A 71529-nucleotide genomic window follows, 5' to 3' on the forward strand; every position below is an offset into this window, starting at 1 on the left:
AGCCTGGTGATCCTGAAAGGGGGATCCTTCCATCTGTGGTCCCTTCTCAAGGTTTCTCATTTTTCCCCTGGTAGGGTTTTTTTTTTAGTTTTTCCTTGCCCTTTTGGGAGCTCAAGATCAGGGGATGCTTTGAGAATAATTGTCCATTGTTTGTCTATGTGAAGCCCTTTGAGACTGCTTGTGATTTAGGGCTATACAAATAAACTTGACTTGACTTAACTTGACTGTAAGTGCAAAAATTAAACAAAGAAACACACCATTCACTGAATCCATTATTTAATTAATACATGAAACATTTAATTAATAATACATCTATTTAGTGGTGCATTTATTTTCGTAATGGTGCATTTATTTTGTTTGATTTATTTAATTTCATATTTATTAATAAATGACAATACATGACATTTAAAAAAAATATTTCTTGATGTATTTATTCATTTGCTTTGGGACTTTCAGTAGAACAATAGACGTCGACGGCTAGTCCATTGTATGCCAGGCTCATCAAAAGCCTGTCTTTTATGAGAACAACTAACCACTGAGTTACACTCTTGTGACATGTTGACAAAATATCATACAATAACATACATTATTAAAATTTCAATTGCTGTAAATATCGAGGATAGAAGTGAGTGCTAAACAACAGGTACCAACAATTATAGTATAATAATTGACTATATTTCAGTATCATAATGAAAAACCAAAAAAAAGACGACGTTGGACAGCATTCGAGTTTGGATTTTGGTTTGGGAGTGAGAAGAGGGATATCTGACTACGGCAAATTTCTGGAAGTAACCACTGTAATATGACGGTGCGTTCAAAGGTAACAGGTCGCCACCCAAAATATATATAAAAAAAAGGGGGTGGGGCGCTCACGACTCGACGACTGAATGGACTCGATACTTGCGTTCTGGTACTAATTGTCAACACAAGTCACCACAACATGCATGTAAGGCTCTCAAATTAGCTCGTGACAGAAAAAAAAATATGTCAAAACTATTGTATGCTTTAGTACATATACGTATACGTACGTTTACCTCAATGAGGGGAAAACATGAAGTTAAAAGAAAACAATGAACATCGCCCGTGGTTTGAACTCAGGAAGGCTTAAAGAAGAGACGACTTCTGCAGAAGAATTGTAATTGGACGAAGTAAACACTGAGGTACACCAGTGCAGATTCATAATGTGGCTTTTATTCATCAAATTCTTTGTTGTATGCCTTAGCTCCCCAAAACTATTTTATTAAAGCATGCATATACGTTTACCTCAATGAGGGGAAAACATGAAGTTAAAAAAAAAAAAAACTCAGGACATCGTCCAAGGTTTGAATCGGAGGAGGGTTTGAGAAGAGTCGAATTTTGCAGTAGAATTGTAATTTGACGAAGTAATCACTGAGCGACACCAGTGCAAATGCTTAATATGGAAAATTGGTTTTTATTCATCTGATTCTTTGTTGCATGCCATTTAACTCCCCAAAACTATTGTATTAATGCATACATATACGTTTACTTCAATGAGGGGAAAACATGAAGTTAAAAACACAAAAACACACAGGACATCGCCCAAAGTTTTAACCAGAGGAGGGTCTGAGAAGAGACGAATTTTGCAGTAGAATGTAACTTGACGAAGTAATCACTGAGCGACACCAGTGCAAATGCTTAATATGGAAAATTGTTTTTTATTCATCTGATTCTTTGTTGCATGCCATTTAACTCCCCAAAACTATTGTATTAATGCATACATATACGTTTACCTCAATGAGGGGACTCATGAAGGTAAAAAAAAAAAAAAAAAAAACACTGGACATCGCCCGTGGTTCAAACCGGCTGAGGATTTGAGAAGAAACAACTTCTGCAGAATAACAGTAGGTTGGCGAAATAACGGCTGAGCTACACCAGTGCAAATCCATAATGTGGAAGGAGGTTTTTTTTTAATTAAAGTCTAATTCTTTGTTGCTTGCCATTAAGCTCTCTAAATTAAATTAATTGCACCAGTGCAAATGCATCAAGAGGAAATTGGGTATTATTAAAGTTCTCAAAGTAGTTCTTTGTTGCATGCTGAAAATAAAGTTAAAAAAAACACTGGACATCACCCGTTGTTCGAGTCCGGATAGGGTTTGAGAAGAGACGGATTCTGCAGTAGAATTGTAACTTGATGAAGTAACCACTGAGCTCTCCAGTGCGAAGGAATCAAGTGGAAATGGGTTATTATTCAAGATTAGTTCTCTGTTGCTGAGAAAGTTATAAAATACACTCAACATCGCTCATAGTTCGATCCCAGATAGGGTTTGAGAAGAGACAAATCCTGTAGCAAAATTGTAATTTTATGAAGTAACCACTGATTTACACCAATGCAAATGCAGCAAATGAAAATGGGTTATTATTCAAGTTTACATTTTACAAAACAGTTAACACAGATGTCATTCAAGAAGTTCAAACTCTTATTGTTTTAGCTGTGCATACAGAACAGAAACCATATGCTCAGAACTCAGAGACACCCTGATCAGCATTCAATCACTAAAAGCACCTGTCTGACTCCTCTTCACAAAATATTCCAATTTGCAATCAGTCTTCAGACCTATGTTGTTCTTTACAAGCATGGATTGAGGAGGTCTAAGTCAGATGAGAGGTATAGTGAGAGTAAGAGGTAGAGGTGTCAGAAGAAGAGGAATCTGTGTGCGGGGTGGAGGTATAGCTGGAAGGGCTCAGAAGAAAAGACAGAAGAGTATCACTTGTGGCTAGCTCTTATACTCTTGGAGTATAGGCCAACTATAGATTTTTGTTCTTTACTGTATATGACAGTTTTTTTTTTTTTAATGTTCCTTATTTATCACACAGCAATGGATTTTATTTTTATTCCCATGTATTGTCTGTGGGAATATTTCATTTGTCAGCCACAGTCTGAAAAAAAGAATGTAATTAATAAAATTTGGATCAAACCATACATGCATTTTTTGCAAGTGGGCGAATTTGACAACAAACGGCACTGGCATTTAAACTACTACGTACAATCATAAGCTGCAATGACAAGCAATGGTGCACTGATTCACACGGGTGCTGTATTTTGTTGCCCAGTGTGTAATGATTGATTGGAAGTCCTCACACATGTCAAAGTTGAGCTGTTTGAAGGCAAATTTTGCTTTTGTTCCATGTTTTAAATGTTTTGGCACAGGTAGAGCCTTTTGCAAACAAAATGTGTCATTTTGACCACTGCGGCACTGTTTAGGCCTCTGTGTTAACTGTTTTGAAAATGTGAATTTTCACTTGACGGCTACGTCAAAACAATCAATAAAAACGGGAATCGTCTGAATGCTAAAAGACACTTTTTAGTTTGTGTACACCAGGGGTGCCTAATACGTTGATCGCGATCTACTGGTCGATTGCGATCTACTGGTCGATCTCGAAGGAAGTGTGGGTTGATTGCATGACCTAAAAAAATAGGGGATCCATCGTCACTATGGCGTTTGTCTCATAAAGGGTAGCGAATCTCACGTCTGAACTTTTGACACTTTATGCATGCGCGTTAAATCACGCTAACTAGTTTGTTTACCATGCTGCGTAGCTAGCCTCCAATTTTTTTTTTATTAAATACAACAAAGGGTATAAAAAGTTCAGGGCTTCATGGACAGTTTTGGAGCTTACTAACAGAGGGGAAATACCCAAATGTGCCACTGCCCTGATTGCATTATCCGGTTCCACCTATTTATGTGAATCAGCCTTTACCCACATGAAGATTATTAAGTCTAAATACCGTTCTACCATGAATGATTATCATCTGGAAGCATGCTTGAAGCTGGCTATCAGCTACTGTCCGGACTACGCTGCCTTGGCTGATCCCATTCAATGCAAGCCATCAATGTACGTTGTGAGTTGTATTGTACAATGTGGGTTCATGCAGGTATACAAGACACACAAATATGTACTGTAGATGAATTTCAAATTTAATTCAAAAATACTTTATTTATCCTAAAAGGGAAAAAAGGAAAAGGACAGAAAAAAAAACACAACATTAAATAGTGGTAGTAGTAATAATAATGATAATAACAATAATGACAATAATGACAATAATAATAATAATAATAATAATAATAATATAGAGGAAATAAATGTTGCTTTTTATTGTAGTTAGATCATTTAGACTTTAGTCTGTTTGCCACAGAAAAAGTGAAAATCTACATTGATACACTATTAGAACAACCAATAAGAGTCGCTGTTGAGTCCTTTAAGTGAATGGTCTTGGTCTTATTTTAGTCCCGTAAATTCGTCGTGTAGCTATCGTATAATGATTATTCATGTGTACTACATGCACTCTGACAAGTATCGACGGTACATTTTTAAATACTGAAGAGGGAGCAACAGCAATGTGTACATGTTCTATTAGGATGGACAATCTCTGTACAATACGATGCTCATATATGTACAATTCTTTTCTTATTTTATGTAAACATAACTGCTCAATCAGAACACATATACAACACACACAACTGGATGAACACACACAGGGGGGTGCCACCCCCCACATTCAGGTACGAAATGGTCATGTGACAAGTTCCCGCCTTTCCGGACAGTATAAAACAAGCTGACCTGGAGACAGAAGTTGTTGTTTCATCTGCTGCCGTGCCTTGTGTATTGACCGCAATTAAACAACCCAAGATCTTGCCAATAAAAGAACCAACTCTAAACTCCACACCTTTGCTTTCCTGGCTCAACAACGGACATCCCGCACAAGACGCAACAATACAACTGTAAGCAGAACATTCTATCTACAGTATAACTAGAGATAGTCCCAGCGGAAATTAATTTGCATGCCTCGCACTTCTTTCTGTCAGAAATGCATAGTATTATTAGCCAACATTTAAAGTCTAATCATTAATTGATAAGGTAATCATAATGGTATCGGTATCATAATGAAAAAAAAGACTGAAATATGATGGTGCGTTCAAAGGTTTGGCACTTATCCGCAACACAAGTACTCGCCACCCAAAATGGGGGTGGGGGGTGTGACTGCTCACTACTGGACGACCGAATGGACCCGATATATAAAGAACTTTTATAACTTTTAGCCGACAATAGTCACCATATCACCTAGGGGCAGAGCACGAACATGTCTCTCAAATCAACTCACTTATGATTGACAAAATAAAATCAAGAATATTGTTTTAAAGCATACATAAATGTTTGCCTTAAAGTAGGGGGGGAAAGCCTAAAAATGCACTGGACATCGCCCGTGGTCCGAACCCGTGTTGGGTTGGAGAAGAGGATTCCGATAGGAAATGAATTTTTGTCGAAGTAACCACTGAGCTATACCGGCGCAATAGATGGAGGCGGAAAGTCAGTTATTATTCAAGACTAGTTCTCCGTTACAGCTACCTTGCCCCCAAAAAGTTAAAATAATGAAATAAAAAATAAAGTTATAATTATATTGCACATCACCTGTGTGTGGTTTGAACACGAGCAGGGTCTGAGAAGAGACAAATTTTACAGTATTTATTTAAATTTATAGTCGAATTGTAACTTGTCGAAGTAACCACTGAGCTGCACCAGTGCAAAAGCATGAGGTGGATATTGAGATATTGTTTAGTTTTTTCGTTAAAAATAATGGGACTGCCGATAACCGTTGCCATCCATTTTTAATAATAATAGTAATAATAATAATAATAATAATAATTATTATTATTATTATTATTATTATACATTTTATTTGTAAGGCACTCAAGGACACCGTTCAAAGATAAAATAACATTCATTCATTCATTTTCTGAACCGCTTAGTCCCCACGGGGGTCGCGGGCGTGCTGGAGCCTATCCCAGCCGTCATCGAGCAGTAGGCGGGGGACACCCTGAACTGGTTGCCAACCAATCGCAGGGCACACAGAGACGAACAACCATTCGCACTCGCACTCACACCTGGGGACAATTTGGAGTGCTCAATCGGCCTATCAAGCATGTTTTTGGGATGTGGGAGGAAACCGGAGTGCCCGGAGAAAACCCACGCGGACACGGGGAGAACATGCAAACTCCACTCAGGGAGGGCCGGAGGTGGAATCGAACCCGCACCCTCCTAACTGTGAGGTGCACTAACATACACAATCAAATATACAAACAGTATAAAAGCGAGGAAGCATCTGCAGCAGAATGAGGGGTTCAAGTATATGCTTGCTTAAAGAGGTGGGTTTTTAGGTGCGATGCAAACTTTAAAATGGAGTCAATGTTTCGAATGTCAGGGGGGGAGAGAGTTCCAGAGACGGGGGGCAGAGCAGGTGAAGCCTCTAGCCCCCATAGTGGACAGACGGAATGGGGGGACGGTGAGGGTAATAGTAGATGCGGACCTAAGAGACCGGGTGGGAATGTTACTGTGGAGGAGGCCAGTCAGGTATGAAGGGGCGAGGTTATGGATGGCCTTAAATGTATAGAGGAGGATTTTATTGTTAATGCAGTGTTTTATAGGAAGCCAGTGAAGTTGGAGCATAACAGGAGTGATGTGATGATGGACAGGAGTTCTGGTGATGATACGGGCAGCAGCATTTTAAACCAATTACAGTTTATGGAGGAGTTTGTGAGGGAGGCAGACAAGGATGGAGTTGCAATAATCCAGACGGGAGGTAACGACGGAGTGGACCAGGATGGCAGTGTTGTTCGGAGTGAGTGATGGACGGAGGCGGTTGATGTTACGGATGTGGAAGTAGGACCAACGGATGACGTTATTGATGTGGGTGCGAAATGATAGGGTGCTGTCGAGGACGACACCCAGACTCTTAGCCTAAGGGGAGGGAGAAACCAATGAGTTGTCTATGGTGAGCATAAGACGGGGTCGTTTGTTGAGGGATGATTTTGAACCAATGAGGACTACCTCAGATTTATCACAGTTGAGTTTGAGGAAGTTTGAGGTGAACCAGGATTTAATTTCTTGAAGGCATGCACAGAGAGAGGAGGGTGGGAAAGTGTAGGGGGGTTTGGAGGAGACGTAGAGCATGAGATGGAAATTGAGATATTAGTTCAGTTTTTCGTTAAAAAAAAAAAATGGGACTACCGATGACGATTAGAAATTGCCATCCATATTTAAATGAAAAAAACTACTTAAAAAAAAAAAGCTACTACCCAAATGTATTTCATTCTCAAACATATTTCATGATCGTATATTTTTCTTGTTGCTAAAAAATTTGGAACACGTTCAAAATTTCTTCGTGATGAGAAAAACTGAGACCACTAAAATTGTTGTAAAAGAGTAAGTAAAAAAACAGCCTTTGCTCATCACTATGGAATCAAAAGCCAGATTTAAAGGCAGTCGTTCTAATGATGGCAATAGGTGAGATTTTTAATTGTTTTAGTTTGACGTAGGGCCAGTTGTGAAAGCGTTAGATGCTGCATGTCCGATGAGAAACAAACAAAACACATCTAACACCGCTATGTTGAAAAACATAAGGGAGACCAAAATCAGTTCACTAAAACCAATGTCTTCACTTAAGGAAGGACAAGGCAAGTTTATTCTTATAATACAATTCATGTACAAGACATATTCAAAGTGCTTTACATAAAACATTTGGCAGCATTACAGAAAGAGAAACAAAATATGAAGACAGAAAATTCATTTAAAATAACAGTGTGATTATAGAACCAAGCATCAAACTAGATAAAAGACATGGAAACGAGACATGAAGACTAAAGGAATTACTCACAAGAATGTTGCAAATAACAAAGGATGACAGACTGTTCAATGAACAGACGGTTTGAGCAATAACTAAATGTTGCTTCACTTTGTTTGCTTCTGATTCTGGGGACACATAATGGACCTGTCCTAGACAACCTGAGAGGTCTGGATGCTTCATAGGGTAGTAGTAAATTCTGCATTTATTTTGGTCCAGGACCGTTTAGAGCCGTGGTTCTATACCTTGTTGGAGGTACCGAACTCCACCAGTTTCATGCATTCACCGAACCCTTCGCTCGTGAAAAATACAATTTTTTTTTCAAATACAAGACATTGATGTTTTTTACTGGTGCACAAAATGAGCTGTGCATGAACATCACCTTGTTCAAAGAATATAACCAACACTATGCATGAACTCAACAAATGACATACCAGCAAATCAGTGACTTCTGCTGATGCCTTTGCGAGACCAGTTCAGATGTGTTATCACGGATTTACACGACTTTCAGGTGTGTTCGGCCCTCCGCAGTGGAGGCTCTGCCGAACCCCTGAGACTGACTCACCAAACCCCTAGGGTTTGATCGAATCCAGGTTAAGAACCACTGGTTTAGAGATTTACCGACCAGCAGCAAGATTTTTAAAATCTAATGTTTGACTTACTGGAAGCCAGTGTAATGATTTGAGGACACGTGTGATGCGGTCCAATTTCCTGCTGTTTGAAGTAGGGAATAAGTCAATGATTCCAAACCAGTCTCTGTTTTTGTTTAGGCTGAAGCTTCATTACCTACACACTTGTGGCTCTTGATGTGATGCTGAAATGTGAAGCTTTTACAGCAGACACTGCAACTGAATGGTTTCTCACCTGTGTGCGTTCTTGCGTGCCGTATTAAATTTTGCTTTAAATAGAATTTTGAGGCGGCTTGGTGGGGCAGTGGGTAGCACGTCCGCCTCACAGTTAGGAGGGTGCGGGTTTGATTCCACCTCCGGCCCTCCCTGTGTGGAGTTTGCATGTTCTCCCCGTGTCCGCGTGGGTTTTCTCCGGGCACTCCGGTTTCCTCCCACATCCCAAAAACATGCTTGGTAGGCCGATTGAGTACTCCAAATTGCCCCTAGGTGTGAGTGCGAGTGCGGATGGTTGTTCGTCTCTGTGTGCCCTGCGATTGGTTGGCAACCAGTTCAGGGTGTCCCCCGCCTACTGCCCGATGACGGCTGGGATAGGCTCCAGCACGCCCGCGACCCCCGTGGGGACTAAGCGGTTCAGAAAATGGATGGATGGATGGATAGAATTTTGCACCACAAACTGAGCATGCAAAATGTTTTTGAGCATGTTTTCTAATGTGTCTGGATAATTGCTTCTTTTCACCGAATCCCAGCCCACAAAGTGAGCATTCAAATGGTGTCTCTCCAGTGTGTGATATGTGTACTGTAAAATTGCCTTTTGCAGTGAATCTTCCACAAATTAGGCAGGCAAAAGGTGGCTCCCCAGTGTGGGTTTTTTGGTGTACTTTTAAATGGGACTTCATCAAAAATGTTTGACCACACTCTGAGCAAGCAAACAATCTCTCCAGTGTGAATTATTTTGTGTCTCGTCACACGCAACTTTCGAGAAAATCTTTTACCACAAACTGAGCAGGTATGAGGCTTTTCTCCAGTGTGTAATAATGTATGTCTTATTAAACATGCCTTTGAAGATATTTTTCCACCAACAAAATCAGACAAAATCTTTGTCCGTTGTGTGGTTTCTTTTGTGTGCTCTTAAATCGACCTTTTGAGAGAATATTTCACCGCAGATGGAGCAGGCATCAGGTTCTTCTTCAGTGTGCCTTTTCAAACATATTTTTTGAGAGACTCCTTGACCACAAACTGAGGAGGCGAACCGTTTTACACAAGTATGTGTTCTTTTGTGAACTTTTAAAATTCCTCTTTGAAGCAAACGTATTCCCACACGGAGAACATTTCCAGCATTTGTTGCCCGGCTGACCTCCCATATTATCTTTGGACGGTTCCTCCTCCTTCAACTCTTCACCCTCTTCTTCCAGCTTCTTCTTACTCTTCCTCTGAGAAATGTGACTAACTACTGTCACCATCAACTTGTGATTCTCCAGTCATCTCCATCATCTTCAAAACGTTTCACCCCAGTATGTGTAACTGAGCAAGCAAAACGTTTTTCTCCAGCGTGTTTTCTTCTGCTTTGTTAAACTTGACTTTTTAGAGAAACACTTACCACAAACCATACCGGTAAAAGATTTCTCTTCAGTATGTATTCTGAAGTGAACGTTCAAATTCCCCTTTGAACTAAATTTCTTACCGCAATCAGAAGAATCCTAGAATTTACTGTCATTGGGAAATGTCATAAGCCCATTGTCAAAGTGTGACGTGATGTCACAATCTGCTGGTGACCTTCCACAGTAGTCTTGATCCCATTCTGATGTCACGTGTGGACTTGAGCCGCTGTTTGGACGCACTGTCCCTCTGCTCTGCTCACTTTGAACATTGTCTTCACTCTTCAAGAACATTTCTTTCTCTTTGATGCGGAGCGGCTCTTCATTCTCCTTTTTAATGAGAGGGCACTTTGGCTCCCGTTGCTAAAGACTAAGATTTTTTTTACTGACATCTGCAGGACAGAAGAAGACTAAACAATTTGGTAGGGTTAACATTTTTCACACAGTGACTTTGATGTTCATCATTCGCATAGTGGTGCTCTGACTTTAATTTGTTGCATGACCAAGTTTGTCACTGAAATTCTAAATGCATTCATCCATCCATTATCTGATCAAATGCCCGTTTAATCAATGTCTTTCCACACAGAACATTGCCAGAATTTACTGTCATTGGGAAAAGTCATTTGATCATAGTCATCAGGAAAGAGTGACATCATCGTGTCACTATCTGCTGGTGATCTTCCACAGTGGACTCGACTCCATCACCTTCTGTTGTCATGTGTTGACTTGAGCCGCTGCTTGGAGGCTGCGCCTCTTGGCTCTCCTCAGTTTGAACTTTGTCTTCTTCACTCTTGAAAGACACAAAGGTTAAGGACAAATTGGCAATATCATCCTATTCTTCCTCTTTGATGCGGGGTGGCTCTTCATTCTCCTTTTTAATGCGAGGGTACTCTGGCTCCCGTTGTTCATGATGAAGATATTTTTCGCTGACGTCTGCAGGACATAAAAAAAGACAAACAATTTGGTTAGATTAAAGGGACACTAACACAGGCTGAATATTGATAGGTATGATAGTTCTATATGAAAAATGATGTTAGTACTAAAATTTATCACTGTGAAAGAATCTGTAGTGACTTAATGGCTTTATTGGGGATGAGATTTGTATCAAACTGGTCCACCTACTTACGAAGCTTGCGTCCTGTTTTGTTCTTTTCTTTTATCTCAGCTTATCTAGGCGCAGAACAATTTTAGCTTCTTATCCCAGCCGTCAATCGGCAGCTAAAGCCGGCCGCACAGCAAGGAGACTTGCGGTTGCTGGCCCGCGTACTTCAATTTTCGGATAAATAACTTCGACACAACTCCTGGTGGTCGTTTTGTTAGAAATATTGGGACCACCAGACTTCAAACGAGGAGGCCGACAATTCAATTGAGTGTGGCCGTTTGAAGCACCTTCTTTTCGGATAGGCGGTGGAAGTGGTACCCCATCAGTGGACTGCAGCGAAAATGTAAGTTAGACGAAAGTCAAATGAACCCTTACCAATTCCAATTAAAGATACACTGCTCCAAAAAATTAAAGGAACACTTTGAAAACACATCAGATTTCAATGGTGCAAAAAAAATATAAATAAAGTTGGATATCTATACTGATATGGACAGTTTAATGTCTCAGGAACAAAAGGATGCCACATCTTTTGATGGAAATAAAAGTTTTCAGCCTACAGAGGGCTCAGTATATAGACACCCCAAAAATCAAAGTGAAAAAATGATGTGGGAGGCTCGTCCATTTTGCCTAAATTCTGCAATTCAAAACTCTTTTCAATATCTTATGTTGACAACGTGCATGCTCCTAATGAGATGACGTCTTGCGGCATGTCCTCCCACATCTGTCTAAGCTCTGTGAGCTCCTGCAAAATCTAACGAGCAACCTGGCGGCGTCTGATGGACCGAAACATTATGTCCCAAAGATGTTCTATCGGGTTTAGATCAGGTGATCGTGAGGGCCATTCAATTGTGCCAATTCCTTCATCCTCCAGATACTGTCTGCATACTCTTGCCACATGAGGCCGGGAATGTCGTGGATCAGGAGGAACCCAGGACCTATTGCACCAGCGTAGTGTCTGACCATGGGTGCAAGGATTTCATCCTGATACCTAATGGCAGTCAGACTGCCGTTCTCTATCCTGTAGAGGTCTGTTCGTCCCTGAATGGAAATTCCTTCCCAGACCATCACTGACCCACCACCGAACCGGTCATGCTGAATGATGTTGCAGGCAGCATTGCGCTCTCCTTGGCTTCTCCAGACCCTTTCACGTCTATCACAGGTGCTCAGGGCAAACCTGCTCTCATCTGTGAAAAGCACAGGGCGCCAGTGGCGGACTTGTCAATTCTGGTGTTCTATGGCAAATGCCAATCGAGCTCCACGGTGCTGAGTAGTGAGCATAGCGCACACTACAGGACGTCGTGCCCTGAGCCCACCCTCGTGAAGTCTGTTTCTGACTGTTTGGGCAAAAACATTCACACCAGTAACCTGCTGAAGGTCATTCTGTAGGGCTCGGGCAGTGCTCAACCTGTTCCTCCTTGCACAAAGCAGCGGATATCGGTCCTGCTGTTGGGATGAGGACCGTCTTCGGCCCTGTGCAGCTCTCCTAGAGTAACTGCCTGTCTCCTGGAATCTCCTCCATCCTCTGGAGATTGTACTGGGAGACACATCAAATCTTTGTCACGGTTGGAATGGAGCAGGGCGACCAAGTGCAGCTTGGACCAGGGTTTATTGGAGGAACCAAAGACAGACTCTGCAAACTGACATGACTTAACAAAACGATAACATGACTGACTAACCGAAAACAGACTTGAAAACGACAGGGACCAAAAAGACATGAAGACGACACGACAACAAAACAACAGCAACCGCAACAAAAAGACAATGATCCGACCGGGCATGAGGGGCAGACAGGACTTATATACATGACAGGTAACAAGAGGCAGGTGAGAATAATCAAACTAATCAGGGGCACACAGGAAGGGAGGGGCGAGCACACAGACAGAAACCATGACAACAGACACATGGTGGAACGGCTGGGTACGAGACGTGACAGTACCCCCCGTTCCATGGGAGCCACCTGGCGACTTCCCAGGTTTGTCGGGATGGGACCGCACGTCGCACGCCGCCAAAGGCCGACTGGGTGACGGCCGCTGGATCCACGCCGCCGAAACTGGTGGCGGCCGCAGCATCCGCGCTGTCGGAACTGTGTCGGGGGGCGGCCGTGCGTCTTGCGCCGATGAAAACCGACTGGGTGACGGCCGCTGGATCCGCGCCGCCGGAACTGGTGGCGGCCGCAGCATCCGCGCCGTCGGAACTGTGTCGGGGGGCGGCCGTGCGTCTTGCGCCAATGAAAACCGACTGGGTGACGGCCGCTGGATCCGCGCCGCCGGAACCGGTTGGCGGCCGCAGCATCCGCGCCGTCGGAAATGGTTCAGGTGGTTGCCGCACGCCACACGCCGCCGAAGGCCGACTGGGTGACGGCTGCTGGATCCACGCCGCCGGAACTGGTGGCGGCCGTAGCATCTGCGCCGTCGGAACTGTGTCGGGGAGGCGGCCGTGTGTCCTGCGGCGCTGGAACTGGGTCGGGTGTCGCTGACAGGAGCCGATGGTGGAGTGAGGTCCAAGCGCTGGTCGCTGTGAGGGTCGGATCATTCTGTCACGGTTGGAATGGAGCAGGGCGACCAAGTGCAGCTTGGACCAGGGTTTATTGGAGGAACCAAAGACAGACTCTGCAAACTGACATGACTTAACAAAACGATAACATGACTGACTAACCGAAAACAGACTTGAAAACGACAGGGACCAAAAAGACATGAAGACGACACGACAACAAAACAACAGCAACCGCAACAATAAGACAATGATCCACTGTTATCTGTTCTCGTGTAATGTTGTTGATCTGCCACGTTCCATGACATACCGCATACTGTTAAAGGGTTCATCTTCGCTCGTTGTTGTGTTGCATATTGGTGCTGCTACACAGACTTGCATTAAATGTTCTTTTTTTTTTTTTTATACACGGCTGTTTCAGTTGAGCTTCTGATCAGTGGCTGGTATTATTTAGGTGGTTACAGGCAGTTTGAATTGTACTTTGACCCGGAAATGTTACGTTTTTTTTTTTGGAACCCATTGCCTCCCTGCTTGGCACTCAGCATTAAGGGTTGGAATTGGGGGGTTAAATCACCAAAAATGATTCCCGAGCGCGGCGCCGCTGCTGCTCACTGCTCCCCTCTCCCCCAGGGGATGGATCAAAATCACATGGGGATGGGTTAAATGCAGAGGACAGAGCCCTTTGAGACTGCTTGTGATTTAGGGCTATATAAACTTGACTTGATTGATTGATGATCCGACCGGGCATGAGGGGCAGACAGGACTTATATACATGACAGGTAACAAGAGGCAGGTGAGAATAATCAAACTAATCAGGGGCACACAGGAAGGGAGGGGCGAGCACACAGACAGAAACCATGACAACAGACACATGGTGGAACGGCTGGGTACGAGACGTGACAATCTTCTTGCAACAGCACGCATGGATGTGTCATCCTGGATGAGTTGGACAATCTGCGCAACTTCAGGAGGGTAAAGAAACCGCCTCATGCTTCTAGTCGTGATAATGACTCTTGCTAAAGCCAACACTTGTGGAAAAACAGTTAAAAAAGATTAAGAGGGAGGAGCTTGAAACTGAACTTTCAGAAAGCCTCTTAGGACGCCTTGTTTTTGTATCTTGGTCACTTATGACCAAAAACAAGCAGAGGTGACAGAAACTGCACTTTAGCCGCTCAATAATCCCTTTTTTAAGTCAGCCAGGGAAAAGCAAATCTTAGAAGACTCCAGAGGTTGAAGTGAGCCTAAGGATGTCCACATACATTTTGACCCTGGTTGAGCCCTGTTATTTTGACCATATATAAGCTATGTCGGTACAATGATTTCCTATGGACAAACTGTGATCGCTCGCTCAAGCGACTCCCACCAAGACGTGAAGACAATGGAGGGGGCTTAAAAGTGGGCGTTTCTGAAGGCATTAGTTATTTCATTATTTCTCCAATTTCTCGGATAATCCAGAAAATGCCAAACCAACTGAAAAGTGAATGACTTGATGCGGTTGCTGCAAGTATAGGGCAGCAAATGTTAAATGTTTTTCATTGTAAGTTAATTTTAACAACAGCAGTTGCAATACTTTTGGTCTCTTGAAAAGTTGGTAGCTTCAAAGCTCAAACTAAAAGTGCAACACGCGCACATACCTATAAAGACACGTTCAAATGTCATGTCTAGTGTCACGTGCACGGAAGACCTGTCACAGACGTATGCAGAAATCAAAGGACATATTTTTGGCATAAATGGGATGCCAGACTAAAGGAAATTTATGTGAAGATTCAAGTTTCAAACTATCACGTGTCTGCACGCTCCTGTAGTAGTACAAACCTGCTCTGCGTAACACAACTCGAAGCTGCTTCCAAACAATGCCATGGAGTTGACAATTTTGTCGCTCGTTCTCCTCTTTTGGCCCTGAATGTTTCCTTATATCCATTGCTGTCGTTCTTGCACACATTTTTTTGACGAAAATTGTAACACGTTCACATTCGATCGTTGTTTGGTCGCTTTGATAACTCTGCTAAAACAAGCTGGGCTGAACTGCCTTATGACAATATTAATAAACTATGTTTTAGTTATTTACATACGTACAGAAGTGCCGCAGAGAGGATTCCGTCAGTTAAGAACTAGAATTAAAAAAAATATTTTGCGGAGGGCACGTGTCGAGATGAGTACGGAAGTAAAGGGGCAAGTTCTTCTTCTTTGCTAGAAAGCAGTCTGCATCGTGATTTCACCGTCATCCATAGACTTGTACTGAGCACTGCTTTGCCTTACAACGTAAGCATTGACAATAACGTTAAAAAAAAGAACATTTTTGCATGTATAAATTACATGTTTTATTACATTTATACGTATTCGGTTTTATATTAGTATTTTCATATTTAATATAATAATATTGTTTAATTGTTTACATTCTAATTAATAATTACATAGTGTGACAAAGGAGAGGAGTCGCAGGAGGACACCATCTCAAAAAAATTGGTTATGTCATTTTTTCTATGGGGGAAATATTTTGTTTTAGTTTGTGATGAATTGTCTTCGTTGCTCAGCTGGTCTCCAAAAACACTTGGTGGAAGGTGGCTGGCTCAGAGAAGGAAAAGGTGACACACGGCTGGCGACTCATGATCTCATCGCTTTGCCTAACAGCTGCGGTTTGAGCCTCAGTTCGCTTGTTTGTTCTAAGGTCCCTACATGGTCATCTTCTCGTTCTTTTCTGGTCACGAACAACTGGCCATTCTATATTCTGTGTCGTACCTATACATCACTGAAACTAAACCTCCCTATCCAGCACAAATAGGCGTGTGCTTGACCTGGTACATGACCCTGGCCTTATGAGGGAAACATACAGGAATAGGGGCGGAGCAAAAATATACTACGTTATCAAAATAATATAGTTATTGACATGGGAAGTGTTAGGATACGGATTTTAGCTATTGATCTGACTCCAAATTGCGATCAACACTTAACACAAGTTTCTATGTCCCAATCCACACACTGGCGCACCTAACAATTTTGCGAGTTCGTTCTGTCAAAGAGAAGACCAGTAGATCAATCAGACCAAATTTACCAAATGTTTATTCCTAACAAAGCGCACTTAATACAGGCCTGGGTCCCGGGTCCCTCACACTAAAACTCGTTCGTTTTTGTGACCACCAAAAGACGACACATTCTTCCGGGTTGCCCAGTTTTAAAGAAACACAATATGAATATTAAAGCATGCAAAATATTGTGTGATGATTGGTCGATGGTCATCTCCTCCCCGTCGAGGTGTCATCACTGTGGTCAGGGGGTTGGTTGTTTTCCTCTCGAAGCCCAACCACCTGGACGTGGTATTGTTCTTTGTTCTCGTTCCTCACCGACCTTGAGGTGTTATCGTCCAGTACTCGTCCCGTGCCATCTCGTACTCCCTGTCTGGTACTCCCTTCCTGGGCCTGTTCCATAACTCTTAGAAGAAAACAAGTTCATGCAGTGTGCCTGCACATTCCTCACCCCCCACCAATCCACACAAGCACTCCAATACTAGATATTATATTGATATGATTATATGTTTCACACAACCTTAAAAAAATATGTTTGCAAACCGCTGAAAGCACATTTCCCTTTAGAAGGGTGTTTTTCTCAAAGCCAATTATTGCAGGCTCTCCAATTTACCATAATTTTCGGACTATAAGTCGCGGTTTTTGTCATAGTTTGGGTGGGGGGCGACTTATACTCAGGAGCGACTTATATATGATTTTTTTTTCACAAATTTTCAAAATTCAAAAATCCTCAATGTACTGAAACCGCGAAAAACGAACCGCAATTTAGCAAGGAATTACTGTCATTTGAACTGCAAGTGACGTCACCCGTGCCGCGCGGCGGTTGTTTACATAAAGGACAAAGGATTCGATCACGGGATGACGAAGATGACGAAGGGCCCCACATACTACCGACATCATTAGCGGGTTTGTTTGTAAGTGACACGGAGGACGAAGAGTTTGAAGGATTTAATGATTTGGAGTGACACAGAAGGTTTGAAAAACTATTATGGCTTTTACGCACGTATGGTCCTTCTCGACGGGAGCTCTCTTTCACCTCCGTGGATGGAAGTTGGGGGCCGAAGCTCGGCCAGGTGGCTGTCCGGGGAGGGTGGATGGGAGAGATGGAAATATGGATTAAATGACAAACTTTGATGGAGTAGTGATTTATGGCCTTAATGAAAAGGTAAAAAATATGTTGAATTTTTTTTTTTTTTTTTTTAAAGAGTTAATGAGGTCATAGGTTATAGGTTGTGTTTAGGTTTTGAGGTCAAATGTTTTTTGTTTTTTTTAATGATGTATTGGTAATAATGAAAGGCATGGGCTTAGGATGAGAGAATGTGTGTGTGTGGTTGAAAGTCAAAGTGTTGTGAGCTGCTGCTTCCTACCTCGTCCTGTAGGGGGTGTTTAAGTGGTTCATTCACTTTCATCCTAAAATAATAAACTTGCACACCTTACCATTCGTATCTCAGGATGTGTGTAAATCTTGTTTTGTTTGTTTTTTGGTTGTGGGAATATGTCTGAACATGTCCTGTTAGATCATCTGTAAATCTTGTTTTGTTTGTTTTTTGGTTGTGGTGGTATGTCAAGTCAAGTCAAGTCAAGTTTTTATATAGCCCTAAATCACAAGCAGTCTCAAAGGGCTCTGTCCTCTGCATTTAACCCATCCCCATGTGATTTTTGATCCATCCCCTGGGGGAGAGGGGAGCAGTGAGCAGCAGCAGCGCCGCGCTCGGGAATCATTTGGTGATCTAACCCCCCAATTCCAACCCTTTATGCTGAGTGCCAAGCAGGGAGGCAATGGGTTCCATTTTTATAGTCTTTGGTATGACCCGGCCGGGGTTTGAACCCACAACCTTCCAGTCTCAGGGCGGACACTCTACTACTAGGCCACTGAGCTGGTTATGTCTAAGCATGTCCTGTTGATGTTGGTAGGTCTTAAGATCACGGGGGTGTTAGATTTTTTATGACCCCGCGTGTGTCTGGAGTTGTGTGTGTGTGTGTGTGTGTGTGTGTGTGTGTGTGTGTGTGTGTCTGTAGATGAGTTTTGTGAAACATATATTTTCTTTTTTCGTGGTATGTTTCATTTAAAAATAAGATTTAAATATAGTATGAGGTGAAAAATGAATCTTACCTTCCGAGGGATGAAATTAGCTGGTGATTGAGTTTCCATTTCAATAAAAAATCTGTGTGGAGGAGAAATGAAGTTAAAAAATGTTCATTGAAGAGGGTGGGGATACGATGAGGTGCCTTCAGGTCAGAATGTTCTTTAGGGCGGGAAAGTATCTGGATATATAGTGTTGGAATTTATTTCTAATTTAACATAAACTCAAGTTACTAATCTGACTCCAATTTGTGACCTTACCCAACTGCCACTCATCCAACAATATGCGCGCTCGTTCTGCAATAGAAAGGTATCAGGAAGCCGGCATTTTCACACACGAGTGGATTTATTCCTAACACACAAATCTAATACATTACCTGGGTCTCGGGTCCCTCTCAATACACCTCTGTACGCCTCTGTTGCCACCAGCAGACGTACTCTACATCCGAGTTGCCCAGCCATTAGTTATACTACACAATATGCAAATGGCACATCAACAAAGGCATTCTGTCATTATTCTATTGGCTATGTGTAAACTGCAGTTAACTTTAGCTCGCTCTCATTGGTCTTTCTTCTCCTGCAGAATCACTTGCTCGCTCCTCCTGGTTGTAGTTTTCCTTCCAGGGTCAACAGTTGTTATCTACCAGCTGGCCCTGTGGGTATCTTGTCCTCCTTGCTGCTCCTGGGTTATCTTTTGTTCTGGAACTCAGACGTCCTTGCACCACATATCTTGTTTTGTTCCCACCGTCACACACTCAGCACTTTACAGTTTCATACTCTCATGCACAGGATGTCTAATGAACTACTTTAAGATCAAACTCTTATGTTCCTTCAATAGACGTGCAACTGTTTAAACAGTCAGAAAAGGCCTTTACAAAGCTCAATCCACCTCAAGTCGAAGTCTCTACGCTCTGCGGATCTTTTTAAAGCGATGGTGAAAGGTAGGTATTTTTTTTCTAAATAGAAACTATTCTGTTATAATCCGATTGTATTCATGACGTATGTTTGTTTTTTTCTACATAGATATTATCGTCTATGCGGACGTCCACAATGCTCGTGAGTTTTATTATGTGTTTACATTATTCTGTTATTTTCTCCATCAGAAATGTGATGTTGGTTTTTTTTTTTTTAAAAAAAGCGCGGTTAAATGATGACTTCAGTGGAGTCTACTTAACGCAGACGGATTACGGTGAATCACACGATCACACGCGCACATGTTTATGTATGCTAATTAATATTAATACGCTGATCTTAAAATGTTTAACTTATGCATGTATGTTAGATCTGGTAGGCGCAGCGGAGCAAGAGATCCAGAAAAACGGTCTGAGTGACACAGGTCGCGAAGGCTACGAAGAGCCTGCTTCACACGTGTCGGATGTGTTGGGAGAATCGACTGACGAAGGCTCAGCTCCGCATGTTTTAAGAGCATATGAGGACAGACAAAACAGGCTCTTTGCTCAAAAAGCGGATGACGTGCCAGAGGGTCACGTGACGGACGCAGAGCTAGCGAATATTAAGTACGAGGAGTTGAACCAAACTCGCGAATCGTTAAAAGAAATTGAAGGTATGTCGAATTTTGTTTTATATATATATATATATTATTTTTCTATCATATATTTATGTTATAACAATGTTTCTTCTGTATACTTCAGGCACTATTGACAGCCAACCACAGGTTGTTCAGCCTTTGAGACGTCAGAGGACTTGGAGTAGGAGGGGGCAAAGAAGGAGCAGGCTCACACACAACCCCCACCCTTCCTTTCGTGTGAGAGAGAGGCGTCTCAAAGATTCAAGGTCTAACGCGTGTAACGGTGAATGTATTTACAGACAGCAACTTCGCTCTTGTCTCAAAGTAATACAGACACTAACATCTGCAATTGAAACATCGTTAGTTTAAAAAATAAATAAATAAAAAGGCAATGTCAGACCCTAAACTCACGCCAACTGAGGCAGACGTCATAACAAGCATTGGTGAAATAGATTTTGAAACCGATGAAACAAATCATGAATCACGTACAAGGCAGAGATGTTGTGATACCCCTGAACTAGATCAAGAAATCTTGACAATTAACAACGATATTGAAATGTTATCGGATGATGCGTATAGGAGTCAAATATCAGAATTAACATCACAACTGCTATCTGCTCTAGAGGGTGTAAATGCGGTGGTGTCGGGTGAGCAGAGTGCCCTCAGCCCCAATGTGCCCAATCATTTACTAAGTGTGGTAGAGGGTCTTAATAATCAAAGTGTAAATGATGGTAGCCAAAGTCCTATACACATTTCTTCACAATTGTTAAACTTGATAACTGAATTAAATAACCACACGTATGAGAGTGTACGTTGTCTCAGTCCTAACATACCGGCTCAACTGATTGACATTATCAACGAGTTAAATGTACAGCCGCCTGACCCGGCTCACGATAATCAGTCTGTGTTAAATGATGAAATAATTGATGACATGTGCGTTGAACCCTTGGCGTGTATTAATGGTACCGACATACCGCCGGGCCTACAAACTCGCCAACAGCCTAACAACTGCGTTGTAATAATTGATCATCAAATTGGGGTTATTGATGATGATGATACAACGTCGTCTCAACATATGGCGTTTCAGCAACCTGACGCTACCTCTCAGCCTCTGAGTGATGATGATACAACGTCGTCTCAACATATGGCGTTTCAGCAACCTGACGCTACCTCTCAGCCTCTGAGTCGTGTTCAACCCGCAGGCTCGGAACCTGTTGCTACCTCTCAGCCTCTGAGTCGTGTTCAACAAGGTGGCTTGGCTGTAGTTAACAGACCCCATTTCAATAATGTTGAAGTGCGGAGACGTATAAATCCTCCCATGCAATCGGATAGCACGGATTTTGCTTCTTTTTACATGCATATCAAAAATAACATCGAAGGTGTTTTGGAGGAGGTAGATGGCATTGCACAAACGGGCGACGCAATTCAGATTGAGATTGTGGGCGGTGGTGACGAAAGAGCACATACCTACCAGCAAATGACCGATATAGACTCTATGAGGGAGCATGTACAAAGTATGCTAGAGCGTTTAGCACAGTCTAACACAGAACTTATGCTCGATGAAGGTTTAGAATTAGTGGTACAAATATTCAAGCCTTTGCGTGGAGGTATGCGCCGCAAACTGATACAATCCACTAATGTAGAAATATTAAAGAGAAAAAAACGACATTTGTACTTAACTCTTAACAAAGACAACAATCTATGCTTTGCTCTCGCGTTAGCACATCTGCTAAACAGCTCGCTAACAACAAAGCAGGTCACACAGCAGGCTCGGCTCTTACAAGAGAGTGTAGGTTTGAACTGTCACACAGCTGTAAGTCTGGCTGATGTACACAAATTCGAGAAAGCTCTCAAAAGAAAGATAGTTGTAATGTACAGAAAAGCCGACTGCCGTCCTATGACTTTTTTTGAGACTCACTACCCCAAATCAGCCGATGATGTTTTGTTTATCCTTTTACTAGAGAATCATTTCTACGGCGTTAAATCCATTGAGGGGTTTGTAGGTCATACATATTTCTGTGGACACTGCTTCAAAGGTCACGAGAATTGGGAGCAGCATCGCTGCCCGGGGCACTGTCACGTGTGTCTTGATGCGAGATGTAAACAGCTACCCTTTAAACGTGTAATCTGTCCTGATTGTAATAAGACTTGTTATAATGACGAGTGTTTTATCAAACATAAAGAGCCGCGCAAGACGAGAAGGTCAGACATCCTCAAAACTAACTGTGACACATATAAAATATGCATGCAATGCGGCCTGCAATATTATGTGAAACCAGGTGCTAGTCGTGTCAAGCATCAATGCCTCGCTAAAAAATGTGCTGTGTGCGGTGACGAGTTGAGGGGAGATACAATGCTAAATCCTCATCTGTGTTACATCCAGCCTCTAAAAGCACAGCTCTTTGTAGAAATGTAATATACTACGATTTTGAAACCTATGTAGATGAAGACGGGTCACTCAAACCATTTCTTGTTTGTTGTAAATCGAATAGTATGGAGAAGCATTGGTTTGGTATCGATTGTGTCGATGGTTTTGTTAGTTTTTTCAGAAACCCTCATTTCAAAGGTTCGACATTTGTAGCACATAATGCTAGAGGTTTTGATTCCTACATTTTACTCAACAGAATGATCGATCTGGGCGTCAAATTTGACGTTATAATGCAAGGGAGTAAGGTTCTCTCTTTTGTGGATGTTGATTTGAAATCGAGATACATAGACTCGCTCTCATTTCTGACCATGGGGCTAAGTGCGATCCCAAAGGCCCTAGGGTTTGAAGACAAATCAAAGGGGTACTTTCCACACAAATTCAGCTCGTTGGCTCATCTGAATTATGTAGGGTCTTACCCTGAGCCTTCGTATTACGATGATGAACTTGCATGAGAGGGACCCGAGACCCAGGTGATGGATTAGATTTGTGTGTTAGGAATAAATCCACTCGTGTGTGAAAATGCCAGCTTCCTGATACCTTTCTATTGCAGAACGAGCGCGCATATTGTTGGATGAGTGGCAGTTGGGTAAGGTCACAAATTGGAGTCAGATTAGTAACGCGCGTTCAAGTTAAATTAGAAATATATTCCAACAATTTATGGTGACCCCGACGTGATGCAAGAGAGGTAAAAGAGTCTGGGACTCTAAAGAAGTCTGGGACTTCGGTAACCACAAGAGTCTGGGACTCTGGGTCTGGGACCCACGTCCACACCAGGTGACGACCTGATAAAGACGCCACACGTCCGACCGTCTTTCCTCTTGGGCCCACAGTGAGACAAGGTAAGCAGATTCCTTTTCAAATTCTGCATATTGACAACGCTAAATTATAAGAGGAAGGATGAGCGGAACAGTGAAAGTGTGTAGTAGGGTATAAAATCTGGGATTTACCTACTAGAATAGTTTGGAACTATTTGCGGTTACTATACGGTTTAAAATCTGGGATTTACGTATTAGTACAAGTGTGGATTTAGTAGGGTATAAAATCTGGGATTTACCTACTAGAATAGTTTGGAACTATTCGTGGTTACGATACGGTTTAAAATCTGGGATTTACGTATCAGTGTGAGTGTGAGTGTGAGTGTGGAAACTAAAATTCTTTTGTGTGAAAAGTGGTGACGTGATGCAAGAGAGATAAAAGAGTCTGGGACTCTAAAGAAGTCTGGGACTTCGGTAACCACAAGAGTCTGGGACTCTGGGTCTGGGACCCACGTCCACACCAGGTGACGACCTGATAAAGACGCCACACGTCCGACCGTCTTTCCTCTTGGGCCCACAGTGAGATAAGGTAAGCAGATTCCTTTTCAAATTCTGCACATTGACAACGCTAAATTACAAGAGGAAGGATGAGCGGAACAGTGAAAGTGTGTAGTAGGGTATAAAATCTGGGATTTACCTACTAGAATAGTTTGGAACTATTTGCGGTTACTATACGGTTTAAAATCTGGGATTTACGTATTAGTACAAGTGTGGACTTAGTAGGGTATAAAATCTGGGATTTACCTACTAGAATAGTTTGGAACTATTCGTGGTTACGATACGGTTTAAAATCTGGGATTTACGTATCAGTGTGAAAGCAGTGTGAGTGGGAGTGAGAGTGTGGAAACTAGAAATATTCTGCGTAAAAAGTGGTTGGGAGACACACGAGTGGATTTAAAGATGGCGGATAAGAGGAAGTGGGATAATGGTCTCGGGTCCCTCCAAATTAAGGGTCCCTCCAAATTAAGGGTCCCTCCAAATTAAGGGTCCCTCCAAATTAAAGGTCCCTCCAAATTAAGGGTCCCTTCAAATTAAGGGTCCCTTCAAATTAATGGAAGAAAAAGTAAGAAAATTAAGAAGGAAAGAGAACGGTGTCAGAAGTTGTTTCTGAAATTAAAGAAGGATGAATTGTTTCATGGAGAAAGAGCAAAATTAATATCCGAGATAGTTTAAAATGTAAAGATTGGAAAATAAGTGAAAGGCAGGATCCTGATCGAAATAAAAATCTAGATAAACGGATCAAACCCATGTAACAGAGTGGGAACCTGGCTGAGGAAAAAAAAAAAAAAAAAAAAAGAAACGGAAATTATCTTAAATGTACAGGAGATATTCGCGTTAAAGGAAAAAGTAAGAGAGAAACACTGAAGTTAAAATTTGCAAAATAAAAGGAAAAGAATTACAAATAGCGTCTAAAAGTAAAATAGAGAATAAATCAGACAAGATGAGCAAAAAGGTGTTCTTAGTGTGCTCTTTGTGGTCTTTTATGTTGTGCGCCAAACGTGTGTGTAGCGTGTGTGTGCGTGCGTGTGTGTATATATGTGTGTGTGAGTGAGATGTGTGTCCTATGGAAGAAATTAGTCATGGAGAATGTTCAGGAGCCTGTTGAGTGATAATAGGGAAGTTGAGAAGTAGACGATGAGTGTGTTTAAGTTGGTTGGAGAAACTAAGATGATCGAGGTGAGGCAGAGAAAGTGTGAGGTTTTCAGAGAATGTTTGAAGAAGAGTGATGCACATTTGCATGAAGGATAGGTGGCGCTGATGGAAAAAAAAGTATAACCAAAACGTCATCCTTTATGACGTTTGCGCAGCGTTATTTGTTTTTATTGTTTGTGAGCTGTGTCTTTGCTGTTTTTTGTGTTGTCTGTGTGCTGTCAGTGTTATGTGTTAAAAGGATGAAATTGGCTAAAATAGGTAAATAAAAAGAATTTATTAGACTGTAGTCTATCTGATTTGCAACGCAAAACAAAAGCAATTTGGAAAGATGTGTCAAATTAAATGATAATGTAATCGTATGTAGTAATACGTTATTGCATGTTAGGTGGCCATCAGGGTTGCGGTTTTGTTAACTTTAACAATATGGTATTTGTGAGAAGAGATGAGAGATTAGTTGGCAATTTATATAGAACACTCCCAAAATTATGCTGCATTGTGTTGATTTAAAAGGATCTATTTGGCCTTTGCAGGGTGAGCCACTGTGTTGCATGCATCTGGCCATGGAGAAAGTATGTTGTTTATTTGTGTACTTTGTCAACAACCAATGTAGATGTTAAAGAATGAAATTAATATCTTTAAAATGAATGTGGATTGAGACCACAGGTAAACACCCAGGCAACTACCCTGAAGCTAAGATGATGTTCAGGACGGCGATGCTGAACGGCCTCCCAAATGAGGTGCAAGCGATCATGAGAGTTGATCTGGACATTTGGTCTGTCCGGAACCGAGATTCAAGAGGCATTTGATACACCATTGCCGCATCTACATGGAAAAAGCAAATAAAGATCAAAAGGAAACTGACGCTCTGGCGACTAGTTTGGTTAAATTACAGTTGGCAAAGTTGCATGGTGAGGCAAAACAAGAAAAGGTTAAACAAAAACAGATGTATCAGACTCCAGTGGGGGCTGGACGGGGCTGAGGCCAAGGGTTCCGTGGTGGATACAGAGGGCGAGGTTAAGGCGCCCTCCCAGGACTGGGGCGGAATTGGTTCGCTCCAGGGACTTGCTTCAACTGCGGGGCCCCTGATCACTGGGCGCGAGATTGTAATGGCAACCCACCACCAGCAGGGGCGGAGCAGCAGAACCAGCAAGCAGGGCCACCACACCAAAGTGGACCACAGCAGCCCCGCCCGGGGCCACAGCCGAATCCACATGGGCAGTATTACCAAGCCGACCCGTGGTACGGCCCGGACGAATAGTGGGGCCTGGGAAGCTCGGGAAGCACAGGCCAGGCAGAGCCAATGCTTCGGTTGACAGTGGCAGACACTCCGGTCCAGATGTTGATGGACACTGGAGCAACACATTCATCGATCAACATGCCACGGCCAAGTACAGCGTTGTCGAAACGAGTTACAACGTTGGTCGGCTTCTCGGGACGTCCTCAGACTCTGCCCTTCACTCGACCATTGAAAACGGAAATCACAAACACCGGACAGAAACTATATCATTCATATGTTCATGCAATGGACACACCCATCAACTTGATGGGCAGAGACATGTCAGCATTGAGAGCCCAGATTCTGTGCGGCGAGAAGGGACTTACAGTGACATTTCCTGACGGACAGGTTCTGGAATGCTCCCAGCCTGTGACACCTCAGGGTCAGTGGTTGATGGCACCACTCCCCACAGTACCAGAAACGGCACGAATCTACTGGGCGAGATTGAATCCTGAGACTCCGTTTGGGAGAGGTGTCTACTCCACGTACCTCCTGTGGAAACCATGGATCCAGGCATTGGCACCGTACCACCCCCCAGTGGATCCATTGCATTGCACTCTATATTATGATAGAGAATCAGATGAGATATATAGAGATGCGTTTGAAGAAATTGAGGGAGATGATTGGACATTACAATCACCATGCATCTTTGTGGGCCCCGAGGGGGTGGCAGCATATGTATAGTTGTCGCCGAAGCAAGAGCAATGGTATCGAATGAGTGAGGAAGGTTTGCCTGTCACTGGCTGTGTCGCCAGGCCATGAGCCCCGCCAATTGGGGCCCATGGTGAAACGATTAACACAACAACATGACTGGATGATGACTGAGATTTCAGATGTGTGGCATTCGGCCGCAACCAAAAGTTACAGAATAATGGCAAAAATGGTAGATGAGTCAGACCTTGAATTGGTCTTCCTGGCCCGCCATCATGGGCGGGAACAGACGGACCATGAGTCTGCACAGGCGATGCTGGATCAAATGCCACAGACCTTGTGGTCACAGGGTCCATTCGATGTTGGTTTTTGTCATACGGTTCAGCCGATCCAATTGGAAGTTGATTGCTCCAGTCCGGTCCGCCGTCCTCAATATCGATGGCCGAAGGAAGCAGCCAAAGGTATGGAGGACACAGGGGCACAGTGCCTGCCAATGGTGGGCTTAAAGATTGACCGCCCGAACAGGCAGGTCAAGAGAGGGAATGTGACAATGGCGAGAATTGGATCCAAATCGGACTCGAAAGTGTCTGAACAACGACGACGACGATGCAAATGTTTAACTTTATTGACTATTTTCAGAAGTGATGGAGCGAAAGAAGAACGAGTGATGGTGTATCATTCCTGTAATGGAACGGTATGGTATGAAGCAGAGCAAGATGGTGGTAAGACGCTGACACAGACACAACAACTACTGCTAAATCTGAGGTATAAACAACCGATACAGGTGAAAGCTTGGGTGACAATTTTCAACTGGACTCAACAATGGCCTGATTTGTTAGATAAATTGGACAATTATCAACCACAGTACCAGGACTGGCCATTGGTACACCCACAGGGAAGAAAAAGCCCATTTTGACGCCCATGTTGCACAACAAAATTTCACCTGCCTAAAGTTAAATGGGACTGGCCCTGGGATTGGAAATATCCAGGAGTCATGGTGTAATGAAAATGTGTCTTTGCCAGCAGGAATCCCTCTCGCTCGTGCTGATGTTTGGCTGTGGTGTGGAGCAAAAGTGTTGTACGATAGGCTTCCCTCCAATGCCTCAGGTAAGTGCGCCCTAGTAACGCTGATCATGCCAATTAGTGTGACAGCATTAGACGTGTCCAGAATAAATTGGGAAGGCGTTGGACGGTGGGGAAGAATCCCCTTCCTTTTGAGGAAGAAAAAGGACATGCAAGAATGGTTGAATGCAGGAGACCCCACGTACATAGATGCAATTGGAGTTCCAAGAGGGGTCCCTGATGAATACAAATTGATGAATCAAGTGGCGGCAGGATGGGAGAGTATTTTCCTGCTCATTACAGTAAACAAAAATGTGGACCGGATTAATTATGTCCACTACAATGTCCAACGATTGGCGAACTTCACCACCTCGGCACTCCAGGCAGTGCATGAGCAATTAGCAGCCACGTCTCTTATGGCATTCCAAAATAGAATAGGTTTAGATATGGTGTTAGCGGAAAGAGGAGGAGTCTGTGGTATTTTTGGGGATCAGTGCTGTACTCTGATTCCCAACAATACGTCTGCTGACGGTCGGCTCACTAAGGCATTGGAGGGTCTGCGCACGCTAAGTAACAAAATGAAGGAGCACTCAGGTGTGGACACCAGTTGGTACTCTGACTGGTTAAACGTCTTTGGCAAATATAAAAGCTGGATTGCATCAGTACTGATTTCTATCGCTGTGTTTGCTGCTATTATGGTGTTATGCGGATGTTGCTGTATTCCATGTATCAGATCATTAACTGTTAAGACAATTGAACGCACGTTGGGGCCACTCCCTCCGGGTGGCCAGTACATGATGATCCCTCAGAAGGACCCCCAGGAGGCGGAGACAGCTGTGGCCCTCCGGGATGTGAGTATGTGAAGGTGGCCTCAGGGACCTGAGGCCATGAGGAGGGTATGAAATTTTGTGTTTAACAATAAAACAAGGTATTCGAGTGGTGACCTCAGTGGTCTGAGGTCATGAGAGGGATTAAAGGAATATAAGAGTTTGATCTTAAAGTAGTTCATTAGACATCTTGTGTATGAGAGTATGAAACTGTAAAGTGCTGAGTGTGTGACGGTGGAGACAAAACAAGATATGTGGGCAAGGATGTGCACGAATGAAATGTTCCAGATTAAACAATGACGCAGGAGCAGCAAGGAGTACAAGATGACCCAGGGGCAGCGGGGAGATAACAACTAGGGGACCCTGTATGGAAAACTACAACCAGGAGGAGCGAGCAAATGATTCTGCAGAAGAAGAAAGACCAATAAGAGCAAGCTAAAGTTAAATGCAGTGTACACATAGCCAATAGAATAATGACAGAATGCCTTTGTTTATGTGCCATTTGCATATTGTGTAGTATAATTAATGGCTGGGCAACTCGGAAGTAGAGTACGTCTGCTGGTGGCAACAGAGGCGTACAGAGGTGTATTGAGAGGGACCCGAGACCCAGGTGATGGATTAGATTTGTGTGTTAGGAATAAATCCACTCGTGTGTGAAAATGCCAGCTTCCTGATACCTTTCTATTGCAGAACGAGCGCGCATATTGTTGGATGAGTGGCAGTTGGGTAAGGTCACAAATTGGAGTCAGATTAGTAACGCGCGTTCAAGTTAAATTAGAAATATATTCCAACACCGCTTGTTAGGGATGTTCTAACTCTAACTTATTTTGCAAGAACCACACAGAGAGACAGTATGCCCTTTGAACACTTGCAAGTGGAGAATTTGTTCGTTACTGTAGGTACAGCAATGTCCGAACAAAGTCTGCCGTTGCAGTCATGCAAGAGAGTCTTTATTGAGAGAAGAAGGGTGGGGGTGAGAGTCAGCCAAGGTGGGGGTGACATTTGACATGTGTAGTGGGCACCTCAACAAATGATTAACCACTTGGGAGGGTCCCAGTCTATCTCTCCACGAGGCCGTGGACATAAATTCTAGTGGAGCAAAACAAGGACGCCTCCACACCACCTGGAGAGCTTCAACAACTGAATGGTTCAACTGTTCAGAATCACGGGAAGGTAAAAGGTTCATTCAAACAAAGTTCATTCTAGTCTACATCCCAACATAATCATACGATCAAGATAGTTTATAAACCCTAACATGTCCCTCCTGTTTATCATATGATTATGCTCACCCCGATCAATAAAACATAAGTAAGAAAATATAATGAAGAAAAATAACAATAACATAAAAACACAGAAACAGCACATCATTGTACCCATCACTTGCGAAGCATTTTCGATGGTCAAATCATTACGTTTCTGTAAAACATGCTAGTGTGTGAGTGAAAAACCTGCGGCAAGATGTTATAATGCAGGAAAAGTCTCACACGGTCCCTCTGCCTTAGGCGACCATAATGTTATCAATAACAGTCAAGACAAAAACTGCTCGTGTTTGTTCAGCCGTCATAGTCATCACATTTGACATGTCTGATATGTTATATTTGCACTTGTGCTATGGTAGAAGACAAAAATCTTGATACAGCAGACTTCAAACACGGGATAACACAAGTTGTAAATAAGCACATCAACACAAGCACAAAAAGCACAGGAGCCACCAATTTCAACAGCAGTTGCCACCAGTTGCCAGAGAATAGCCACGAAAAGAAATCCCATTGGTGTGGGACTTTGTCTTTTGACATGGCCTGCTGTAAGTTCTTCAGTGAATTCATGGCGTCGTTGATGTGTGTGTCATTTTCTCCTGGTATGTATGTGCAACAGGAGGTCCCAATAATGTGGCACACACCACCTTGCGCTGCAGTCATCAAGTCCAGAACCATCCTGTTTTGTACGACCATTAGCCTAATAGCCTCAATCTCTCTGTTTTGACCATCATTGACCTGCAGCGAGAGATTCACAAACGATTGGAAACGATAGTTCAGTGTCTCGATGTAGAGTGCTTGTTTTCCAACTCCGATCCAAAGAAAAAGCGCATGAACAACTTTGTCTCTGACGGACCATATTTTATGATCATCTGGCACGTTCGCACCCCAGACAGGGTCATGAGGGTCAAAGGTTGCAACAGCCCTGCGTCGACGTCCAGAAGAGTTGTGTGCTGTCGTCAGCTGATGATGTTGTATCCTGTAAGTGTGGTCTGTCACCCACACTGGAGCACACACTCCTGTCCAGTTGGCGGGCAGCATCGGATAAACCTTGTGACCACAAAGCCACCAGCCATTCTGTATGAAGTAGGTCCCGTTAGATGGCGCAGCCATATCGGTGGGAGATCCCTCACCACTTGAAATGGCTCTCTTATTCTGACACTCAGCGGTGATGTCCAAAGCTCCCATCCAGTTTCCTCCTGGAGAGCAGTCGTCGTTGATGCATTTGTGGGTCTTGTTTCCTTGGATGTAACATGTATAGTTCGTCGTGAGTCGGTGGGGGAAATACTTCGAAGACTTCCTCAATTCCACCGACACGCCTTCTGTGCTTCGGGAGTATGGGGTTTCGAGCCAACTGATAAGGGCGGTTCGGTCCCCCTATCACCGATGCCAGAGTTTGGTCCGCATTTCCGGCAGTAAGTCGGATTCGTTCCCAGTGAGGGTTGAACTCCGCGGAGGCTACCCTTTGTCACTGATTCTGTTCATAATTTTTGTGGACAGAATTTCAAGGCGCAGCCGAGGCGTTGAGGGGGTCCGGTTTGGGGACCTCAGTATCGCGTCTCTGCAGACGACATGGTGCTGTTGGCTTCTTCAAGCCGTGATCTCCAGCTCTCACTGGAGCGGTTCGCAGCAGAGTGTGAAGCGGTCAGCACCTCCAAATCCATGGTCCTCAGTCAGAAAAGGGTGGAATGCCCTCTCCGGATCGGCATGAGATCCTGCCCCAAGTGGAGGAGTTCAAGTATCTTGGGGTCTTGTACACGGGTGAGGACAGAGATCAACGGGTGAGGGCGAGATCAACAGGCGGATCGGTGCAGCGTCGGCAGTAATGCGGTCCGTCGTGGTAAAGAGAGAGCTGAGCCAAAAGGCAAAGTCTCAATTTACCGGTCGATCTACGCTCCTACCCTCACCTATGGTCACGAGCTATGGGTCGTGACCGAAAGAATGAGATCCAGGATACAAGCGGCCGAAATGAGTTTCCTCCGCAGGGTGTCCGGGCTCTCTCTTAGAGATAGGGTGAAAAGCTTGGTCATCCGGGAGGGACTCAGAGTAGAGCCACTGCTCTTCCACGTTGAGAGGAGCCAGATGAGGTGGCTTAGGCATCTCATCAGGATGCCTCCTGGACGCCTCCCTGGGGAGGTGTTCCGGGCATGTCCCACCGGTAGGAGACTCCATGGACGACCCAGGACGCGCTGGAGAGACTATGTTTCTCGGCTGGCCTGGGAGCGCCTTGGGATCCCCCGGGATGAGCTGGATGAAGTGGCTGGGAAAAGGGAAGTCTGGGAGACCCTCCTAAAGTTGCTGCCCATGCGACCCGACCCTGGATCAGCAGAAGAAAATGGATGGATGGATATTTTATTTATTCTGTGAATATACCAGCAATTTTGTACAACAAAATTTTGAATAATAGACCTTCGGATGACCTTTAGACCAGTGGTCCCCAACCTTTTGTGCGCCACGAACATGTTACGTGTCAGAAACATTTTCGCGGACTGGCCTTTATATAAATAAATAATACATTTATATAAATAAATAATACATTTATAATAAATATATAAATACGATGAAATAAAATGATATGACTGGCATGTGAACAAGTATAAAACACATAAAAAGAAAACTCACCATCACGTTGAATTAGTGGGAGCACTGAGCTTGTTTCTAAGAAACGAGGGGTGTTACAGTTTAACTTGCTCCCCTGTGATCTTGCTCCCCGTCTCCAGTTGCGCTCGTTAGGGTATAGGGTCGTGCGCAATCTTGTGTTTTGTGACTGCAGATTCATCACAAGTGATATGGAACTTGCCTGACAGCAAAATTGTTCAAATTTTTAATAAAAACGTTGAACGAAACGTTTAGTTTACATTTCCGACTGGCTGCAAGAAATAGCAAACACAAAATAAAAATAAAAAATGGAACAGTCATAATTGGAAATTGAAACCGTGACGCAAAGTACCGTACTTTTCGGACTATAAATTGCGTTTTTTTCCCTAGTTTAGGTGAAGGTGGGGGGGGGGGGGGGCGACTTATACTCAGGAGCGACTTATATGTAAATTTTTTCACAAATTTTCAAAATTCAAAAATCCGCGATATAGCAAGGGATTACTGTAATTTGAACTGCAAGTGATGTCAGCGGCGCGGCGGTTGTTTACATAAAGGACAAAGGATTCGATCACGGGATGACGAAGATGACGAAGGGCTCCACGTTTGAAGGATTTAATGATTTGGAGTGACACAAGGTTTGAAAAACGTATTTATGTTATAGATATTTGATATATTATATTTCGTGTAGCAACTTAGGCTGACATCAGCGGCGCACGCGCAACGTTGTTGACATAAAGGACAAGGAATTTGATCGATGGATTTAATGATATAGAGTGACACAGAATATTGTTGTTATATGACAGTTATTTGATATATACTTTATATATCGTGATATGGTCTGTGGAATAATTACAAATGCAACTCACGACATGTCCGACATCAGCGGCGCATACGCGGCATTGTTTACATAAAGGACGCTTGATGGATGTAATGGAGTGACACAGATAGTTTGATAAACGTGTTATTTATGTAATACTTATTTGAATAACTCTGAATGTTACTCAGGCCCGTTCTCAGCTCTTCGTTTGTGTATATGTCACGTTAGCATACCGTACCGTTTAGCCTGTTGTTGCTGGTTCATGTGTGTTCTTGGTGTTGGATTTTGACAAATATATTGGCCCCAAAAGTGCGACTTATACTCCGGTGCGACCTATGTTTTTTTTCACTTTATTGTGCATTTTATGGCTGGTGCGACTTATACTCCGGAGCGACTTTTAGTCCGAAAAATACGGTAATAAAAAATGTCTCACTGGCCATCAGTTTAACTACTATGCTATTGTACAGTCACTAAGCAAATTATCTTGAACATAGCCAAAACCAAATTACCCGACGAGGTTATGAGTTGATCTGATGTCTCGAGTATACCCGCCCATGTTAACTTGCTCCTCGGAACCAACATGACACGGTCGCGTTCCCAGGCTTCACGCCAACCTTGCAGTAGGGCATTATGCATTTATGACGTGATTAACTTTCTAGACACATAAGGAATAGGTCCAAGCATGTCCATGTGTGTGTGTGTGTGTGTGTGTGTGTGTGTGTGTGTGTGTGTGTGTGTGTGTGTGTGCGTGCGTAAAGTACACACTACTATGCCACATCCACACACCAACATGAGTGATCATTCTTACTTTACCAGCTATCAATATTTTCATTTGTTTTACATAAATACTTGTGATGCATTATCTTCAGTTTTGTCAGTGGCATGATCAGTTGAATTTAGATTCCTAAGAAAACATTTAACACAAAAAATGTCACACAACTTAATTTCAATGATTTAAATAGATGCCACATTCAGATCTGGGTAAACCAAACAAAAGGACACTTGGGGAAAATAACAGCTTCTTATTAATGTGAAAATGAGTACTGTGAAACTGCACAAATAAAAAGTTAACATTTAAAGGTGAAACAAGATTAACATTTAACTCAAGGGGTAAACGGAAACTATAATAAAGACTGCAAAATAAAATATATATTTTCAAACTGACTGAATCTTTTTATTCATAAGCACATTCGTTTAAAAAAAAATCTAGAAATGAGAACAAGGCAAACCAGATATCAGACTTTGAGCAGATGAAAAGTGGAGTAGTCAAGCAAAATTACTACATATCAAAACGTTTTCCCCACCACATAAAATTAGCTCCTGCGACCAAGCTGTGTGGAACAATTTAGCAATGTAGTGAAACTGATGTTGTATGAGTTAGCCATCATTAACTGGAAAGGGATTTGCCTTGATGTTTTGGGAAGTGTTTCTTCAATTCAGTATTTATAAATACATATCGATAAAAGTTGAAGTATTTTATGGGTGAGATTAGTATCAAGTACTCAACAACAAAAAATAGCTAAACGAAAATTAGCTCAAACCTACAAAATGTTGTCTTTGCCAGGCTACACCTTAAAATACTGATGAATTTAAGAGACATTTAGTGACTGCTCTTTGTGAGGTGTTTCAAGGCAGTACAATTGTAAAACACTACGGAAGCTCTGAACAACCTAACCGGATTGCTCTGATGATAGAGCAAATGAAGCAGCCATTATCTAGCATCATTGAGTTGTCGGGCCACTGTCAGGATCTCCTTGGCGCCTTTGCTCAGGAGCAAGTTGGCCAAGTCCACTCCCAGACGCTCAGCATTGTTCTGTGAGCCGCTGCAGATCTTGATAGCTGTCACTCCCACATGCTGGACCTGCTCATCCACTTCTTCCTGACACTGAAACACCAACGTGTTAGTGTGCTCAATCTAGTCGCTATGATCGCTGGCAAATTCTCAACTCTGATTAATAGATTGTTGTGTTTGAGTGGCTGCCGTGTTAGACAAATGAGTCCGACTAGTGTACTCCTTAATAGTGTGGCAAAACGTGCTCTTATGTCATGAAATTACAGTAAACCCTCAACTATCGCGAGTTCTGTAATCACTTATTTTTTTATGTAATTCCGCTTCAAGCCACTGCCCACTATTGGCCAACACTGTAAATTTGGAAGAAAGGCAAGATGAGCCTCCTACTTGCCAGTTTGAAAGAGACTACGCAATGTCTCAGTCCTCTTCTAGCTGCCAATTTCAGGACCCCACAAAGCTTTTGTTTTGTGAAGCCGTAAAAACGGCGGCTCACGTGATTGGACTGTTTTCAGCTGATTGGAAAAAAGGGGGGAGCATCGAACGTAAACAAAGCCAGTGCAGAAAACCTTCTGGTAGTTGTCGGCGAAGCTCACATAAAGCATCATGAAATGAGGAAGGAAATACTTTCATTTGGAAACCAGAAACAGTGCAACAGTGACTTGAAATGTGTGCAAAATAAGCAAATGACCAAAGGGTAGCCCTATGAACGTGTCCAAAAACAACAACAAAAGAACGTAAATAGTCAACTGTCCATCTATACTACAACTGCTGCTGCTGCAGCTACTACTACAACTAAAACATTGGTCAGACACGGACTCTGTAATACATGATACCTGAAGTGTAGAAGCAATGCTAGTCTGCATGGTGTCCTTCAGAAAGTCTGAACCGTCCAAGCTGTACACGGCACCAGTCAAGTAAAGCTATGGGCACATGAGACCAAAAGAATAATATTGCATTTTCGATTGGTGGTGGTTATTGTAATCAGATTTCTACATATGAAATGTCACATTTAGGAAAATTCAAATGTTCATGACCGGGATGCAACATGAACAACAAATTTAAATATCGTAGAAAAGTTCATTTTTGAAACGGTATGGTACTCCTACTACATTTTAGTGAACAGAACCCAAATTTTACAATAAAACAAAATATTACCAAGGCCACTTCGTACCAGATTACTTGTCTCTTTGGTAAAAGTAATTTTTTTTACATGCAGATTTTTTTTGTCTTTTATGAGCTGTAAAAATAAAAAAATAAAAAATCATCCCAATTAAAATAACAAAATAAATATTTCATGGAATCCATCAGAAAACGATTCCTACCTAGTTATTAATTTTTTTTGTAGCTATTAAAAGGTATATAGTTATGTTTTCTTTTAATAATTTAGAGTCTAAAATTATTCATACAATTTGTCAGCTGAAATGTCCACTGTTTTTCTTGATTAGAATGTTCTAGACCAGTGGTTCTTAATCTTGTTGGAGGTACCGAACCCCACCAGTTTCATATGCGCATTCACTGAACCCCTCAAGAGCCAAAAAATGTAATTAATGTTTTCAAATTCAAGACATAAATGTATTTTACTGGCGCACAAAATGAGCCGTTCCAACAGAATGCATGAACTCACAACAAATTAAATTCCTGCAAATCATTGTGACTTCTGCTGTTGGCTTTGTGAGAAGTTTAGATATGCGTGATCACAAATTTACATAATAAATCAAGTGTGTTGAAAGCTCCGGAGTGGAAGCTCTGCCGAACCCCTGAGACCGAGTCACCGAACCCCTAGGATTCGGCCAAACCCCAGGTTAAGAACCACTGTTCTAGACAATGCTAAAAACAGCAAGTTGCAAGATAACTTGCAGTCACATTATTAGCGGTTTTAGTGTAGGCTGGTACGCTCACAATTTAATCAGAATCCATTTATTACCATTACAAAATTGACAATTGTGTAAAAAAAATACAAGAAATAAAAATACCGTAGTTTTCTGACTATAAGTCACGGTTTTTGTCATGGTTTTTGCGACTTATACAAATAAACTTGACTTGACTTGACTTATATGTGATTTTTTTCACAAATTTTCAAAATTTAAAAATCTGCAATGTAGGGAAACCACGATAAATGAACCGTGCTGTAGCAAGGGATTACTGTCATTTGAACTGCAAGTGACGTCATCCGTGCCGCGCGGCGGTTGTTTACATAAAAGGCAAAGGATTCAATCACGGGATGACGAAGATGACGAAGGGCCCCACGTACTACCGGCATCATTAGCGGCTTTGTTTGTAAATGACACGGAGGACGAAGAGTTTGAAGGATTTAATGATTTGGAGTGACACAGGTTTGAAAAACTATTATGGCTTTTACGCACGCCCGATCTTTCTCGACGGGCTCTCTTTCACCTCCGTGGATGAAAGTCGGGGGCCGGAGCTCGTCTGGGTGGCTGTCCGGGGACGGTGGATGGGGCTCGGACATGGCTTTTGCGCACACCCGGTCATACTCTACGGAGCTTTTCTTTCACATAAGTCGCACCAGCCATAAAATGCACAATAAAGTGAAAAAAAATCATATACAAGTCGCACCGGAATATAAATCGCACTTTTGGGGCAAATTTATTTGTCAAACTCCAACACCAAGAACAGACATGAACCAGAAACAACAGGCTAAATGATACGGTATGCTAACGTGACATATACACAGACAAGTAGCTGAGAACGGGCCTGACGTAACATTCAGAGTTCTTCAAGTAAGTATTACATAAATGACACGTTTATCAAACCATCTGTGTGACTCCAATTCATTAAAATCATCGATCGTCCTTTATGTAAACAATGCCGCGTATGCGCCGCATATGCGCCGCGCCGCTGACGTCGGACTCGTTGTAAGTTGCATTTCTAATTATTACACAGACCCATATAACAATATATAAAGTATATTACAAATAACTATCATATAACAATAATATTATCAAACCATCTGTCATCACCTTCTTCATCTTCTTCCGCTTATCCGGGGTCGGGTCGCGGGGGCAGCAGCTTTGGAGGGACTCCCAGACCTCCCTCTCCCCAGCCACTTCCTCCAGCTCATCCCGGGGGATCCCAAGGCCAGCCGAGAGACGTACTCTCTCCAGCGCGTCCTGGGTCGTCCCCGGGGTCTCCTACGGGTGGGACATGCCCGGAACACCTCCCCGGGGAGGCGTCCAGGAGGCATCCTGATGAGATGCCCGAGCCACCTCATCTGGCTCCTCTCAACGTGGAGGAGCAGCGGCTCTACTCTGAGTCTCTCCCGGATGACCGAGCTTCTCACCCTATCTCTAAGGGAGAGCCCGGACATCCTGCGGAGGAAACTCATTTCAGCCGCTTGTATCCTGGACCTCGTTCTTTCGGTCACGACCCATAGCTCGTGACCATAGGTGAGGGTAGGAGCGTAGATCGACCGGTAAATCGAGAGCTTTGCCATTTGGCTCAGCTCTCTCTTCACCACGACGGACCGGTACAGAGTCTGCATTACTGCCGACGCTGCACCGATCCGCCTGTCGATCTCACGCTCCATCCTGCCCTCACTCGTGAACAAGACCCCAAGATACTTGAAGTCCTCCACTTGGGGCAGGATCTCATCCCCGATCCGGAGAGGGCATTCCACCCTTTTCCGACCGAGGACCATGGACTCGGATTTGGAGGTGCTGACCCTCATCCCGACCGCTTCACACTCGGCTGCGAACCGCTCCAGTGAGAGCTGGAGATCACGGACTGAAGAAGCCAACAGCACCACGTCATCTGCAAAAAGCAGTGACGCGATGCTGAGGTCCCCAAACCGGACCCCCTCAACGCCTCGGCTGCGCCTAGAAATTCTGTCCATAAAAATTATGAACAGAATCGGTGACAAAGGGCAGCCTTGGCGGAGTCCAACCCTCACTGGGAACGAATCCGACTTACTGCCGGAAATGCGGACCAAACTCTGGCATCGGTGATACAGGGACCGAACCGCCCTTATCAGTGTGCTCGGCACCCCGTACTCCCGAAGCACCCTCCAGAGAACCTCCCGAGGGACATGGTCGAACGCCTTCTCCAAGTCCACAAAACATATGTGGACTGGTTGGGCGAACTCCCATGCACCCTCGAGGATCCTGCCGAGGGTGTAGAGCTGGTCCACTGTTTCACGGCCAGGACGAAAGCCACACTGCTCCTCCTGAATCCGAGGTTCGACCTCCCGACGGATCCTCCTCTCCAGCACCCCTGAATAGACCTTACCAGGGAGGCTGAGGAGTGTGATTCCCCTGTAATTGGAACACAGTCTGCCAATCCAGAGGCACCGTCCCCGATGTCCACGCAATGCTGTAGAGGCGTGTCAGCCAAGACAGCCCCACAACATCCAGAGCCTTTAAGAACTCCGGGCGGATCTCATCCACCCCCGGGGCCTTGCCATCAAGGAGTTTTTTAACTACCTCAGTGACTTCGACCTCCGAGTTTGGAGAGTCCGCCTCAGAGTCCCCAGGCCCTGCTTCCACAAAGGAAGGCGTGTTGGTGGAATTGAGGAGGTCTTCGAAGTATTCCCCCCACCGACTCACGACATCCCGAGTCGAGGTCAGCAGCACACCATCTCCACTGTAAACAGTGTTGACCGTGCACTGCTTCCCCCTCCTGAGACGCCGGATGGTGGACCAGAATTTCCTCGAAGCCGTCCGGAAGTCATTCTCCATGGCCTCGCCAAACTCCTCCCACGCCCGAGTTTTTGCCTCAGCAACCGCCGAAGCCGCGTTCCGCTTGGCCATCCGGTACCTGTCAGCTGCCTCCGGAGTCCCGCAGGCCAAAAAGGCCCTATAGGACTCCTTCTTCAGCTTGACGGCATCCCTTACCGCCGGTGTCCACCAGCGGGTTCGGGGATTGCCGCCACGACAGGCACCAACAACCTTACGGCCACAGCTCCGGTCGGCTGCCTCAACAATGGAGGCGCGGAACAAGGTCCACTCGAACTCAATGTCCCCCGCCTCCCCCGGGACGTGGGAAAAGCTCTACCGGAGGTGGGAGTTGAAGCTCTTCCTGACAGGGGATTCTGCCAGACGTTCCCAGCAGACCCTCACAGAGCGTTTGGGTCTGCCCGGTCGGACCGGCATCTTCCCCCACCATCGGAGCCAACCCACCACCAGGTGGTGATCAGTTGACAGCTCCGCCCCTCTCTTTACCCGAGTGTCCAAAACATGCGGCAGCAAATCCGATGACACGACTACAAGGTCGATCAACGAACTGCGGCCTAGGGTGTCCTGGTGCCAAGTGCCAATCTTACTTTCATTTCGTTCAAAAATCCTCTGATAAATACAAACCCTGACCAACCGATTACACTTAAACTTGGTTTTATGAATATTAGATCGCTTCATACAAAAGCAGTTCTCGTTAATGACCTCATCACGGAACATAATCTAAATATATTTGGTCTTTGCGAGACCTGGTTAAAACCTAATGAACTGCTACCGCTTAATGAGGCCTCGCCTCCAAATTTTGTGAGCTCGCATGTGGCGCGTCCTCGAAAAAAGGGTGGGGGTGTTGCCCTCATCTCAAATTCCGATCTTAGATTTATGCCTCGTTCGATTAACATATTTAAAACATTTGAAGTTCTCACTGTCCGATCCACCGCTTTACCGTCATTTTATCTTGCTGTTATTTACCGTCCACCTGGGGCTTACGCTAGCTTCCTGGATGAATTTTCAGAATTCGTGGCTGATCTAGTGACAAACGCGGAAAATATAATAATCATGGGCGATTTTAACGTCCACATGAATTTACCGTCAGAGCCACTTACTTCGGCGTTTCAGACTAATTGATACGTTTGGTTTTACGCAAGCCGTACAGGTAGCAACGCATAAGAATGGTAATACCTTAGATTTGGTATTATCCCGAGGACTGGCAACCTCTAATATAACAGTACTGCCATACACTACTGTTTTGTCTGATCACTACTTAATAAAATTTGAAATTTTAGTTCTTAGTCAAAGACAAGAGAGCAATCAGAATTATAGCAGCCGTAATATTAACTCCATGACTGCGACTGCGCTATCTGGGCTACTGCCACCAGCAACTGCCGCATTGCCCTCATATACCGGCTCTATTGATAATCTTACAAATGAATTCAATGCTACATTGTTAAATGCCATTGATTCTGTGGCCCCGCTACGTCTAAAAGCTCGCCGTAGACTGCCTACTCCGTGGTTCACAGATGAAACACGTTCGCTTAAACAATTAAGTAGAAAGCATGAGCGCAAATGGCGTTTAACCAAACTTGAGGTTTTCCATCAGGCATGGCGCGACAGCCTCCTGAAATATAAAGATGCGCTTATCTTAGCAAAAACTCGTTACTTTTCGCAGGTCATTAATCTCAATAAGAACAATCCTAAATACCTATTTCATACGGTGGCAAAGCTAACACTACGCCAGCCAACCCCCGATAGCTCCTTTCACTCGGCTGACGAGTTCATGAAATTTTTTGCTCGAAAGATTGAATCCATTAGGGATGAGATCAAGATGACCATTCCGATCACTCAGTCGGGACCGCCGATTGCCGGCGCCGACGATCATGCAATAACCCTTTCAAATTTTAAAAGCGTGTCCCTCGAAAGGCTTACACAATTAGTTAGTGCGGCTAAACAAACAACATGTTTACTTGACCCGCTTCCAACCAAACTATTTAAAGAATTATTTCAAATCTTAGGACCGTCCGTTCTAAATATAATTAATCTGTCTATCTCCTCTGGGATAGTGCCAACAGCCTTTAAAACCGCTATCATTAAACCGCTACTTAAGCGACCAAATCTTGACCCGGATTGTCTCAGTAACTATAGGCCAGTTTCAAATCTCCCATTCATAGCAAAACTGCTTGAAAAAGTAGTAGCGCAGCAGCTTATTGATTACATGGTCGCTAATAATCGATATGAATCTTTTCAGTCTGGGTTTAGAGCTAATCATTCCACTGAGACAGCACTTGGTAAGTGACTAATGATCTCCTCTTAGCTATGGATTCAAATACTTCATCGGTATTGTTACTACTCGATCTTAGTGCTGCCTTTGACACTGTTGACTTCAATATTTTATTAGAGCGTCTTAAAGGTTGTGTTGGTATTTCGGGGTCAGCACTAGGCTGGTTTCATTCATATCTATCAGACAGGACGCACCGAGTGGTCCATGGCAATGCGTCCTCTGAGCTCTACAAAGTCACGTGTGGTGTCCCACAGGGATCGGTACTAGGACCAATTCTATTTAATATTTATATGACTCCGCTTGGGAACACAATACGTAAATATAATATTAGTTTTCAATGTTATGCGGATGACACCCAATTATATATGCCATTATCAATGACAGATCCGCGGGACTGTTGTAATCTTGAGGCATGCCTTGCAGAGATCAAGCAATGGATGTCTCTCAACTTCCTTCGTCTGAACCCAGATAAAACTGAGATGTTGATAATTGGTCCAGCTCGTTATCAACATTTATTTAAGGAAACCGCTATTACTCTAGATAGCCGTACTATCACTCAGAGTGATACTGTAACTAATCTCGGGGTAATATTTGACCAAACGCTCTCCTTTCAAAAGCACATTAAGAATATAACCAGAATAGCATTTTTTCACCTTCGCAATATTGCTAAGATTCGCCCAATCCTCTCGACCGGTGATGCCGAAATTATTATACATGCATTTATCACGTCGCGCCTGGACTACTGTAATGCATTATTCTCTGGTCTTCCCAAGTCCAGCATCAAACGTCTACAGTTAGTACAAAATGCTGCTGCAAGGCTGCTCTCACGGACAAGAAAATTTGATCACATTACCCCAATATTAGCCAATTTACATTGGCTCCCGGTCCATTTAAGATGTGACTTCAAGGTTCTTCTATTAACCTATAAATCATTGCATGGCTTAGCGCCTTCATATCTCGTCGACTTAGTTGTTCCTTATGTTCCGTCTCGTAACCTTCGTTCGCAAAACGCTAGTCTTTTAGTGACACCGAGGGCCAAGAAAATGTCTGCAGGGGCTAGAGCATTTTCTATTCGGGCTCCAGAGCTCTGGAATGCCCTGCCAATGGATATTAGAACTCCTACCTCAGTAGAAACATTTAAGACACGTTTAAAGACGTATTTCTATGATATGGCCTTTAATTAACCTGTAGTAGCCGATTCGGCTGGAGTTTGTTTTTGCTCCCTCTCCCCGACCCCACTCCCCCCACCCCTCCCCGGCTGGGGAGGTGGTTAGGTGACACCCAAGCTGACGACGGCTATCTAGATTCTCGTGGACCAATTCAGCATGAGGGAACTGCAGCGGAATACCCTCCTAGAGGACACTGCCAGGACAATCGAAGGCACCTCCGACAGCTCTTCGCTTTGGCCTGGACATCCACTTTTTGATTTCCATATTATGTATTTTATGTGCCCTCTTTGCATCCATTGCAGCCTGGTGATCCTGAAAGGGGGATCCTTCCATCTGTGGTCCCTTCTCAAGGTTTCTCATTTTTGCCCTGGTAGGGGTTTTTGAGTTTTTCCTTGCCCTTTTGGGAGCCTAAGATCAGGGGATGCTTTGAGAATTATTGTCAATTGATTGTCTATGTGAAGCCCTTTGAGACTGCTTGTGATTTAGGGCTATACAAATAAACTTGAAACTTGAAACTTGAAGTGCACACATGGACACCCTTATGCTTGAACATGGTGTTCATTATAGAAAATCCGTGTCGAGCACAGAAGTCCAATAATAGAACACCGCTCGGGTTCAGATCGGGGGGGCCGTTCCTCCCAATCACGCCCTTCCAGGTCTCACTGTCATTGCCCACGTGAGCATTGAAGTCACCCAGTAGAACGATGGAGTCCCCAGAAGGAGCGCTCTCCAGCACTTCCTCCAGGGACTCTAAGAAGGGTGGGTACTCTGAGCTGCCGTTCGGTGCATAGACACAAACAACAGTCAGGACCCGTCCCCCCACCCGAAGGCGGAGGGAGGCTACCCTCTCGCTCACCGGGGTGAACCCCAAAGTGCAGGCGCCCAGCCGGGGGGGCAATAAGTATGCCAACACCTGCTCGACGCCTCTCACCGTGGGCAACTCCAGAGTGGAAGAGAGTCCAACCCCTCTCGAGAGGGCTTGTACCAGAGCCCAAACTATGTGTGGAGGCAAGTCCGACTATGTCTAGTCGGAACCTTTCTGCCTCACACACACCAGCTCGGACTCCTTTCCAGCCAGAGAGGTGACATTCCATGTCCCTAGAGCCAGCCTCTGCAGCCGGGGATCGGACCGCCAAGGTCCCCCCCTTTGGCCGCCGCCCAGCTCACTATGCACCCGACCCCTTTGGCCCCTCCTATAGGTGGTGAGCCCATTGGAAGGGGGACCCACGTCTTCTTTTCTTTATGTCAACAACGCCGCGCGCGCGCCGCACGGATCTAGTATATAACTATATTGTAGCGTTAACAAAGTACCAGAAAAGACGTGGGTTTGGTAAACGGCTCTTTATTTAACAAAACAAGAGTTCAATGAGCCAACAACTACTGAACTGTAACGATAAAAACATATACAAGTTGCTACACGAATTAAAATATATCAAATAACTATAACATAAATACGTTTTTCAAACTTTGTATCAATCCAAAACATTAAACCCTTCAAACGTGGGGCCTTTCGTCATCTTCGTCATCGCATGATCGAATCGTTTGTCCTTTATGTAAACAACCGCCGCGCAGCGCCGGTGATGTCACTTGCAGTTCAAATGACAGTAATCCCTTGCTACATCGCGGTTCATTTATTGCGGTTTCACTACATCGAGGATTTTTGAATTTTGAAAATTTGTGAAAGAAATCACATACAAGTCGTTCCTGAGTATAAGTTGTCCCCCCCCACCCAAACTATGAAACAAAACGCGATTTATAGTCCGAAAATTACGGTAATTGTGATTTCAATTATTTGCAAAATAATTGTAATTGATTTTTTTTTTCCATATTCGAGCAGCCCTGTTTTATAGTTCTGGGATTGGTTGGCGGCCACAGTCTCGAGTGTACCATGCCTCTCCCAAAATTGCAGCAGGGATCGGATTCAGCTCACACATGACACCAATGAGGAAAAAGAAAAAAGTACCTGTGAGTCTTTGACCTCTGTGTGCACAGCCACTGGAACACTGCAACCTCCCTCCTATAAATGACACTTAGATGAGCATAGTGTACAAAGATGTCATTGTCGAGGGGATTTGGTATTTCAATGGGTGTCAATTATTCGCAGATTTTTGCTATTTGCAGACAGGCCTAGTCGTTTTTCCCCATTAATAGCAGGAGTCAACTGTTTAAAGAAATACTTGTTGGTTCCCAGAATGCAATGTGTGTATGTAGTTAATGAAGTTATAAATTACATTAATCCTCTTAACATATTTGTTTGTCTTACGAGTAGTTAAATAAGTCATGTTTAATACATTTATGCTTGTTTTATGTTAGACTCTAACTACCGTAATTTTCGGACTATAAGTCGCGTTTTTTTCATAGTTTGGGTGGTGGCGCGATTTATACTCAAGAGCGACTTGGATGTGAATTTTTTCACAAGTTTTCAAAACTCAAAAATCAGCGATGTAGTGAAACTGCGATAAACGAACCGCGATGTAGCAAGGGATTACTGTCATTTGAACTGCAAGTGACGTCAGCAGCGCGGCGTTTTTTTACATAAGGACAAAGGATTCGATCACGGGATGACGAAGATAACGAAGGGCCCCACGTTTGAAGGGTTTAATGATTTGGAGTGACACAAGGTTTGAAACACTTATTTATGTTATAGTTATTTGATAGATTTTATTTCGTGTAGCAACTTGTATATGTTTTCATCGTTACAGTTCAGTAGTTGTTGGCTCGTTGAAATCTTGTTTTGTTAAATAAAGAGCCGTTTACCAAACCCACGTCATTCCTGGTACTTTGTTAACGCTACAATATAGTTATATATTAGATCCGTACGGCGCTCGCTCGGCATTGTTGACATAAAGGACGAGGAATGGATTTAATAATTAGGAGTGACACAGAGGGTTTGATAATATTGTTGTTATATAATAGTTATTTGAAATATACCGAAATTTTCGGACTATAAGTCGCCCTGGAGTATAAGTCGCACCAGCCTTAAAATGCACAATAAAGTGACAAAAATAAGTCGCACCGGAGTATAAATCGCACTTTTGGGGCAAATTTATTTGTCAAAATCCAACACCAAAAGCAGACATGAACTAGCAACAACAGGCTAAACGATACGGTATGCTAACGTGACATATACACAGACGAGGAGCTGAGAACGAGCCTGACGTAACATTCAGAGTTATTCAAGTAAGTATTACATAGATAACATCGATCAAATTCCTCATTCTTTATGTCAACAATGCCGCGCGTGTGCTGCAGAGATCTAGTATATAACGATATTGTAGCGTTAACAAAGTACCAGGAAAGACGTGGGTTTGGTAAACGGCTCTTTAGTTAACAAAACAAGAGTTCAACGAGTCAACAACTACTGAATTTCCAGCCACAGAGGTGGAAGAGAGCTCCATAAATAGGACCGGACGTGCGTAAAAGCCATGTCTGAGCACCATCCACCGTCCCCGGACAGCCACCCGGCCGAGCGCCGGCCCCTGACTTCCATCCACGGAGGTGAAAGAGAGCTCCCGTCAAGAAGGACTGGGCGTGCGTAAAAGCCATAATAGTTTTTCAAACTTTCTGTGTCACTCCAAATCATTAAATCCTTCAAACTCTTCGTTCTACGTGTCACTTAAAAACAAAGCCGCTAATGATGCCGGTAGTACGTGGGGCCCTTCGTCATCTTCGTCATCCCGTGATCAAATCCTTTCCCTTTTTTTGTAAACAACCGTCGCGCGGCACGGGTGACGTCACTTGCTGTTCAAAATACAGTAATCCCTTGCTACATTGCGGTTTGTTTATCACGGTTTCATTACATCGCGGATTTTTGGATTTTGAAAATTTGTGAAAAAAATCACATAAGTCGCTCCTGAGTATAAGTCGCCCCCCCTCATCCAAACTATGACAAAAACCGCGACTTATTGTCAGAAAATTACGGTACTTTATATATCGCTATATGGGTCTGTGGAATAATTAGAAATGCAACTTATAATGAGTCCGACATCAGCGGCGCGGCGCATACGCGGCATTGTTTATATAAAGGACGATCGATGGATTTAATGAATTGGAGTGACACAGATGGTTTGATAAATGTGTTATTTATGTAATACTTATTTGAATAACTCTGAATGTTACTCAGGCCCGTTCTCAGCTCCTTGTTTGTGTATATGTCACGTTAGCATACCGTATCGTTTAGCCTGTTGGTGCTGATTCATGTCTGTTCTTGGTGTTGAATTTTGACAAAAAAATTTGCGCCAAAAGTGCGATTTATACTCCGGTGCGACTTATACATGTTTTTTTTCACTTTATTGTGCATTTTATGGCTGGTGCGACATACTCCGGAGCGACTTATAGTCCGAAAAATACAGTGTATTAAAATGTTGGTTAAACCAATGTTGTCCAGCAATCGTTGATGTTTTAGGGAATCTATGTTAATGGTTGAAAAACTCATTCATTGCCAAAGCTGTAACCGAAGCGCTTTGACGCAATCTGCTGGCGTCTTGGTGCCAGGGAGACAATTTGAAGGCAGTCGAGGCCATGATACCAATGGTTCTCCCACTGTTTGAAGGAAGTACCAGCTAAAAAAATACTTTTGCCAAATAATACTGTCAATCTGTCATGATATGAACTAAAGGCCCAAGGGCTCATCAAACGGGGACGTCACTTGCTCATAGAAAATTGTTTTAATAGTAAAACGATTTGAAAATCAACCAGCTGCACAGAACAGAAGTTCCACTGTAAACTGGCAGTAGTGCGTGTGTGTGGTTGTGTGCATGCGTACCAGGTGCCTGAGAAATGCTCTCTCGGCAATGCAGCACAGCACAGTGTCTGTGTCATTTAGCACAGACAGCATCTCCAGGATGTCTGTGTCTTTGGCTCGAGCCTCCACAGCAAGTGCGCCCTGACAAAAAAAAAATGCACTGGAATCACAACCAGTGATTTTCCGCAAAATTGAGAAGGAAAGCAATAATTGTTCCTACCTGTCCAACAGCATACATGCAATCGTCGGGCTCCAGAATCTAGCAGAGGACAGACAATATTACGTTATATATGATGGCTTACTAGATCAGAAAGTTTCCAAACTTTTAATTTTCCATTAATGTGGTCCGGCACACTCGTTTTCTTTGCACTATATTAGAGATGGCTAGATATTATTTTTAAAAAAGTAACCTGGCTGATACGGTTTTCCCAACCCATCCTCCTTAGACCAGCAGCAGCAAGGATAATGGCAGCAAAATCCTCCTTTTCATCCAGTTTTTTCAGCCTTGTGTTCAAGTTTCCACGCTGGAGAGGAACGCTCAGGAAAGTCAGCACCAAAATATCACGATACTTCCTGGCATTAGGCACTGTCAGCTAAATTCTAGTCTAATCTATCTACACTACTTGACATGAATTATGTGTACACAATTGAAAAATCATGTCTTTCATCTATTACATATAATGATGTGCTGATGAGCAATTGAAATAAATCTTCAATGAGGATACAATATCTTTGAACTCCAAATGGGGGAATCTCCTCTTTAACTGAGCACCACGACGCAGTGAACTTGTGCCTATCACGCTGCAAAAAAAAAAAAAAGTACAGCATGTTTTTTTTTCTTCATATGACCACACCACATTTGAGTGGGTTTACCAACCACCTTTTTTCCGGAAGAGTCTCCAACGTTTTCCCGACATGTTTTGGATGTAGTACCACAGCATCATGGGGGTTCTCTCTCCTGAAAGAAACCAAAAGCAAACAAGCCTAAGTAGAGTGCAATTGCCAAACCTGAATTTTATTCTGGCTCCCATATTCCAAAAAACATGCATGTACTGTCTGGGTATGTGAAGCCTTCGCTTTCGCAAACTTTGCTGATGTACTGATCATTTGAATCAGGTGTGTTGAATGACGGATGTATGTAAGTCTATGTTCATACCACAGCTCAATTCTGAAGTTAGAATGATGACCTACATTTTTTTCTTTCCTGAACTTGAGCACCCCTGCTTCAAAGGACTCCAAGACGGTGCGAGAGGTGTCACTCACTTGAGCACAGCTGCGATAGTGAATCCTGGAGGCAGCGTAGTGGGAAGGTCCTTCAGTGAATGGACAACCAGATCCACCCTACAGGAGACACAGAGGGGCACAGTCATGTAGTCATGCTCCATCTCCTTGCGGAATAATACAACCATTCACAAGTGTTAGCATGCTTTGAAGACTTCTGCTTTATTTTGACATGTGGGTAAAATGAAAGGGTTTACCACTTCGGTGGTTCTCATTCATCCACATGCTGCTTTCAATGTTCATTCATACAGTATCTGAATTAGTAGCAGCTCCATTGGATATCCACTGCATAATACCAGGGTTGAGCAGGAAGTACTACTCACATATTCTTTTCCAGAGCAGTCTCCAACTCTTTGGTGAACAAACTCTTCTCTCCAATCTGGACAAAAAATGGTTTCTGATTTATCGAGATTTTCGGTCATGGTTACCGGTAAAGAATATTACTTTTATCTACTTTACGAACAGTGTTTGCACATGCAACACGGTGGCAAAAATCTCTGCACCTCCTGTATGCTAAATTGCTCGAGTATAGTTCAATTAAGAAAAATATCTTATTTAGTTTTTATTGTGAACGGTATTTTCCGGACTATGAGTCGCAGTATTTGTCATACTTTGGCCCGGGGTACGACTTATTCTCAGGAGCGACTTAATTGTCAATAATGATATAACACATTATTATATCATTTCACATGTTATTTTTACATTAAACCGCAAGAGGATGCTCTAGGCCTGTGGGATAATTTGTGAATTGTTAATAATTTGTGAATAATTTGTCAATTGTGAGGAACAGAATTTTGATTAAAAAAAATACTGAAATCACATTTTAAGAATTAGACGTAATGCTGTAAGCCACGTAGAAGAGGAAGCGCTGCATCTTCTACCTCTGGAATTAGCTGAGTTATTTATAAGTGACACAGAGGATAAAGATTTCATTGGATTCAAGAATTTGGAGTGACACGGATTGTTTAGCAAATTTGTTAGCATGTTATTTATGCTATAGTTATCTGAATAACTCTTAATATGTTCCATTAAGCACATTCTCAGTTCGTTGTTTATAACGTTAGTATACCATACAATTTTTCAGCCTGTTGTTACCTCTATTCTATTTTTATTTTAAATTGCCTTTCAAGATGACATGTCTGTTCTTGGTGTTGGATTTTATCAAATACATTTCCCCCAAAAACGTGACTTATACATATGTCTTTTTCTTATTTGTCATGCATTTTATGGCTGGTGCGACTTGCACTCCGGAGCGACTTATAGTCCGGAAAATATGGTAATTTCATCTTGATTAAACAGGAGAACTTTCATACCAGTTACTTTCATAAACAGGAGAACTTTCATACCAGAACTTTCATACCATACTTATACTGACTAGTTAACATGTCCCTTGCCTTACATAGCACACCCTCAAGTTTTTCAATTTGTAAACAAATAACAATGGGAGACTTTTTAATGTGCACACTGATAACAAGCCTTACCTTCGATAAAGCTGTGTCAAGAATTTTGTCCCCAATTGTTGACATGGCCACTGAAAGGGAGAAGAAAGTACAAGTGGAGAAATAACTCGCTGGTGGAAAGCACTGACGTGTGGCAGTTCATTTGTCCATTCAATCATTTTTCAATCAGTACTGTTGTCGCCAGTATGGTCACAGGTGAGCTGGAGCTATTAAGAATCGGCGAGAGGTGGTATAAACCCTGGACTGGTCGCCAGTCCATAATATTTGTGTCTCCTGCTACTTTGTCAAAGTCTTACCTAAGTAGTTCACTCTGACAGTTTGCTATCATTTTGTCCATCTTATGTGAATTATGTTATAATTCAGGGAAGATTCTTACCAATTTCCAAAAGGATGCCAGGGTACAGTTCTTTCAGTTTTTCTGCAACACTGTCTGTCTGAATCCGAGCCAACTATAAATACACACAAAAGAGTTTTTAATGGATTGTACATTTTAGACTCGCATGAAATGAAAACAGTGCACAGTGTGAATTTCATGACAGTCAGTGGGAATGAAAAAACAAATATTATTTATTGTGAAATAGTAATCCATGCATCCATTTTCTGAAGTGCTTGTTTGTCCACATGGGAGTCGCTGGAGAGCTGGGGCCTATCCCAGCGGACTCCCGAGCAGTAGGCGGGGAACACCCTGGATGGAAGCGGTTCAAAACTTGCTGACAATACCTTTCAAGGTTCAAAATAACCGCTTTTAGGTTGCAATTTGCAAGCCAAAATTTGCGTTTTGCCCATCATTACAACACACTGAAGAGAAAAACTGAGACTCACATATTTTGAGGGTTTCTGATCAGTGGATACTTTATAATATCACTAATGTTTTTCACAATACAGTCCGGAGTTTTGATTATGACTTTTGATATGCACAATAAATTTTCTCAAAACTACAGTAGATCTACAACCCATTCAGAAATACTGTACTAAGTTTGAACAGGAAAATCCTTGATTTGAAAAGTTCAAAATCTGAGGATCATTAGTTACAACTGTAGTATTTATGCAGCAGCTTGCCTGTTTAGTCGGGGGACCGTTAGCAATATTAAAATGCTACTTTAAATTGTTTTATAACAGTTGTTACAACTGTAGCTGTTGTAAAGTGCCCTATAGAAATAAAGTTGTGTTTTACTGTATCGTACAACACTTGCATGTTATGAGTAAGCCCAAATTAGTAAAGTGTATATATATAAAGGATCTCAAATTAAATCTATGTGTCAAATGGCTTAAAATTGTTTAAAAATTCATTCAGTAACCTTGATCAATTCACTATGGATGCATAAAACGTCAACTCATCAGGCATAGAAGTGTTACTGGTGCACCAGCAAAGTATAATTATATATTAGGCGGCTGAAAGTGGCACTAGTATTGGAAAAATCTGACACACTCAAACTACTAATGTGCCATTGTCATTTTACTTGTACTACATAGAATTGTATTAGCAGTAAGGAGAAGGTAAGTACGACATGAACCATAAACTGGATAGTGGGTCTCAAGGATATGGAATAAATACTCAAACATTCTGTCGTTAAATGTATGCTGTACCTGACTCTTGCGGGTTCCAATCCGGATGATACGGCTGACTTTTCCATCCCCATTCTAAAACAATAAGAAAGAAAGTCACATACATTCTCCAATCTTGCATCAATACACCTAATCGGTAAACCATAATCTGACTTTACATTGATAGACTTGAACAGTCCTTCCTCCATGACTTGACTTGTCAACCAAGAAAACTATTGTCTGCCTGCTGTGTCGTAGTATGGACCTGTGCTGAAGTCATACAGCCTCAAGATACTGAACAGTGGTCTTTTTAAGAAGACAAGCCCTCATTCACAGAACCTCCACCCCACTTCATCCCTGCTGAACAGAGATAAGGAGCGGTCTATTGAGTCCGTTATACGAACCAGGGAGGGGCAGCTGAATGTAAAAGGTGTGGTCCGAAGCTTTTTAATATATAAACATCAGTTATTGTATTTCTGAATGTTTACCAAGAAAGGGGTCAAGTTAGGAATGTTCTCGTCGTGGCCCTGTTAATCCGTAAAGAGACCAATCCTAACATTACACGCCAAAACAGTCCAACCAATTGCGATCTTGTGGGTAGTAAAAGGATGAATCCTCGGCCCACTGATAACATGAATATTCGTGTGAGTGTGGAGAGGGCGCCCAGACCATCGAGCATATCCTCCGAACGTGCAGAACACCCTAGAAGGGTTGGCTGTTTGGCGTGACAAGCTATGATGATGATGACCAAGAAAACAAGACTGGTTCATAAAAAAGAGAATATGAAGCAGGTGGTTCACAAATGCCAACCTTGAAAAAAAAATCAAGCGCTTTACTCGTGTGCAATATAGCCTCATTTAACTGTACAATAAACCAAACATGAATAAGACAATTTCGATGTACATCATGTTAGCTGCGTACTGAATGATACGTGCATAAATTACATACAGCTGTCATTTTTTTACATTAGGTATCCGCATGGATTATAGTTGTTCGTTCTTGTTTTACTTTAAGCGTTCTTCGAGCCAAGTAAACGATATAGTCTGCTTTAAACTCCTCACAATCTGCTGTCGTTGGTCTTCTTCTTCGTTGGGGTTTAACGGCAGCTTGCATCCTATCAGTTGCATTGCCGCCCCTAGTTTTTTGTTTTTTTTTAACATCACAACACTAAATTCTCTTCACCAGACCTGTGCTTTTTAAAAACTCAAAAAAAACAGCGCTTTCCCCTCCCACTTGACCCTACTTCCAGACTGGTTTTCACAGATATTCCCTCAAGCCCTTCTGTCTGCAGCTTCTCCACCAACTCAACCCTTTGCCCGAAATATTTTCTACAGGAAAGCAGAGCATGTCGCACCGTCTCCTCCTCCTGACACTCAGAGCACAGCCCATCCTGATGTTTCACCAGAAGGTGGAGAGTGCTGTTAAGAAAGGTGTGTACTATCCTCAGTCTGGCAATAATGACTTCATCCTTCCTTTTCCACCCTCCCCTCCCACACTCATGAACTGACTCAGCCACTCTACTACACACTGAGAACAGGTGCCTCCCTTTGCTCTCCTGCTCCCACTGCTGTTGCCACTGCAGCATCACTTCCCTCCACACAATACTTTTACCCTCAGACTTAGACAGTGCTATGTTGGTCTCCATACGCTCTTTTTTCACTGCCTCTGTTGCCAGTTTGTCAGCCCTCTCATTCGCCAGGATACCCACATGTGCTGGAACCCACATCAGTGCTACCTTAACCCCCCTCGCTGCGACATCCCTAACAGCCAAAAGAATTTTCTGAATAAGATCCTGTCGGCTCTGAGAACTGCCCCTCCCAATACTTTTAACCGCAGACACAGAGTCACTACACACCAAGAAATTACAATTTACAAGTTGCTCCGCCCATTGCACTGCCATCAGGATAGCAGCCAATTCCACAGAAAACACAATTTCTGATTCAACACCATTGTCTGATGTTCTCCTACATGACTGTACATTCAATTTACTTATGTAAAATGCTGCCCCTGTAGCCCCAGTTTCCTGGTCCTTTGAACCATCCGTAAAGGCTAGTATATGGTCAGAGTAGTTCTCCACCACCCTGCATTGAAACTCATGCACCAGATTTGCCTCTTTGTCCCTTAATTTGACGTCAAGCAGCTTTAGATAAACCTCTGGGGCCCTCAGCTGCCACAGAGGAGTCACTGGCCACAATACCACTGGGCAGAAATTCATGCCGTAAACAGCCACCTCTTGCGCCACTGTCTCCCCAGTCCACCCAAAGCTTTCCCCTCTCCCTGCCCCTCTCTCCCAGCTCGCCTGAATTGCCGACTTAACTGGGTCGTCATCCCCTTGGCACCTCAGGCTAACCCAGTAATTAGCCTGGAGCTGCTTCCTTCTAAAACTGAGTGGCATTTCTCCTACCTCCACTTGCAATGAGCACACTGGAGAAGACCTCACAGCCCCTGTGCACACCCTCAATGCTGCCGCTTGAACTACATCCAGCCCTAGCTAACTGGGACTTTGACGCAGACCCATAAACCACGCTTCCATACTCCATTCTGGATCTTATCAAGGACACATATATCTGCCTCAAAGACGACTTACTTGCTCCCCACTCTGTTCCAGCCAGACATCTCATCTCAGTAGAAACATTTAAGACACGTTTAAAGACGTATTTCTATGATATGGCCTTTAATTAACCTCTCTCCGACCCCACTCCCCCCACCCCTCCCCGGCTGGGGAGGTGGTTAGGTGACACCCAAGCTGACGATGGCTATCTAGATTCTCGTGGACCAATTCAGCATGAGGGTACTGCAGCGGAATACCCTCCTGGAGGACACTGCCAGGACAATCGAAGGCACCTCCGACAGCTCTTGGCTTTGGCCTGGACATCCACTTTTTGATTTCCATATTATGTATTTTATGTGCCCTCTTTGCATCCATTGCAGCCTGGTGATCCTGAAAGGGGGATCCTTCCATCTGTGGTCCCTTCTCAAGGTTTCTCATTTTTCCCCTGGTAGGGGTTTTTGAGTTTTTCCTTGCCCTTTTGGGAGCCTAAGATCAGGGGATGCTTTGAGAATTATTGTCAATTGATTGTCTATGTGAAGCCCTTTGAGACTGCTTGTGATTTAGGGCTATACAAATAAACTTGACTTGACATTTAAAACCTTCTTAGACTTATCAATCACGTATGTAATGTGGTCCCTCCACGTGATCCTTACATCAAAAAATACTCCCAGAAACTTAAAACACTTTACTTTCTCCAAGCTCTTTCCATACAGCTGCACCTGCATACTCTCCTCAACCTTCTTTCTAGTAAAAAACATACATTTAGTCTTATCTACAGAGAATCTAAAACCCCATTTCCTTCCCCAATTCTCTACCTGCGTTACAGCTTCCTGCACCTTCTTCACAATATGTTTTATATTTTTCCCCCTCTTCCACAAACCCACATCATCTGCAAACAATGACTTGCCTACTCCTGGGTGCAGGTTTGTAAAAACATCATTAATCATTACATTAAACAATAACGGGCTTATCACACTTCCTTGCGGGATCCCATTTTTAACAAAGCACCTCCTGGAGATTTCTAGGCCTATCTTAACCTGAATACTTCTGTTACTTAAAAACTCTATTATCCAATTAAACATACTTCCACCTACCCCCAGTAAGTGCAACTTCATCAAAAGACCGTCCACCCACAGCATATCATACGCTTTCTCTACATCTAAAAACACTGCCGCAACCGTCTTTTTCCTTACCTGAGCTGTCCTGATTTCATGCTCCAAGGATACCAGTGAATCAGTAGTATTTCTCCCTTTTCTAAATCCACTCTGACAGCTGGCCATCAGTCCTCTTTCCTCCATAAAATGCATCAGTCTCCCATTCACCAGTCTCTCCATTAATTTACCCATATGCGATGTTAAGGCTATAGGCCTGTAATTTGCCGGATTGCTTGCATCTTTCCCTGGCTTTCTAATGGGTATAATAACCGCTTCTTTCCACCCTGATGGGATCTTCCCCTCCTCCCAGACTTTATTATACAAGGTCAACAACTTCCGCAATCCCACATCCCTTAACATGATATAACAAACCCCATCTTTACCTGGAGCCGGGTTCTTACATTTAGCCAGCGCCCTCCTCAATTCCCCTACTGTGAATGGGACATTATACTTATCTTCCAATAAACCTTTCTTGTGAATAGCCTCTGCATACACACCTTTAGTTTCCTCTCTGCTCCTACTCTCTTCCTCTGCCAGGTTATTGGGACTATGTATTTTGCTCAGAGTGTTCACCATCATTTCTGCTTTTTCCACATTTGTTTCAACTAACTGGCCCCCATCCAAGAGGATTGGATAACCCCACTCCCTCCTATTACCTCCCATTTTCCTAATCATCCCCCACACTTCACCTATTGTAGTTGTGCTCCCAATAGAACTACAGCACTCCCTCTAATAGGCCCTTTTTGTTTCTCTGATAGTCCTCCTGACCACTGCCTGCATCCTCTTATACTCAATCAGATGTTGGCAATTATGAGTCCTCTTCAGCACTCTTAAAGCTCTATTTCTGTTCTTAACTACCTCTCCACACTTATTATTCCACCATGGGACTGCTTTCCTCTTATTCCTGCCTGTACTTTTGGGTATTGTAGTCTCCCCCGCCAGAAGAATAAACTGCCGCACCTCTAATTCATATTCCTCCACATCACTAGGTTCTCGCCCTGCACTGAGAAATGCATCACTCATTACCCCAAAAGTTTCCCAGTCGGCCTTACTGAACACCCACCTTCCACTCCTATCCTCTACATTCAACGCCACACCAACGTCCATTTTACACATAATTGGATAGTGATCACTCCCTATGGTCCCTCTTTCATACACGTCCCATTCACACCTCGGCGCCAGTCTACCAGACACTAAAGTAAGATCTAATACGGATTCCTTTCCAGTTCTTACATCTATCCTAGTCTTTCTACCATCGTTAACACACACTAAGTTTCTACCATTCAACATCTCTTCAATTACCTGCCCATTATTATCAGTTTTTTCCCCTCCCCATAATTTATTATGAGCGTTAAAATACCCACACCATATAACACTATCACCATCCTGTCCCTCTACCTTCTCCAACTCATTCAACTTCAGCTGCTTACTTGGATTATAATAGTTTATTATCCCTACTTTCCTCCTGCCCGCCCAAACTTCCACCACCACATACTACTGTTCTGTCCCTCGACCCACTACCCTGTACGGCACTCCCTTCCTTACAAATGTTGCACACCCCCTCCATTACCGTGATCCCTATCCCTCCTGAAGACAACATAGTCACTCAAAACAAAATCCAGGTTAGGTCTTAACCATGTCTCCTGTACACATATATCTGGCTTCACACTCCTGCTGTCAATAAATTTCTTAAAATCTTGGCCATTTGCTACCAAACTCCTAGCATTCCATTGTAAGAGTAACATAATCAGTAGATTATCCTACACTACCTGCTTCCTGGTTTGGCTGTCCATTCAGCCCCTCCCTTATCTCCTCCCACTTTAATCCTACCAAGCCTAGATGTTGAATAGCAGCCTTCATGATGATTTGAATCCTCTCAGTCTTGGACTTAACCTCAGCCGTAGCATTAATTACCCCTGCAATGAATATAACCAGCTCCTTCTTCTCTCCCTGTGCCCTGGACTCCTTTTCCCTGCTTGTTTCCTGCCTCTGGCTCCCAGCATTCCCTGAGCCGACCTCCACTCTGACCTTCCCTCCACCATTCCTCTCCGTTCCCCCCACCCGTCTGGCTGCCTCAGCATAGGATACTTTGTCCTTCACCTTTACACTCTGAATCTTTGCCTCCCTTCTCATCACTTCACATCCCCAGTACGCTGCGCTGTGCTTCCCACCACAATTGCAGCATTTTGGACTCACTCCCTCACCACACTCCCCATACTCATGGTCCCCCCCACACTTAGCACGTCTATTGACCCCTCTACAGAACTTTGCCACATGTCCAAACTTCTGACACTTAAAACACCTCATTGGCTTCTGCACATACTCTCTCACTCTGTACCTCATGAATCCGAGATACACCTCCTTAGGTATCTCCTTTGAGCTGAAAAGCACCAGCACAGACTCAGTGACACTTTTCTCAACTCCCCTAGTCAACCGCTGCGCACCCTGCACCACATCACACTTCATCTTGAGGCTCCTCACAAGCTCCTTCACATCCATAGACACTGAAATCCCATATATCACTCCTTTACTTCCTTCTCCTCCCACCCTCGCCACCTTTTCCACCACACTCTTCCCAACTACTTGCAGCCTTTGAGTTTTTGCAACCTGCTCCTCAGAGTTACACACAAGCAACAGATTGCCGTCATTCAACACTTTCGCAAACTCCACCTCTCCAACCTGTTTTCCAATTACTTTGGTCAATTTAACTGGATCTATACCCTTCACTCAACCCTCTCCTTCAAACCTCACTACAACCCTCCATTTCTCCTCTTTCCTCTGCCTTTCCACAACTTCCCTGAGACACTTCACTCCCCTACTCCCCACCATTTCCCAACTCCTACTCCCCTCCTCTTCCTTATCCCCCTCATCCATACCCCAACTACTTTCTTCCTGTGTCCCTGCCATGGCCAGAGAAGAGAATAATAGCAGGCGTAATGTGTTATGGCGTAAAAAAAATTATTATTATTATTATTTATTTATTTTTTCCCCCTCATCCCAGCGCCGCCATAACTGGCTCGCTACCTTCGAAATATCTGAACGCCTAGGTTCTTTTTGAAGAATGTCCATACAAGTTTTGTGCAGTTCCATGCAAACGCTCCTCGAATACGTGTCAGTGCGAGTCTGTTTCCGGGTTCCGATCGCTCCAGTTCTGGCCCGACCTGGACCCGCCTCTCTGTCGTTGGTCAAGCCACACCTCTCTATTTCAAAGTCCAATGCTAAGCTTGTTATACGATGACAGGCGTCAACATTTACCAATTGGAATGCCGCTTGAATCCTCGTGCGGAAATGCCTTCGTCGAGCAATGAATGTGATTTACGCGTGGTTCAACCTACACCGTTCATTGTTTATTGGTTACGTGCACAGACAAAAAAACATAATGGGAATACATAGGTAATCAAATTCTTGCTTTGCGAATTTCGCTCGATTTTAACAAAGGTATTTGGGTGTGCTGATTCTGTGAAAACTTACCGCAGGATTTGCCTCCTCTGTCATAGTGCTGGCCCAGTTATTTACGATAATCTTCGCAAAACTGCGGAGCGTTTAGTTCTCCGCACAGTCAATTATGACGGAAAATCCTTGAAAGGTTCGGCTCCCATTTTACATAGGTGTCTTCTTGACCAAGAATGTGACGTCATTGTAGCGTCTCGGTGTCATTTCCGCGTTCCCTCTTCAGTTTTGTTGTCGATAGTCATAGGAGACAAGGTGTCACAACCCTGTAACACCGTTTACATAAGGGAACTTTTCGCGGTATTTTACTTTTATGAGACTACATGTAGATGGAATTTTACGGAAGAGGATTAGGGCCAGTGAAGAAAAAAAAACGAGGCTTCGTTTTTTTTTTCTTCACTGGCCCTAATCCTCTTCCGTAGAATTTACCCTCAAAATGCAATCTTTTAAATTTAAACCAAAGAAGATATTTCACAGAAAGAGATGCCACTTCTCAAGTTGAACTCATGAAATAAGTTGTTTTCCACAATATTGTAATTTATTGCACCATATATTTCGATATGTTTAACTATTTTGGATGTCGTCCATGAACACGTTACAATAATGACTTTGAAAGAGTTACTTTGGTTGATAACATCGTAATTTGTATGTTTCTTATGTTCATGTTTATGAAAGCGTTAATTAGGTTTATTTAACTGCCAAATTGTAATATTTGTCATTTGAATGAATTGATTTTTATGATTGGACAAGCCAAATTTGCCAAATTGATTTTTGTGATCATTTTTATGCATATTTCATGTTCAAAATGCATTTTCCTAATTGTGATTGATTGTACATGGGACAGTACTAATTATACTTTTTGTTTCACTGGGGACTCGTTTGGGTGTGGCACTTGTTCAGCGATGTGCAGTGTGCATTCTGTCACCGTGTTGCTGCAGACCTCAATTACAGCTGACATTGCCAAGATAGCAAACAATCTAGCCTATTTCAATTAATTTTATCAACATAATCAAAGTTAAATAGTTCAGAAAAGTAGAGTTTATTCGTAATTTGAAGAAGATAATATTGTTTACGTTGCAGAAGTGTCTATGAAGATTTAGACTCATTAGTGTGAAGGTGAAGACCTTCACACTATTGTTATTCCTGTCCTTTATTATTAGTGTGAAGGTGAAGACCTTCACACTATTGTTATTCCTGTCCTTTATTATTAGTGTGAAGGTGAAGACCTTCACACTATTGTTATTCCTGTCCTTTATTAGTGTGAAGGTGAAGACCTTCACACTATTGTTATTCCTGTCCTTTATTATTAGTGTGAAGGTGAAGACCTTCACACTATTGTTATTCCTGTCCTTTATTATTATTAGTGTGAAGGTGAAGACCTTCACACTATTGTTATTCCTGTCCTTTATTATTAGTGTGAAGGTGAAGACCTTCACACTATTGTTATTCCTGTCCTTTATTATTATTATTATTATTTTACTTATTCTGCCTGTTTTTTCGCCGTTAAACTACTTCCACATACTTCAACCGATTCACTCCGTTCCACTTTTCACTTATTCCAAATATTCAGGAATCGCGCGCTCAAATTTTATACATTCAAAAAATTTTCCGTTTTCACAAAATTCACAAATTTCCGGCAATTTTTCCCCATTCATTCTTAATGGCAGATTCAACATTTCACATTTACGTTGTTCCAGTTTGAAATTCACATCATTCAACCCATTCAAATCACATTGGGGACATTCCCAAACTTGGCAAATTCAAAATTTTCACATATTCACGTTTCAAAATTTCACAAAATTTCACAAAATTCCACAAAATTCCACAAAATTTCCTTTTTCACTTCTAATTTCAACATACTTCAACCGATTCAACTCGTTCCAACTTTCAACTCTTCATATTCTTCCTACCTATTCCCCAAATTCCCACTTAACAAAAATTCCACATTTTTCAAATTTGAAATTCAACCAAATTCTGCAAAATTTCCTTTTTCCACTCTAATTTCCACATTTTTCAACCGATTCAACCCATTCCACTTTTCAACTCTTCATATTCTTCCTACCTATTCCCCAAATTCCCACTTAACAAAAATTCCACATTTTTCAAATTTGAAATTCAACCAAAATTTCCTTTTTCCACTCTAATTTCAACATTCTTCAACCGATTCAACCCATTCCAATTGTATTCACTATGTTCAACTTATGCATTTTCGCTAACTTTTTCAATTTTTGTCCGATTCAACCCGTTTCAACATTTATCTCCGAGAGTGACAACTAGACAGCCGTATATTTCGTTTCGTTCCAAATTTCAAAACTTTTTGGCGCAATTTTTTTTAAAAATTCCCATTCATTCTCAATGGGGATTTATAATTTGCTCTAACTTCTACATTTTTCAACCGATTCAACCCATTCCAACTTTCAACTCTTCATATTCTTCCTGCCTATTCCCCAAATTCAAACTTACCATAAATTCCACATTTTCAAATTTGAAATTCAACCAAATTTTCCAAAATTTCCCTTTTCCACTCTAATTTCTACATTTTTCAACCGATTCAACTCGTTTCAACTTTCAACTCTTCATATTCTTCCTCCCTATTCCCCAAATTCACACTTACCATAAATTCCACATTTTCAAATTTGAAATTCAACCGAATTTTCCGAAATTTCCTTTTTCCGCTCTAATTTCGACATTTTTCAACCGATTCGACTCGTTTCAACATCATTCTTCGGCATTCCCCGAGTATTTATTCAACTTCTTCACCTTCACACGCAATTTCCTCAGGAATTGCAAATTCTAGTTATTATTATTATTTTACTTATTCTGCCTGTTTTTTCGCCGTTAAACTACTTCCACATACTTCAACCGATTCACTCCGTTCCACTTTTCACTTATTCCAAATATTCAGGAATTGCGCGCTCACATTTTACACATTCAAAAAATTTTCCGTTTTCACAAAATTCACAAATTTCCGGCAATTTTTCCCCATTCATTCTTAATGGGAGATTCAACATTTCACATTTACGTTGTTCCAGTTTGAAATTCACATCATTCAACCCATTCAAATCACATTGGGGACATTCCCAAACTTGGCAAATTCAAAATTTTCACATATTCACGTTTCAAAATTTCACAAAATTTCACAAAATTCCACAAAATTCCACAAAATTTCCTTTTTCACTTCTAATTTCTACATACTTCAACCGATTCAACTCGTTCCAACTTTCAACTGTTCATCTTTTCCCTACCTATTCCACACCTTCCCATTCAGCAAAAATTTCACATTTTTCAAATTTGAAATTCAACCAAATTCTGCAAAATTTCCTTTTTCCACTCTAATTTCCACATTTTTCAACCGATTCAACCCATTCCAACTTTTCAACTCTTCATATTCTTCCTACCTATTCCCCAAATTCCCACTTAACAAAAATTCCACATTTTTCAAATTTGAAATTCAACCAAATTTTCCAAAATTTCCTTTTTCCACTCTAATTTCTACATTTTTCAACCGATTCAACTCGTTTCAACTTTCAACTCTTCATATTCTTCCTCCCTATTCCACAAATTCACACTTACCATAAATTCCAAATTTTCAAATTTGAAATTCAACCGAATTTTCCGAAATTTCCTTTTTCCACTCTAATTTCGACATTTTTCAACCGATTCGACTCGTTTCAACATCATTCTTCGGCATTCCCCGAGTATTTCTTCAACTTCTTCACCTTCACACGCAATTTCCTCAGGAATTGCAAATTCTAGTTATTATTATTATTATTATTATTATTATTATTTTACTTATTCTGCCTGTTTTTTCGCCGTTCAACTACTTCCACATACTTCAACCTATTCACTCCGTTCCACTTTTCACTTATTTCAAATATTCATGACATTTGTGCTCAGATTTTATACATTCAAAAAATTTTCCGTTTTCACAAAATTCACAAATTTCCGGCAATTTTTCCCCATTCATTCTTAATGGCAGATTCAACATTTCACATTTACGTTGTTCCAGTTTGAAATTCACATAATTCAACCCATTCAAATCACATTGGGGACATTCCCAAACTTGGCAAATTCAAAATTTTCACATATTCACGTTTCAAAATTTCACAAAATTTCACAAAATTCCACAAAATTCCACAAAATTTCCTTTTTCACTTCTAATTTCAACATACTTCAACCGATTCAACTCGTTCCAACTTTCAACTGTTCATCTTTTCCCTACCTATTCCACACCTTCCCATTCAGCAAAAATTTCACATTTTTCAAATTTGAAATTCAACCAAATTCTGCAAAATTCTCGTTTTTCACCTCTAGTTTCCACATTTTTCAACCCATTCAACCCATTCCACTTTTCAACTCTTCATATTCTTCCTACCTATTCCCCAAATTCCCACTTAACAAAAATTCCACATTTTTCAAATTTGAAATTCAACCAAAATTTCCTTTTTCCACTCTAATTTCAACATTCTTCAACCGATTCAACCCATTCCAATTGTATTCACTATGTTCAACTTATGCATTTTCGCTAACTTTTTCAATTTTTGTCCGATTCAACCCGTTTCAACATTTATCTCCGAGAGTGACAACTAGACAGCCGTATATTTCGTTTCGTTCCAAATTTCAAAACTTTTTGGCGCAATTTTTTTTAAAAATTCCCATTCATTCTCAATGGGGATTTATAATTTGCTCTAACTTCTACATTTTTCAACCGATTCAACCCATTCCAACTTTCAACTCTTCATATTCTTCCTGCCTATTCCCCAAATTCAAACTTACCATAAATTCCACATTTTCAAATTTGAAATTCAACCAAATTTTCCGAAATTTCCCTTTTCCACTCTAATTTCGACATTTTTCAACCGATTCAACTCGTTTCAACTTTCAACTCTTCATATTCTTCCTCCCTATTCCCCAAATTCACACTTACCATAAATTCCACATTTTCAAATTTGAAATTCAACCAAATTTTCCGAAATTTCCTTTTTCCGCTCTAATTTCGACATTTTTCAACCGATTCGACTCGTTTCAACATCATTCTTCGGCATTCCCCGAGTATTTATTCAACTTCTTCACCTTCACACGCAATTTCCTCAGGAATTGCAAATTCTAGTTATTAGTGTGAAGGTGAAGACCTTCACACTATTGTTATTCCTGTCCTTTATTATTAGTGTGAAGGTGAAGACCTTCACACTATTGTTATTCCTGTCCTTTATTATTATTATTATTATTATTATTATTTTACTTATTCTGCCTGTTTTTTCGCCGTTAAACTACTTCCACATACTTCAACCGATTCACTCCGTTCCACTTTTCACTTATTCCAAATATTCAGGAATCGCGCGCTCAAATTTTATACATTCAAAAAATTTTCCGTTTTCACAAAATTCACAAATTTCCGGCAATTTTTCCCCATTCATTCTTAATGGCAGATTCAACATTTCACATTTACGTTGTTCCAGTTTGAAATTCACATCATTCAACCCATTCAAATCACATTGGGGACATTCCCAAACTTGGCAAATTCAAAATTTTCACATATTCACGTTTCAAAATTTCACAAAATTTCACAAAATTCCACTAAATTCCACAAAATTCCACAAAATTTCCTTTTTCACTTCTAATTTCAACATACTTCAACCGATTCAACTCGTTCCAACTTTCAACTGTTCATCTTTTCCCTACCTATTCCACACCTTCCCATTCAGCAAAAATTTCACATTTTTCAAATTTGAAATTCAACCAAATTCTGCAAAATTCTCGTTTTTCACCTCTAGTTTCCACATTTTTCAACCCATTCAACCCATTCCACTTTTCAACTCTTCATATTCTTCCTACCTATTCCCCAAATTCCCACTTAACAAAAATTCCACATTTTTCAAATTTGAAATTCAACCAAAATTTCCTTTTTCCACTCTAATTTCAACATTCTTCAACCGATTCAACCCATTCCAATTGTATTCACTATGTTCAACTTATGCATTTTCGCTAACTTTTTCAATTTTTGTCCGATTCAACCCGTTTCAACATTTAACTCCGAGAGTGACAACTAGACGGCCGTATATTTCGTTTCGTTCCAAATTTCAAAACTTTTTGGCGCAATTTTTTTTAAAAATTCCCATTCATTCTCAATGGGGATTTATAATTTGCTCTAACTTCTACATTTTTCAACCGATTCAACCCATTCCAACTTTCAACTCTTCATATTCTTCCTGCCTATTCCCCAAATTCAAACTTACCATAAATTCCACATTTTCAAATTTGAAATTCAACCAAATTTTCCAAAATTTCCCTTTTCCACTCTAATTTCTACATTTTTCAACCGATTCAACTCGTTTCAACTTTCAACTCTTCATATTCTTCCTCCCTATTCCCCAAATTCACACTTACCATAAATTCCACATTTTCAAATTCGAAATTCAACCAAATTTTCCGAAATTTCCTTTTTCCGCTCTAATTTCCACATTTTTCAACCGATTCGACTCGTTTCAACATCATTCTTCGGCATTCCCCGAGTATTTCTTCAACTTCTTCACCTTCACACGCAATTTCCTCAGGAATTGCAAATTCTAGTTAGTGTGAAGGTGAAGACCTTCACACTATTGTTATTCCTGTCCTTTATTATTATTATTTTACTTATTCTGCCTGTTTTTTCGCCGTTAAACTACTTCGACATACTTCAACCGATTCACTCCGTTCCACTTTTCACTTATTCCAAATATTCAGGAATCGCGCGCTCACATTTTATACATTCAAAAAATTTTCCGTTTTCACAAAATTCACAAATTTCCGGCAATTTTTCCCCATTCATTCTTAATGGCAGATTCAACATTTCACATTTACGTTGTTCCAGTTTGAAATTCACATCATTCAACCCATTCAAATCACATTGGGGACATTCCCAAACTTGGCAAATTCAAAATTTTCACATATTCACGTTTCAAAATTTCACAAAATTCCACAAAATTCCACAAAATTTCCTTTTTCACTTCTAATTTCAACATACTTCAACTGATTCAACTCGTTCCAACTTTCAACTGTTCATCTTTTCCCTACCTATTCCACACCTTCCCATTCAGCAAAAATTTCCCATTTTTCAAATTTGAAATTCAACCAAATTCTGCAAAATTTCCTTTTTCCACTCTAATTTCCACATTTTTCAACCGATTCAACCCATTCCACTTTTCAACTCTTCATATTCTTCCTACCTATTCCCCAAATTCCCACTTAACAAAAATTCCACATTTTTCAAATTTGAAATTCAACCAAAATTTCCTTTTTCCACTCTAATTTCAACATTCTTCAACCGATTCAACCCATTCCAATTGTATTCACTTTGTTCAACTTATGCATTTTCGCTAACTTTTTCAATTTTTGTCCGATTCAACCCGTTTCAACATTTATCTCCGAGAGTGACAACTAGACAGCCGTATATTTCGTTTCGTTCCAAATTTCAAAACTTTTTGGCGCAATTTTTTTTAAAAATTCCCATTCATTCTTAATGGAGATTTATAATTTGCTCTAACTTCTACATTTTTCAACCGATTCAACCCATTCCAACTTTCAACTCTTCATATTCTTCCTGCCTATTCCCCAAATTCAAACTTACCATAAATTCCACATTTTGAAATTTGAAATTCAACCAAATTTTCCAAAATTTCCCTTTTCCACTCTAATTTCTACATTTTTCAACCGATTCAACTCGTTTCAACTTTCAACTCTTCATATTCTTCCTCCCTATTCCCCAAATTCACACTTACCATAAATTCCACATTTTCAAATTTGAAATTCAACCAAATTTTCCGAAATTTCCTTTTTCCGCTCTAATTTCGACATTTTTCAACCGATTCGACTCGTTTCAACATCATTCTTCGGCATTCCCCGAGTATTTATTCAACTTCTTCACCTTCACACGCAATTTCCTCAGGAATTGCAAATTCTAGTTAGTGTGAAGGTGAAGACCTTCACACTATTGTTATTCCTGTCCTTTATTATTATTATTATTATTATTATTATTATTATTTTACTTATTCTGCCTACTTTTTCGGCGTTTAACTACTTCCACATACTTCAACCGATTCACTCCGTTCCACTTTTCACTTATTCCAAATATTCATGACACGGCTGTTCACATTTTCTTCATTCAAAAAAATTTCCGTTTTCACAAAATTCACAAATTTCCGGCAATTTTTCCCCATTCATTCTTAATGGCAGATTCAACATTTCACATTTACGTTGTTCCAGTTTGAAATTCACATCATTCAACCCATTCAAATCACATTGGGGACATTCCCAAACTTGGCAAATTCAAAATTTTCACATATTCACGTTTCAAAATTTCACAAAATTCCACAAAATTCCACAAAATTTCCTTTTTCACTTCTAATTTCAACATACTTCAACCGATTCAACTCGTTCCAACTTTCAACTGTTCATCTTTTCCCTACCTATTCCACACCTTCCCATTCAGCAAAAATTTCACATTTTTCAATTTTGAAATTCAACCAAATTCTGCAAAATTCTCGTTTTTCACCTCTAGTTTCCACATTTTTCAACCGATTCAACCCATTCCACTTTTCAACTCTTCATATTCTTCCTACCTATTCCCCAAATTCCCACTTAACAAAAATTCCACATTTTTCAAATTTGAAATTCAACCAAAATTTCCTTTTTCCACTCTAATTTCAACATTCTTCAACCGATTCAACCCATTCCAATTGTATTCACTATGTTCAACTTATGCATTTTCGCTAACTTTTTCAATTTTTGTCCGATTCAACCCGTTTCAACATTTATCTCCGAGAGTGACAACTAGACAGCCGTATATTTCGTTTTGTTCCAAATTTCAAAACTTTTTGGCGCAATTTTTTTTAAAAATTCTCATTCATTCTCAATGGGGATTTATAATTTGCTCTAACTTCTACATTTTTCAACCGATTCAACCCATTCCAACTTTCAACTCTTCATATTCTTCCTGCCTATTCCCCAAATTCAAACTTACCATAAATTCCACATTTTGAAATTTGAAATTCAACCAAATTTTCCAAAATTTCCCTTTTCCACTCTAATTTCGACATTTTTCAACCGATTCAACTCGTTTCAACTTTCAACTCTTCATATTCTTCCTCCCTATTCCCCAAATTCACACTTACCATAAATTCCACATTTTCAAATTTGAAATTCAACCAAATTTTCCGAAATTTCCTTTTTCCGCTCTAATTTCGACATTTTTCAACCGATTCGACTCGTTTCAACATCATTCTTCGGCATTCCCCGAGTATTTATTCAACTTCTTCACCTTCACACGCAATTTCCTCAGGAATTGCAAATTCTAGTTATTATTATTATTATTATTTTACTTATTCTGCCTGTTTTTTCGCCGTTAAACTACTTCCACATACTTCAACCTATTCACTCCGTTCCACTTTTCACTTATTCCAAATATTCATGACACGGCTGCTTACATTTCAAACATTCAAAAAATTTTCCGTTTTCACAAAATTCACAAATTTCCGGCAATTTTTCCCCATTCATTCTTAATGGCAGATTCAACATTTCACATTTACGTTGTTCCAGTTTGAAATTCACATCATTCAACCCATTCAAATCACATTGGGGACATTCCCAAACTTGGAAAATTCAAAATTTTCACATATTCACGTTTCAAAATTTCACAAAATTCCACAAAATTCCACAAAATTCCCTTTTTCACTTCTAATTTCAACATACTTCAACCGATTCAACTCGTTCCAACTTTCAACTGTTCATCTTTTCCCTACCTATTCCACACCTTCCCATTCAGCAAAAATTTCACATTTTTCAAATTTGAAATTCAACCAAATTCTGCAAAATTCTCGTTTTTCACCTCTAGTTTCCACATTTTTCAACCGATTCAACCCATTCCACTTTTCAACTCTTCATATTCTTCCTACCTATTCCCCAAATTCCCACTTAACAAAAATTCCACATTTTTCAAATTTGAAATTCAACCAAAATTTCCTTTTTCCACTCTAATTTCAACATTCTTCAACCGATTCAACCCATTCCAATTGTATTCACTATGTTCAACTTATGCATTTTCGCTAACTTTTTCAATTTTTGTCCGATTCAACCCGTTTCAACATTTATCTCCGAGAGTGACAACTAGACAGCCGTATATTTCGTTTCGTTCCAAATTTCAAAACTTTTTGGCGCAATTTTTTTTTAAAATTCCCATTCATTCTCAATGGGGATTTATAATTTGCTCTAACTTCTACATTTTTCAACCGATTCAACCCATTCCAACTTTCAACTCTTCATATTCTTCCTGCCTATTCCCCAAATTCAAACTTACCATAAATTCCACATTTTGAAATTTGAAATTCAACCAAATTTTCCAAAATTTCCCTTTTCCACTCTAATTTCTACATTTTTCAACCGATTCAACTCGTTTCAACTTTCAACTCTTCATATTCTTCCTCCCTATTCCACAAATTCACACTTACCATAAATTCCACATTTTCAAATTTGAAATTCAACCAAATTTTCCGAAATTTCCTTTTTCCGCTCTAATTTCGACATTTTTCAACCGATTCGACTCGTTTCAACATCATTCTTCGGCATTCCCCGAGTATTTATTCAACTTCTTCACCTTCACACGCAATTTCCTCAGGAATTGCAAATTCTAGTTATTATTATTATTTTACTTATTCTGCCTGTTTTTTCGCCGTTAAACTACTTCCACATACTTCAACCGATTCACTCCGTTCCACTTTTCACTTATTCCAAATATTCAGGAATCGCGCGCTCAAATTTTATACATTCAAAAAATTTTCCGTTTTCACAAAATTCACAAATTTCCGGCAATTTTTCCCCATTCATTCTTAATGGGAGATTCAACATTTCACATTTTCGTTGTTCCAGTTTGAAATTCACATAATTCAACCCATTCAAATCACATTGGGGACATTCCCAAACTTGGCAAATTCAAAATTTTCACATATTCACGTTTCAAAATTTCACAAAATTTCACAAAATTCCACAAAATTCCACAAAATTTCCTTTTTCACTTCTAATTTCAACATACTTCAACCGATTCAACTCGTTCCAACTTTCAACTGTTCATCTTTTCCCTACCTATTCCACACCTTCCCATTCAGCAAAAATTTCACATTTTTCAAATTTGAAATTCAACCAAATTCTGCAAAATTCTCGTTTTTCACCTCTAGTTTCCACATTTTTCAACCGATTCAACCCATTCCACTTTTCAACTCTTCATATTCTTCCTACCTATTCCCCAAATTCCCACTTAACAAAAATTCCACATTTTTCAAATTTGAAATTCAACCAAAATTTCCTTTTTCCACTCTAATTTCAACATTCTTCAACCGATTCAACCCATTCCAATTGTATTCACTATGTTCAACTTATGCATTTTCGCTAACTTTTTCAATTTTTGTCCGATTCAACCCGTTTCAACATTTAACTCCGAGAGTGACAACTAGACGGCCGTATATTTCGTTTCGTTCCAAATTTCAAAACTTTTTGGCGCAATTTTTTAAAAAAATTCCCATTCATTCTCAATGGGGATTTATAATTTGCTCTAACTTCTACATTTTTCAACCGATTCAACCCATTCCAACTTTCAACTCTTCATATTCTTCCTGCCTATTCCCCAAATTCAAACTTACCATAAATTCCACTTTTTCAAATTTGAAATTCAACCAAATTTTCCAAAATTTCCCTTTTCCACTCTAATTTCTACATTTTTCAACCGATTCAACTCGTTTCAACTTTCAACTCTTCATATTCTTCCTCCCTATTCCCCAAATTCACACTTACCATAATTTCCACATTTTCAAATTTGAAATTCAACCGAATTTTCCGAAATTTCCTTTTTCCGCTCTAATTTCGACATTTTTCAACCGATTCGACTCGTTTCAACATCATTCTTCGGCATTCCCCGAGTATTTATT

General features: G+C 41.7%; 4 protein-coding genes across 12 annotated transcripts; 1 reads left to right on the forward strand and 3 right to left on the reverse strand.

Annotated features, from left to right (window-relative positions):
- Positions 1 to 10266: 10266 nt before the first annotated feature.
- Positions 10267 to 15669, reverse strand: LOC147054865 (uncharacterized). Of its 2 annotated transcripts, XM_085915758.1 has the most exons (3): positions 15271 to 15669; positions 12923 to 13479; positions 10821 to 12499 (listed from the first exon to the last, which is right to left on the reverse strand). In XM_085915758.1, the coding sequence occupies exons 1-3, from the start codon at positions 15313 to 15315 to the stop codon at positions 12184 to 12186; spliced, it is 918 nt and encodes a 305-aa protein (XP_085771884.1). In that variant the 5' UTR covers positions 15316 to 15669; the 3' UTR covers positions 10821 to 12183. The 2 variants fall into 2 exon arrangements, 1 of the variants encoding a protein (XP_085771884.1); XR_015066628.1 differs by lacking the exons at positions 10821 to 12499; positions 12923 to 13479 and adding an exon at positions 10267 to 10796.
- On the forward strand, positions 10289 to 29554 carry LOC147054866 (uncharacterized). 5 transcript variants are annotated; one of them, XM_085915763.1, is made up of 7 exons: positions 14014 to 15717; positions 19400 to 19502; positions 19585 to 19617; positions 19700 to 19750; positions 19844 to 20125; positions 20214 to 20355; positions 27552 to 29554. In XM_085915763.1, the coding sequence occupies exons 2-7, from the start codon at positions 19493 to 19495 to the stop codon at positions 27826 to 27828; spliced, it is 795 nt and encodes a 264-aa protein (XP_085771889.1). In that variant the 5' UTR covers positions 14014 to 15717; positions 19400 to 19492; the 3' UTR covers positions 27829 to 29554. The 5 variants fall into 5 exon arrangements, with proteins under 5 accessions (XP_085771888.1, XP_085771889.1, XP_085771885.1 ...); XM_085915762.1 differs by lacking the exon at positions 14014 to 15717 and adding an exon at positions 10289 to 11308 and having other exon boundaries at positions 19700 to 20125; XM_085915759.1 differs by having other exon boundaries at positions 19700 to 20125.
- On the reverse strand, positions 16188 to 19412 carry LOC147054867 (uncharacterized). 2 transcript variants are annotated; one of them, XM_085915764.1, is made up of 5 exons: positions 18939 to 19412; positions 18823 to 18858; positions 18592 to 18643; positions 17482 to 17555; positions 16188 to 16884 (listed from the first exon to the last, which is right to left on the reverse strand). In XM_085915764.1, exons 1-5 carry the CDS (start codon positions 19021 to 19023, stop codon positions 16793 to 16795), a joined length of 339 nt encoding a protein of 112 aa, XP_085771890.1. In that variant the 5' UTR covers positions 19024 to 19412; the 3' UTR covers positions 16188 to 16792. The 2 variants fall into 2 exon arrangements, with proteins under 2 accessions (XP_085771890.1, XP_085771891.1); XM_085915765.1 differs by lacking the exon at positions 18823 to 18858 and having other exon boundaries at positions 16190 to 16884; positions 18939 to 19411.
- A 4683-nt stretch (positions 29555 to 34237) lies between the features above and the next one.
- LOC147054868 (porphobilinogen deaminase-like) lies at positions 34238 to 59928 on the reverse strand. 3 transcript variants are annotated; one of them, XM_085916192.1, is made up of 14 exons: positions 59153 to 59589; positions 52466 to 52519; positions 51255 to 51327; positions 50900 to 50949; positions 49742 to 49797; positions 49401 to 49478; positions 49018 to 49095; positions 48863 to 48938; positions 48548 to 48661; positions 48358 to 48396; positions 48159 to 48278; positions 45357 to 45410; positions 36098 to 36184; positions 34238 to 35357 (listed from the first exon to the last, which is right to left on the reverse strand). In XM_085916192.1, exons 1-14 carry the CDS (start codon positions 59216 to 59218, stop codon positions 35184 to 35186), a joined length of 1119 nt encoding a protein of 372 aa, XP_085772318.1. In that variant the 5' UTR covers positions 59219 to 59589; the 3' UTR covers positions 34238 to 35183. The 3 variants fall into 3 exon arrangements, with proteins under 3 accessions (XP_085772318.1, XP_085772319.1, XP_085772320.1); XM_085916193.1 differs by lacking the exon at positions 59153 to 59589 and adding an exon at positions 52603 to 52766 and having other exon boundaries at positions 34239 to 35357; XM_085916194.1 differs by lacking the exon at positions 59153 to 59589 and adding an exon at positions 59600 to 59928 and having other exon boundaries at positions 34245 to 35357.
- Between the last annotated feature and the right edge of the window lie 11601 nt (positions 59929 to 71529).

Source organism: Syngnathus leptorhynchus, chromosome 7, assembly GCF_054491065.1.
Source record: "Syngnathus leptorhynchus isolate UIUO chromosome 7, UIUO_Slep, whole genome shotgun sequence".
Lineage (NCBI taxonomy): Eukaryota > Metazoa > Chordata > Actinopteri > Syngnathiformes > Syngnathidae > Syngnathus > Syngnathus leptorhynchus.

Bases quoted from the DNA above. Each gene is read 5' to 3' on its own strand.
- LOC147054865 (XM_085915758.1), bottom strand. From the start codon at position 15,315: ATGGCATTGTTTGGAAGCAGCTTCGAGTTGTGTTACGCAGAGCAG. The intron at 13,480-15,270 runs GTTTGTACTACT...CGACCCTCACAG, and splicing joins AGTTGTGTTACGCAGAGCAG to CGACCAGCGCTTGGACCTCA. The intron at 12,500-12,922 runs GTGGCTCCCATG...TGTGTCTCCCAG, and splicing joins CAAACCTGGGAAGTCGCCAG to TACAATCTCCAGAGGATGGA.
- LOC147054867 (XM_085915764.1), bottom strand. From the start codon at position 19,023: ATGGCTGGGCAACTCGGATGTAGAGTACGTCTGCTGGTGGCAACAGAG. The intron at 18,644-18,822 runs GTAAGGTCACAA...TCCTCCACACAG, and splicing joins GTTGGATGAGTGGCAGTTGG to ATTTTTTATTGAAATGGAAA. The intron at 16,885-17,481 runs GTGCGTAAAAGC...TTTTCTTCTAAG, and splicing joins CCCGTCGAGAAGGACCATAC to AGTTATGGAACAGGCCCAGG.
- LOC147054866 (XM_085915762.1), top strand. The intron at 19,618-19,699 runs GTGAGTTTTATT...TTTTAAAAAAAG, and splicing joins TGCGGACGTCCACAATGCTC to CGCGGTTAAATGATGACTTC. The intron at 20,126-20,213 runs GTATGTCGAATT...TGTATACTTCAG, and splicing joins ATCGTTAAAAGAAATTGAAG to GCACTATTGACAGCCAACCA.
- LOC147054868 (XM_085916192.1), bottom strand. From the start codon at position 59,218: ATGGAACTGCACAAAACTTGTATGGACATTCTTCAAAAAGAACCTAGG. The intron at 49,798-50,899 runs GTAAGGCTTGTT...TTTTTTGTCCAG, and splicing joins TTGACACAGCTTTATCGAAG to ATTGGAGAGAAGAGTTTGTT. The intron at 45,411-48,158 runs GTACGCATGCAC...TGTCATTTATAG, and splicing joins GAGCATTTCTCAGGCACCTG to GAGGGAGGTTGCAGTGTTCC.